The 66081-nt window shown below is 46.2% G+C and overlaps 2 protein-coding genes across 3 annotated transcripts; both read right to left on the bottom strand.

Annotated features, from left to right (window-relative positions):
* Positions 1 to 7735: 7735 nt before the first annotated feature.
* IFT27 (intraflagellar transport 27) lies at positions 7736 to 18331 on the bottom strand. Its single transcript, XM_067559422.1, has 7 exons — positions 17990 to 18331; positions 14038 to 14117; positions 12661 to 12720; positions 11223 to 11282; positions 10463 to 10580; positions 10023 to 10132; positions 7736 to 9837 (listed from the first exon to the last, which is right to left on the bottom strand). Exons 1-7 carry the CDS (start codon positions 18021 to 18023, stop codon positions 9739 to 9741), a joined length of 561 nt encoding a protein of 186 aa, XP_067415523.1. The 5' UTR covers positions 18024 to 18331; the 3' UTR covers positions 7736 to 9738.
* A 16417-nt stretch (positions 18332 to 34748) lies between these two features.
* Positions 34749 to 45770, bottom strand: PVALB (parvalbumin). 2 transcript variants are annotated; one of them, XM_067559424.1, is made up of 5 exons: positions 45755 to 45770; positions 42948 to 43019; positions 41086 to 41218; positions 40563 to 40672; positions 34749 to 34972 (listed from the first exon to the last, which is right to left on the bottom strand). In XM_067559424.1, the coding sequence occupies exons 2-5, from the start codon at positions 43006 to 43008 to the stop codon at positions 34944 to 34946; spliced, it is 333 nt and encodes a 110-aa protein (XP_067415525.1). In that variant the 5' UTR covers positions 43009 to 43019; positions 45755 to 45770; the 3' UTR covers positions 34749 to 34943. The 2 variants fall into 2 exon arrangements, with proteins under 2 accessions (XP_067415525.1, XP_067415524.1); XM_067559423.1 differs by lacking the exon at positions 45755 to 45770 and adding an exon at positions 43962 to 44035.
* Between the last annotated feature and the right edge of the window lie 20311 nt (positions 45771 to 66081).

Raw genomic sequence — 66081 nt, forward strand, 5'->3', positions numbered from 1 at the left:
TTCAGAGCACAGGACAGAGAGCTGAACAGAAGAAGCAGGATTAGAACCATCTGCCTGGAACCTCAGGAGATTCCCATAAACTCTCTGAGCTGGGAAGATGCCTGGGAGAGGAGCAGCCAATTGTGAACACTCAGAGTCTCATCTCACTCACTTCTAGTTGCGTTCTTGGATGATATGGCACTTTCCTGCTTGTGTGCACCTGTGTGTCTGATCCATCTGTCATTTGGGTAAAACTCTTCAGCTGCCATCTTTCCAGCATCTAGCCCAAAGCAACAAGCCACTCCTCTTTTACACAGACCATTGGGACTTCTGTCTGCAACTGACCTATATTAGTCTTAAGCTCCATTTGCTCTGGCCTGCACTCCCCTCTCTTCCCCTACCCAGCACACATGCTGCCCCTCCCCCTCAAACACCTTTATACATCCAAGGACATTGCTAAAATGAAAATGATCACAACCTGGCCCTCCGGGAACTTCAGTTTTACAGTTTCTCCTGCTCTGATGCTGATAGAATTCACAAACCAGTTCAAGAGAGACAGCCAAAGAGTGAGATAAAGGAGGCAGACAGCCAGAGACAGAAAGGGACAGAAGGGTTAAGGAGAGACAGTGAGGATTGAAACAGGTAACCAGAAGAAGGAAGCTGAAACAAAAAGAAAGATGTATAATCTGGGAGAGAAAGAGTCTGGAACAAAGAGGAGAGAAAGGCCCAGGGAAGATGAGAGACTGAGAGAAATCTAAAATGTAAGAAAGAAAGAAAGAAAGAGGAAATGTAGCCAAAAGAACAAAGGGACAGTTAGAGTTGAATGGAAAAAGAGAGGAAAGACAGTGGCTAAAAGATCAGTTAAAAAAAGGAAGGAGCAGTAAGATGGGCTCAGCTGTGCTTGAGAGAAGAGAGGGTGTATGTCTCGCCTGAGAATCCACACTGGAGGAACAGGGTGAGAAAAAAATTCAACAAAAACAAACCTGTTCTGTCATTTTAAACTCATCCAAAGAACCCATTCGAAATACCAGAAACAACTAGTCAACAGGTTGCAGTGTAATGCTCTAGTGCAGCCTGAGCCCCCATAAAGGGACAGTGTTCTGTGCTAGTGCCCAGGGGACGTTCACTTTCTCCGCATCCTCAGGCCTGGGAACACCTTTCTCTACGTTGTCAGTTCACCTTAACCTCGTGTGAGTGCTGCTTGCTAGTACCAGGGAGACATTGCCAGTCGCCAATCTCTGCCCTGCAGTCTCCACTCCCAGTGTGCGGAAAGGGAACCTCAAACTCCCACACAGGGAAGGGTTAACACACAATTCATCTCTCTTGCTCTTATACACACTCAGGGCCAGCAATCCCTCCCCACACCCCGCGCGCACACACTTCCTTCCACACAGCCTGTTGAAGATACCATCTCCCTCACTTTCAGGCCTTCTCCCACATGTTTGTCTCCTTCTCTTTCCACCTCTCTCTCGCTCATTCACACAGCTACCTCGCTCGCCTGCTGTCACAGAGTCTCTCGCCATCTCTCCTTTATCGTTGCTCTCCCTCACCTTTATTCACACAGCCCATGGCCCTTCTATCCACACAATTTCTCTGTCACACTGTGTATCTATCTCCAGCCACATCTATGGCATTGCTAATGCACCCACTACTGTAGTCTCTCTCCCCACATTGTCTCTTTCACGCAGTCCATCTCTCTCTCTGCTCACAACTGCCAAATTTGCCTCTCTCTTCTTCCTCTACAAAGTCCATCTGTCTGTCCCTCTTTCACACAGTTCATCTCTCTCTCTCTCTGTCTCTCTCTCTCACACACACACACACACACACACGCACACACTCCATCTTGCTCTCTCCCACCTCCACACAGTCCATCTCACTGTGTCTCCTACACACCCAGGCCCACGCTCTCTCTCTCCCATACTGAGAGGAGGCAGCAGCAAAGAATTTGCTGCTGACCGCTGCATTGCTAGGAGGCAAACACATGGCTGGCCTTGTGCAGGCCAGTTTCCGCCTGAGTGCCCCAAGTCACATATCCCCAGCATCATCTCAGGCACTGAGAAAACAGATGGTATAATAAATGAGTGCAGTCTGATGGGGGGCAAATGGGTGCCTGCCTGGACCCTGCCACCCAGACAGATACACACACCCAGCTCAGGCACTATCTCGGTGCCCCGATACCAGCCCAGTTGCCAACCAATGTTTGAGCTGTGCACTGGGCACCAGGTGGAGTGGACAGCAGCAGGTGTGCATGCCAAGGGACAGGATGTCAAGTGCCTCTTCCAGACTATGGCTTTAGACTCCAGAAAGATGGGTGTTAGGTAGGACACAGGCAGCTCCAAGGAGATCGGTAGGTGAGTGGCACAGGAGGTGCAATTGGGGGAGGGGTGCAGGGCACAGGCAGCACACAAAGATATGTAGGGACCAGCATGAAGGTGGGTGGGAGGCATGGGTAATGCTACAGAAGCTGTTGGGAGACAGCTAGATATCGTAGGTTGGGGAATATAACTGCCTGATGTTCCACAGATTCCTCTTCAGCCATGTGCTCTGCCCTGTCTCCTGCAAGCTCTTGTCACTTCTGCTTAGCAGCCTCTGCTATCTCAGTGAATAGTGAAAGCCACACCACTAGGCAGACTCAGGTGACAGGGTCGTCAGCAGTAGCAGTGACTCAATCCTTGCCCAAGAGAAACATCCCGAGGCTTTCAGTGGGTGGGTAGACCACAGTGGATGGAAAGAGCTTGTTTATTCCTCTGAGTTTAGGGGCTCTGGTGTGAGTCACAACACCACCCTTTCATCCCCAGCTGTTCACCCCACTCAACTCCATGCTCATTTCCAGGCACAGCACTCTCTCCATCTCAAGTACCTCCACACAGATCTGAGTCCAACCCACCAGGTTGGCCACAGTCCTCTGAATTCCACATGTACTTGGCCCTCCCTGTTTCAGCCCACACGTCTCCTGTCCCAACCACCCATACATTTTTCCCCAACACCAGCATATTCCCACTGACCCCAGCCTGAGAATCCTCATGTTCTGACATCCCCATCAGCTAGGATTGGGCCTGACACCCTCCGAATGGCCCCTGATCCCCGCTACTCCCAGCTACAAAATGCTGGGTTGAAACCACCTGACCCTCACAAAAACAAGTCCTAGCAGCAGTGCACCATGTCCACACAAAACTGACGACATGCAAAAAGAGCAGTCAATGATGCTTCACTTAGACTTAAAAGACAAAACAAGTGAAGCACACACAATAAAATACATCTTTCACATGCAGAATGGAGTGAATTATTTATGGCAAGTAATTTGTTCATTTAAGTTAGCCATTTTTTCCTGTTTGCAGAATGTCCACATGGAGACTGTGATTTTCTTGAATTTGTCAGTATTTTTTACTGAATCCTTTTGCTGTATGAATTGATCGTGAACAACCTTTGCTGTGAGTATGCAACACTCAAAATTCAAGACGTATGGGGTTAGTTGTGATTGGTGATGAGTCATGTGGTTTTGTTTCTGCTCTCTGAATGGGTTTGTGTAACTCTGACATTCAGGTTGCTGGGGCAAATAATTCACACATGAATTTACAATTTGTTTTCTGCAAGTGCTTGCACGACTGGATCATGAAATCTTTGGGGAAAGCAAAGTACAGAAAGGCTATAGACATGGCCAACGATAACTTAGGTTTTAAATCACACAAATACATGTGGAAAATATTTTTAGATAAATGCCCAGCTCTATTCAGGGGCCTTGTATATTGTGACAATGATTTCAAGCCACCACTCCAACACAACTGCATTGACTCTCACCAGTGTCCTCAGCCTATACCGCTGTACACTTTCCAGCTCCAGGTCCCCAGCATCCTATACTGATCCTGTCCTCTACACTTTGCTCCCTGATTCTGGTACCACTGCCTGCAGCACCAAATTCCCCATGTTGACCCTAGTCTTGTCATCTCTGACCCACATTATTGTCCCACATATGACTCAGACACACACCCTTGACATTACATTCCTCACCTCAGCCCCACATCACCACCACAGTTCAAACACCGCTATGCTGACCCTGCATGGCCACCCTTCTGATCCACCTTGAGCCCAAACCCCTCACTACCCCAATTCTTTGCAGCTATGAGATCCCCACAGATCCTGTTCCAGACATCCCAATCTTGAACATACCCTTTTTGAGCCTAACTCCAACATCAAAAAACCCCAAGCAGGAGCGCTGGTCCCCTCTGCCCTGCTTCCTGAAGCTCTCTCTCAACAGGACTGAGGTTGGTCTTTCCTTCTTCCATTCTGTTCTCCACAGTAAACTCCATGAACTGGGACAAATATTCGTCTTTCCCCATGTATCCCCTTCCACCCAATTCCCCCTGGTGCCCTCAGTGAGGTGGGGCAGAGATTCACTCCCTCCTGCATATTCTCCTTCCCCTTTGCTCTTGCAATTCCCCTGGCTGTCTGAGACACAGAAGTTGATCTCTCCTCTGCATATTTTTCTCTGCCCACTAACCCTTGCTTCTTCGGTTCCCCATGCTGACTGGGACAGGCATCGTGTATTTTTCCAGTACTTATGCAGAGAGATTACAGGCTCCACATTTCTCCAGTCGATGCATGTCTGGCTGGAGGGAACCTCATCAAATTGACCCCATCTCCAACCCCAGCCTGACATGCAAGGTCTGTCACATTTCCCCTATAAACATTGCCAGATTTGGATTTGATCTCAGAGACCTGGGAAAAGAGCAAATCCAGCCTTCACTGACAAACAGCTCCAGGGGAGGAGATATGTGAGGCTGTGACAGAAGAATGAGAGAAACCCCCCAAGGAAAAAAAATAACTCCAAGTCAGAATGAGAACAGCCAATGTCTGTGAACGTTACATTGCAGCAACCTCAGCAGAGCCAGGACTAGGCTGCCAGCGCTTAGCCAGGGGCCATCCTGCCGCGAAATACACCTTGGACAGAGCGACAGACTTAGGCACCCAGGCCAGTCTGGCTGGGAGTGAGGGCTCGATGACCCCTTCAAGAGCATTTCTTGAAAGGGACTGGGAAACCTTAACTGCAACTGAGCAGCTACCCACCCCCTCAGTCCCGGTGTTGTTCTGGGTCAACAGAGCCACGGGCGAGTGGCAAAGAGGACAGGACTCTCAAGGCAAGATGACAACAGTAGGAGAAACTGGCCTTCTGATTGTGGAGGGAAGATGTGCCTTCAGGGTAAAGGGGAGGATGGGTTGTGAACAACCTTCTCAGCCCTTTACTTCAGTTTTGAAAGTTCTGGCACTTCCTTAGCACAAAATAGCACAGCCCTAAGAGCCTGTGCCTGGCGAGCCTGGAGCGCAGTCCACCAGATGGAAAAACTACTTGATACGAACAGCATAGTTGGCAGCTCTCCATTCAGAGAGAAGGGCAAGGAATCATCTCCGCTCAGGTTGGGGGAGAGAGGACTGAGTGCAGAGGGAAAAGAGCCCCTAGAACTGACCGGGGAACAGGGGGGTGGGGAGAACAGAAACGTCTCTCTGCTACCAGCAGGGGACACATCACAATGGATGCCCAAACACAGAGGGACATTAAGGCAGGATGGCAACTGGAAGCAGTTTCCACTTGAATGTTTTAGGTGTGGTGCCAAAAGCAAAGCCCCTCCGCCTTGAGCAAAGGACAGACCCTCGTGGATATGTGCAAGCACCAGTATAAAGTAGAAGCTGCATATAGACTAGAAATGTTGTGTTTTTCCCTGTTGTCAGCACCTGCATTAGGCTCTGGGTTTCTCTGGAGAGGCAGTTCCTAATTGGGATGGATTATACATTTTTTGCTGTAGCCTGCCCAGTTTAATTGCTATTTTACAGTTTAACCCTTTTTGTTCTTCCCGAATACACTACCCTCTCTTTTGCCCTATTCCTCTCAACCTAAACAACACTGTGTCTTCTGCAATTCTTGTCTACAGGGTTGATCCTGTCCAAGGTATGAATTGTATAACCCAAGGGAGTCAATGGACATAAAAGACCAAATCCACCCCTTGAAGTCAGTGAAGTTATACTCGGATGAATTTTGGGCCAAGCAGTATAATTAATCTGATATTATTTACCTGCAAGATGTCCTTTCTGGATATTTGAGACCCTCAAATTAATGAACGCCTTGAAGAATCTGCTTTCATCTCCCCATTTCAGGGTGTTCAACTGTGTATTATGGAGCAGCAATGGCTCCATTGTTGAGCTCAAAGGCTTTTTAAACTGGCATTAGCTTCCGCAAGAGAATCTGATCTTCCTGAAATTTTACATGCTACATCTCATCCCAGGGTAGGATTTTTCTGGGACATTTGGTGAAAGTCAGAAGAGAGGTTTTAACATAAAAGACTTTTAAAATTTTACTGGAAGTTCATTTCTGAAAATTTGTGAAGCAATTTTTGGCTCATCGCTCCAAAATGGTTTGGCCTAAAAACTCCAAATTTGTTTTTCTTTTGTAAACCTTGCTGAGACGAAATGCCATTTGGTATTTTGGGACAGCTAGGAGGGAAATTACAAAGACGGATAACAAAAACAACTTGTGATACTTCATACTAAAGTGAGCAGCAAAAGAGCTAATGAGGAGCTCAGTGAAGCAAGGTTCTGAAAATGAGCCACTGGAAAGCTGAGATGGGAGCTCGGAGAAGAAAAAGAAGCGCTTGCTCAGTCATGCAAGCAAGTAGGAAAAAGGAGACTGAAGGATTATGTACTGTTAAAAGGAAGTGGGTAAGTTCAGGACTATTTGATTTTTACCCTGAAAATTTTCCAGCTGTCCTGGTTTGGCTGGGACTGTCAGGGTTTTTAAAAATCCATCCTGGGAATTTATAGTTCTGCAGTTGGAGGAAGCGGTCAGAGTTGCAGGGGAACAGCAAGGTTTCTTGCTCAGCAGGCAGCCTCTCTGCCACCCCGCTCACCGGTCTGCCCCTGGATGCAAGCCAAGGAGGTGCAACAGGAGCAGAGAATAAAACCCACGGGGAAGAGGCGATGGCAGGTCATTTCTCCAAAGGAAGGGAGGAATGTAGGTTTGACCATGCTCACACAAGGCATGGGGAACGTAATACTGGCCCCAGACTCTCCCCTCACACATCCCATGCATCCAGTCTTCTCCCCTCACCCACCTAGCTACCCCAAGCTCCCTCATACACAGACATACTGAGCTTTCAGTCTCCCTGCCACAACAAACCCTCAACCCACCTAGCTCTCAGGCACCTTTTCTCCACCCCGTTACCAACCTCCCCAACTGGGCCAGGTCTAAACTAGGAAAATAGGTCATATTTGAAAACATGTCAGCTGACATGTCTTAAAATACTAGAGCAGACATGGTATGCCTTTGAAATGCATTAGCAGGTCATGGTCAAACCAAAGTTCCTCCCTTTGGAGGACCATGATCAGCAAACATTTTAAAAGACATTAAATCATGGCTACATTAGCACTCAAAACGTGTTAAAACCGGCTAGTTAACAGGTTTTAAACACCGCCTGTTTTCTCACTCTTGAAATGACCTACGGGAAGAGAAGGGGCTACACAGTTTCACTCTCAGGCAATACATCTTTCCCTGAATGGGAGGCATTTTTCTTCACTAACCCATCGGCAGCAGCTACCTAATAAATCACCAATCAGCACTGTAAGCATTCTTCTAATTAGATTCTACAGCTTTTGCTTTCATTCAGTGAAAAACATTCACCCATCTCCATCTTACAGACTGCTTATTAAGAGTTATTTGCAGCAGTGTTGTAGCCGTGGTGGTCCCAGGATATTAGCAAGACAAGGCGGGTGAGGCAATATCTTTTATTGGACCAACTTCTGTTGGTGAGAGACCAGCTTTCAAGCTTACACAGAGCTCTTTGTCAGTCATTAAGAGCTATGGCAGGTTTTTCTGGGGCATACAGAAAAATGTTCTCAGATAAAAATGGCATGGGTTTCCCCTTATCTCCCATCCCCAAGGTATTAATCCTCCATAGTTCATGTCACAGCTGGCAAAGACACAGTTGGAAAGATATTTCAAATATGAAAAGATCCATCATGTAACATAAGCACATTGCTAGTAAAACTGTAGGAGGAGCCATCAAATCAAAGTGAGCCTTTAGTTTTAAAGTTCTTTAACTAATGCAATACAGTATTAAAAATAATGATATCTTATTCATAGCAGCTGAAGGTGGCTGGCTCCTGCCTCCACATCTCCTACTTAGATGCATTACATCCAACCCACTTAGAGCAGAGATTCCTGGAAAGCTTATCTCAGAGAAATGACTCAGTGCACAGCCCCAGAAAAATCAGCCCCCTTAGCCAAGGGAAGTTATTGTGACCTTGGGAGCAGAGGAGAGTTTCTGCAACTGACTCTTGTGGAATCAACGAGATACATCCTACCTTGAATTGCACAGATATTTTGCCTAACTGCAGTGCAGCTCCTTGCACTGGAGATTTTAAAGGGTTCTCACACATTCTACATCAGTATTATATCAGAGACAAGAATTCTACCTAGAGATGTTGCCCCTCCGCACTCCAAACCTGAACCTGGACAAGTCCCTCTGCCGGCTCACAACAGCTTCGAGCCAGGTGACCTCTTTCTCCTCCTGTGTCCTGTCTGTACTCATGATACCTGAACCAAGTGATCACCTAGGAAATGTGAGAGCCGATGGTGAAAACTGAACAAAATGGGGTTCTCATTTGACCAAGAGACTGGAAAACTGGATTTAGGGAGGAAGTGACACTGCTGACTTTAGTTAGCAATGCCCTATCCCAAACACACACACACACACACACACACACACACACAAAACAAAGGCAAGGTGGGAAGTGGTGGGGAGAGGGAGTGCAGGAAAAATTATCTATTTGAAAACCTGGGGACCCCTCCTCAGGCTAAAGGGGAGGTATCTGGGAGGTGGGGAAGGAAGATAGGAGCACAATTCTTGCTCATTACAACACAGTGGCACCTTCTTGGGCAAGTTTGTGACCTAGGACCAGCAGAGGGCACTGCATTACCAAGTTATAATAGGGACAGAAGAAAACCTCCTGGCAGCAAGACAGCTCCTAACAGGCAGAGAAAATAAGCCAAGTCAGAGTAAGAACTAGAGTCTGAGAAGTGCGAAACACAGATTAGGGTCACAAACCATATCAGCAATGCGGTGGGCTTCAAGCTGATGAACCTTGGAATATCACGTAAACCAGGCCCCAATCTCTAGGCACATCTCAGAACCATACCTGAGTCAAGAAAAGTCCCTACAGATGTCACATTTCATGCCACAATTGCTGGGCACATCTCAACAGGCTCTGAGCCTAAAGTCTATTCCAGCCCTGCTAGTGAATGTGCTTTCCTGGTGCAAGGCCTCCTTTAGATATATGTCAGTACTGGACTGTCCAATGTGAGAAATGCCCCATTAGCCTCCCCACTCCTTCCCCATCTCAAAAACCCCACCAAATCATCTGACCCTTGTTTCTAGCAGCAGGAAAGCCATTCTGACAAAAGACAGGACAATCTCAAAGCAGAAGGTTGGCAATTTCCATTCTGTAGCCCCCACACTGTCCAATAGATTTTCATGGAGAAGAAAACCAAGTCAGGGGACATGAAAGGAACACCAGGTCTCAACCTCAAAAAGGCTGCCTTTCCACATATTTATTTCTGGTTTAATTTGAATTATCAGGAAATGGTCACAAAGAAAAAAAATCCCATCTCTCACTTTCTCCCCATCTTTCAGTCTGTGGGATTCTAGGCAACAGGGTGTTTCCGGGCTCAAGAAAACCCCACGGGGGCTAAGCAAGCTGCTATACCCAAGGCTCTCACACAAGTGAGTGAAAGGTTTCCACCTTCTCTCTGTACAGTCGGTGGAATGAGTTTGCCAGGATGTGGAAAGGGGCTTCAATGTTCTCCATCTCCTTCTGTAAAGAGAGAAGAGAGGTTGTGAAAGACGGATGGAGGAAGCATTCACCTATTCCTACTCTAACTGCTCAATAAAAACCCCCACATTTATACTGGGAGTGGATTAAATGATAAAGGATTGTAACAGAGCTCCCAAAAGAGAAGACACCCACTTCCACAGATGGAGAAAGGAGAAGACACTCACCACTGATGTCTCACAGTATTGCAGGCCATGGATCTCAGCCCACTCCTGTGCCTGTTTCAACTCCACAACTCGTCGACCAATCAGGTCTGTTTTATTCCCCACTAAGACACCTACAAAAAATGTGAAACAAAAGAAAGGAAAAAAGAAATGCTGAATTGTTAGCAGTAAAGACTGTAAAACCTGCTGGGTGAGTTAGAAAATGGGAGAAAACAAAATTGGATCGCTAGGCTATTGCTGCTTAGAGAAGGTGCTAGAGAGAAGGACAGCAAGGGAATCACTAAGAATATGCACTTCCCTGGTCTGCCTTAAGCATAGACCAGGTGACTTGAAGGAAGATATGCTTGACTTGGATTTAAGATAATGCTTTATGCCACATCTCAGTGGGAAGAGATGCTACCACAAAACATGAGAAGGGTGCAAAGCATCTCACCATCTCCTACCTGGAAGGTGCATTCCAAGTGTCCGTGCCCTCAGCTTCTCCAGCCACTTGGCACAGTTGTTGAAAGACTGTTCATTGGTGACATCGTACACAATACACAGGGCATTGGGCTGCTCCCACTGTACATCAAGAGAGAGATATTGTCAGCTCTAGCAAAACTGATGTGGTCAATGGCCAATACATCCCCAGAGAGGAAGTGTCAGTGTGGGAAATACATTCCAGGACAGGAATAAAAGGAATCTAATATAACGGGACCCCAATTAACTGACCCCATCTGTCAAAATCTGATAATACAATGGAAAGGTCCCTGATGTAGGAGGGGCAGGGACACATGTATTAAAGTGGGAGAAGTCAAGGGCAGTGCTATGTCCCATCAGAAGGGAGAGTCTCCGTGGAACAGAAAGATCAGGCTGAAGGCAAAAATCTGATATACTAGAAGGGGCAAAATGGAGGTACCTCTAAAAACACAGATAAAAAACCAAAAACATCCATACAGCTATCTCAGGTTAGTATTCCTATTTCTTTTTAAGAGCCAAAGGAGCTTCCTCTGGGATCCCACCTCCCTTCCCTTGGAAAAGATTCCCTACTGCACTGTTTCAAGTTTCAGAAAGTAAAGGAATAGGGGTCATAGGCAACTGAGAGGCGTTTCTCCCCTCCCACTCATGCCAAAGCTTGCTGCATCTGCCAGACTAGGTAGCTCAGATCCTCTTCACAGCAAAAGCACCTCGTTAGGAACAAGAAGACTATTACATGATACTTGCCAGTTTCTCTGTCATCTCAGAAAACAGTTCTTTGCCCGCTGAGTCAAAAAGGAAGAGTTCCTGAAAGCAGAAAGAAGGTTTTTGTGTGGAAGACCATGAAAGGGATCTGGGGGTTATAGTGAATCATAAACTGAATGTGAGTTGACAATATGATGCAGTTGCAAAAAAAGCTAATATCACTCTGGGGCATATTAACGGGAGTGTTGTATGTAAAACTCAGGAAATAGTTGTCCTGCTCCACGCTGCATCGGTGAGACCTCAGCTGGAGTACTGTGTCCAATTCCGGGTGCTACACTTTAGGGAAGACATGGACTGCAGAGAGTCCAGAGGAGAGCAACAAAAACGATAACAGGTTTAGAAAACCTGGCCTATGAAGAAAGGTTAAAGAAACTGGGCATGTTTAGTCTTGAGAAAAGAAGGCCGAAGGGGGACCTGATAACAGTCTTCAAATATCTTAAGAGCTGTTATAAAGAGGACAGTAATCAATTGTTCTCTCTGTCCACTGAAGGTAGGACATGTAATGAGTTTAATCTGCAGCAAGGGAGATTTAGGTTAGATATTGGGAAAAGCTTTCTAACAACAAGGGTAGTTAAGCACTGGAACAGGCTTCCAAGGGAGGCTGTGAAATCCTCATCACTGGAGGTTTTTAAGAACAGTTTGGACAACACCTATCAGGGATGGTCTAGGTTAACGTGGTCCTGCTACAGACAGGATTTGATGACCTCTTGAGGTCCCTTCCAGCCCTACATCTCTATGACTCTATGTGGGGAAGGGTTTGGGAGGTGTACACTAGAACTTTTCACTCTTGCTTCTTGTTCAACTACAGCAAAGTAGCCTCATGTCTCAGTACCTAAGCTCACAGCCTCCACAATGCACCTAGACCAGAGGGCAAGTGCAAAGCAGCAGCTGGATTTCTTGCATAGACAGTGAAAAGGTCTACCCTGCAGTGCACCAGGCCTGGTCTCCGCTCCTAGCACCAACTAGATCTGTGGAATGAGAGAGTGGCATGCTAATCTGAGTATACATATATCTTAAATGGTAGTGCAGGGCACTAATGCATAGAGGTCTGGATAGCGCCAGTCTCCACAGCTCTAGGGAATGGGAATTATACCTGGATATCCTACATGGCAGTGCAGAACCCTAACTAAACTGGTAAGAGCTTCAGTTTAAGAAGACATGTTGCAGTTTAGTATGTAAACATATGTTTTAAAAATAAGTTATCTCTGGAAATCAGCTATTGTGCATGATTATTTTTATTCATTATTTGTATTATCTTAGCACATGATCAGCATCAGGTTTCTTAATGCAACTCAATATGCATGTAAACCTTTGGTGAGTCCATCCAAGGAAATGAGACATATCAAATATTCACATAATAGATGGACTTTGAGCTCTTAAGATCTCCTTCTGTCCCTATTTGTGACACAGCAGGACTCACCACGCTATCACTCGTCTCTGGAACAGATACAGTCTTCACCAACAGTTCCACACCTGTCGTCTGTCAAGCAGAACCAGGAAAACATTGATCAGCAAGGCTTGTAGAGGTCTGTCCATTCATACACTTGCTCTAGGGTGCAGCAATCCTCTTAGATCACCAGAATCCCATCAAACTGATACTGTGGAGAACCATCTTCACAATAAAACTTCCTGAAGTCCTAATGACAAACTTTCTTACATGTTGTATACAGCGTTGCTGTAGCTGTGTCGGTTCCAGGATGTTAGACGGACTAGGTGGATGAGGTAATATCTTTTATTGGACCAACTTCTGTTGGTGAGAGAAACAAGCTTTCAAGCTTACACAGAGCTCTAGCTCAAGACCTTGTCTCTCTAAACTTGAAGATACTCTCATGCCTTAGAGACTTCTCACATGGGGAAAGATGTGGAAAAGAACCAGCCTCTGGAGATCTGCTCACATGCCAGGATATTGGTTGACAACTTTGGATCTAGAGTTGGGTCAAGACTCACTGGTACCTCTCTGATTGGTTGCTCCAAAACACGCCCCTGAATCCCTTGCACTGACCAAGTGATCCTTCACAGGTGTTATGCTGCAGTTGGCATACAGGATTCTGGGGTTCCCCTTTTATTTTATGCCTCTTCCACTTTCTATCTCACTTTCTCTCCCTCTCCCTCCCAGCCTCTTTTCTTTTTTGTCTCTTCTATTTCTGTTCTCCAGTTCTCCTTTTGGTCTTTATTTCAACATATAACACATATGACAGGACTTATTTTTCATCCTGCTTCTGTATACTCATCACCATTAATGTTTTTATATGGAAGGGCTGCATAACTGCATCCTCTTCCTGTTGGAATGGTTTCTTTTAATTTTAATAGCTTGGGGCCATGAAGTATATCTTCATATTTGTATAGTGAAGAGCATACAATCCACACTCAGATATTCTACTTGGAGTAAGCAGTTTCCTCCTGCAACAAACCATTTTCACTTGGCACTCCCTGAAAATGGGAAACTGTTTAAGACCACACAAGCTTGTGAAGATTCTGACACAGAAGGAAACTAACAAAATTAGCTAGTTTACTCTGTATTAAGCTTTGAAGTCAACTTCCTAGGTATACGAAAACCTTCTAGGGTGTTAGTCAGCTTCTCTTTACAGCCTGGTGTACATAAGTATTTTGAGAGAAAACCCTTTAATGAATCAATTTAAGTGCCTGTCTATAGCTGAAACCAGCCCTCAGTAATTCATCCTACCCTGGAATTTCCTGTTCCTCACTCATGGATTTTTAGAGAAGTCACCCAATGACATTTTGAGCCTGGTGTCCTCCCTCAGTCCCTGGCCTGGGTGTATCATCCCACAAAGTTTACCAGTGTGTAGTTTTTCTGGAAATGAGCTCCATCACTGCAGAACATCTGGGCCACGGCACTCTTCCCCACTGCTGAGTCACCTGCATGACCAAAGGACTTTGTTTAGTTTTGGCTGGATGATCTCATTTACCCTGCCCTCAATATACCCTGCTCCCACCATATCTTAAAAAGAGGTTTTTGTTACTTGGTTCTGCAATTTTACTCATACCAGTCACTACAGGCAAGAAAGCCAGAAAAATCAATAGAACAATTATCTACGTGATGAAATGAGTGTTGCTATTGCATGTGCAGGGCTGGCTTTAGGTGTCTGCAATATTGATGGCTGAGAGGCACCCTAAACATCACCAGAATTGCCATTTGTTCTGAAATTCACAGATCATATCCTTTCTAGCATGGACAAACAAAGATTCCCAAACTTACCCTAGTCCTCAGGCATATCTCAGTGTGAAGAGCTACTCTGGTGTTCCCATGTGGTTTACACATACTTTCCAGCTCTTTTGTCCTGGCCTGCCCAGTGCAAAGGGTCTACAGGTCAGGGATTAATTCCTCACAAACTGTCTAGGCTGAACAGTTCATAAGGAGGGATTGTAGGAAACAACCAAGCCTGAAATTAATACTTTGTGTTGAGTTACTTTGTTAATAAAGCTGAACCAGGAAAGAGGTAAGTTTTTACCCTACCATAATGTGTGTACACTGTGTTTTGAGAAAGAGTAGGAAAGCTACACATATATCTGGAGCAGGAAGATTGTTCTGGGTGGTGACACTTGCTCACAGAATCATAGGCCAAATTTAGCCCTGGAGTAAATGTATTTAATACTAGTAGCTGAAAGCCTGTGATATTCCATGGTTATAATTCATAAAGTTGTGTGTGTAAAAAAGCTGAAAATGGGGGCTCTTGTTTCCATGAGCTGTGTTGCAGTCAGCAATGTTGCTGTTTGTACATGTTTCCCAAAGTTTGTGCACAAAACTGCTCCCTGGCTGTTCCACCTCCCTGTTACCCCAAGTAACTGTTACTCCCACCTTCTCTGATCAGCTGCCACATTTAGACTGCCGCAGAACCTTTCGACTCCAACATTCTACCTGGTTCTCACGGGGACCAGTGCTGATTAAACCTGATGATATTCTAAACAACAAGAGCTCTCAACCACGCTTGTAATGGTTTCCTTTGCTTCACACTGACTCAGCAGACATTCTAGGTTTCCGAGTGACAATCCTGAAATTCTACACAAATAGCTGCTTACACTGGGGTTGAACTGGGCCCACAACATTAAAATGGAAATGCCCTGTTAGATTATCTAGTTCAGTGTTTCTCAATGACCGGTCCATGGACTGGCACCGGTCCCTGGGATCTCCCTGACACAGTATAGGAAGCCTGAGATCTCCCTGGTATCAAAAAGGTTGAGAAACACTGATCTAGTTCACTTCACAACATGAAGGCAGAACATGAACCAATAATGTTTGGGAACCACTGATTCTAGTTCCGCCTTGATCAATTCAGGATTGTTCCCTACAGCATGTTCTCTAGTGTTTTGACCAGTTTATTGTTTCCCTGCATAGTTTAACAGACCATTACCTCCATGTTTCATGACATGATGCTTCTTCACATACTGCCCCAAACTGCAGAAACTTCTTTTGTTTCCACCTCTCAGTTCAAATTCTTATCTAACTTGCTGTCTTCTTTCAGACTGATTGCCCTATTAGGGAGACAAGCTGGGTGAGGTACTATCTTTTATTGGACCAGCTTCTGTTCATGAGACAGACAAATTTTGGAGCTTACACAAAACTCTGTGTATGCCTGAAAACTTGTTTCTCTCATCATGGGCTCAGCTAACACAGTTCTTAGGAAAAAGTAAGCCTGAACTTACTGCAGCTGAAAAAGTAAGCTATGTATATTGACTTGTTGCTCTGCCCTTTGAATACCAATTCTATTTCATATATTAAAACAGAATTATTGGATCGTTTAGTAGCAGTGTTGGGAAAATCAATTGTTTTGGGAGGATATGAAAGGAACAGAAGTTGGTCCAATATAAGATATTACCTCACCCATCTTGTGTCGCTAACCAACTTGTCTCTTGTCTGGGACCAACATGGTTACAACAACACTGCATGCTCCCATGGTGATATTCTTCTCTTCCCTTACTCCCTTCTTCCCTGCATTCCAATCCAACATTATACTTTTTTATTATAGTAATTTAACATTGTCTGCCCCTTTCCTTTAGTTTGGTCCTATATTTCCACCATTGTGCTCTATACTATTCCTCATGTTAGTAATTCCTTTGCCCTCCAGTATCTTCCCCATTTCTCTAAAAAATCACTACCCTCTTTAAATGCACTCCTTTCACCCTACCTATCCTTAACCTTCCCTTTTTCTTAGCAATTATCTCATAAAGCAATATTCTTAAATGTAAATCTTCCTTAGAAATAATAAAGGAATCACTGTCCACTGTATAGTTAACAATCTCCTTCTTTTTCCCTTTTCATTCTCCTTGACATCAGTGTAGCTCTCAACAATGTGAACCACTCTCTCCTCGAGAATCATCTCCTTAGATACACATAGGTGTAAAAACATCAGAGGCGGTAACAAGAAACCCATCTACTTGCATTCTCTCTTCCCCTTTAATTTGTCGTGGCTCCTCTTCTGTGTTAAGACCCTTCCCCTTTGGCCATTCCTGCAGCCAGCAGGGAAGTGAAAATCTTTCATTTTACCTAGCCCCTTTCAGTCATCTGATCTCTACATCTAGTGTCTTGCTACTACTATGCTTGATACCATTTAACTGTACACACTTCTCAACATCTCCACACTCTTGTCTTGGCCAACCAAACTTGCAGCTTCGCTCAGCTTCTTTCAGGTTAACTCATGCTTCTCTTGGGCAAGAAGAGCCTCCTCAGACACATCTGCCTTTCTCTTATTTTCACACTTGACTAACAGCATACTTTTTTTTTTCTTGTTTATAATCTTGGAATCACCCTTATTCCTAACGTTTTTTCCATCAGGCACAAATGGGAATGCTCCAGCCTATTTCATGAAACGGGTCTTCTTCGTTCCCCACCAGCTTCCTGTCATACCATCTTTGTGAAGAGAGCTTTCTCTTTGATCCTGCCTCTTTCTTTTCCATTAATTCTCCATCATATTTCATATCTCATCTGTACCTTAGTTGGTTACCCTCTGCTTTTTATATATACAATTGTATTTAACTACAGTCTAAAGAACTGAGATACAATTGGGATGATGGTTGCTGTACAAAAGGAAGCAGTATTGTTGAGGCACTCTGATCTAGTGGACAGGATACTGGAGTAGGAGTCAGGAAACCTGGACTCTATTCACTGCTCTACTAGTGACCAATCATGTGACCTTGAGCAAGTCACTTCCCCTCTCTTTGCTCCAGCGTGCCTTTTGCCTTGTTTATTTAGACAGCAAGGGTTTTAAGGAAGGGATTGTCTCTTTCTACGCGCATGTACAGCACCTACTGCAATAGAGCCCTGATCTCTCTTATTGGTGGTTGGGCTGGTGTCATAAGTACAGATAACAGCGAATACTGACAACATGGCAAGAGATTGATGTAGGCTGGGCAAGCAGGTCAACTGACCCGTCAAACAACAGCAATTCACTGGGCAGCTGATTGCCTAGTATTTGGCCACAGTCAATTATTCCAGCAAGAATGCCCGGCTGCCGGTGGTGGTCTATCTTTTTGATGGCCTCCTGGGGCCATTCTTTGCTTGCCTTGCTCCAAGTTAAAAATAACTCAGGAGAACAACTTGGTTTTTGGTGAGCAGCTGAGAGTGGCCAGGGCCAGGGCGAGGCCTCCGGAGATGGCAGAGGCTTGTTCCTGTAAATGCGTGCTGTCAAACTCTGGGCCCTTTGGGAGACGATTGGACCCCGCGGCTGCCCCATTGTTTTGGGCCGGGTGGAAGGACCAGTCCCCTCCCCACGGACTACCGATGACAAGCTCACCTGCCAGGATGCACTTGGCGACGAGTTTCACCATGCTCCGTGCTGCCGCCAGGGGGGTCGCGGCGATGCCGGCTGGAGCCCTGGCCTGGTGGGGGGAGGGAGCGACCGCGGGGTGCTGGAGTCTGGGGGGGGGAAGGGGGGAGAAGAGCCTGATACGTCCCCGAAGGGCTGAGGAGGGACGTGACCGGCGGAGCCTGTTCCCCCCACCGGGGCGCGGGGGCGGAGGAGCGAGCCGGCCCCCCCCCGTTATTCGAACTCGGCCCGCGTGTCAGGCTCGGTTCGCAGCCCGGAGACACCCAACCCCACCGCCGCCGCTTCCCTAGCAACACCCCAGCCCCGTCCAGTCCCCCGCCCTCCTTGGGGGCGGTCCCTTTCTGTGAAACGCGATTGGCCAGAGGGGCTGTCCATCCACCGGCCGTTCGGGCTGCTAATACTGATTCCTCTCCGTCCCCCCCCCCCGCCCTCCTTGGGGGCGGTCCCTTTCTGTGAAACGCGATTGGCCAGAGGGGCTGTCCATCCACCGGCCGTTCGGGCTGCTAATACTGATTCCTCTCCGTTCCCCCACGCCCTTCGGGACGCGTCGCCCTCGAGACTCTTGGCCCATGGGTTCCGGGACATACTTGTTACGGGTAGGCGCGTCTGTCAATCAAAGGAAATGCCCCGCCCAGTGCGAGGGAAAAGTGGCCTGAGGCAGGCCAGGCGATGATGACGTCATTAACTCTACAATGCCTTCTATGCGCGCGCAGCCTGTTTCCACCCAGCAACTAATGACACTCACTGGACCCTGGTTTTGATTGGGCAGGCTCCGGGGGCCCGTACTATCTAGGCGGAATTATTCCCTAGCGAGAGTTAGAGACAAACGAGACCACCTGAAAGATACGGACTGGCTGGCAGCATCTACCAATATATATGGCGCCACTTCTTGGAAGAGAGAGCAGTGAGCGGGAAGGGCAAACTACTATGACCACCTACTACTGGCACTTCGCTACGTGATGGGCTCTTCCACTCGCAGCTCGTTCACGAAACGTCGGGTGGGTTAACTGAGTTTTCCGCGCCTGCGCAGGAGGATCCTTTAACTTGTCCCTCGGCTGCCCCCGCCCCGTCCTTCGCGCCTGAGGCTACGCGTGCGCGCATGCTGCTTTCTGCGGGTTCGACTGGGCCGTGGTCTGCGTGTGTGAGATTGCAGCCCCATAGGCATGCGTGTGTGAGCCGTGACAGCTAGCCTCACGTCCGTGCTGGGGGGTGGGGACGTGTCTCTACGTTTATGTAACCCCCCCAGTGAGGAAGAGGAGAAGGCTGTGATTGCGTTGATAACCTTGGCTGGTTTCCTGCCCATCCCTGCATCCTCCAGCGTGCAGAGCACCTTGCCATCCCTGCCTCCAGTTCATGCCATCCCATCGCCTTCACTGCCTTCCTAGCTAATCTGCCTCTGCCCTTTGTCAGTTTCCTTGGCTTACACTCTGTCTCCCACCTCTATCCATCGCCTCCCCCCTTTGCATCGCCCTGCTCTGGCTTTGTGATGGTAAAAATTCACAAGCCAGGTGAGCTAGCCCTACTATAACGCTCCATTCCACTGGTGTCTCGCCAGGCTATTAAACAGCAACTATGAAAGTTAAATATTTTAAAATCAGCAGGTCTGGATAACTTGCATCAGCATTTTAAAAGCTAGCTGAAGAGCTCACTTGATAATACTGATTTCAATAAATCTGGAAACATTGGCAAAGTTATAGAAGACTGGAAGAAAACTAATGTACCACTATTTAAAAAAGGTAAATGACTTGTCCCTGGTTACTGAGAACTCTTTAAATGAAGCCAGGGAGGCTGTCAGTAATAATGTCCATGAGATTTATTAGTCATGTCTGTAGTATTCACCCAGCATTCACTGAAGACCCAAAGATCTACTGCACTGTACATTGGGATCAGGCAAGCTACTTGGGATGGATTGTGTGGGGGCAAGTGTTTTGATTGTTCCAAAAGTACTACTCCAGTATCTGGAAGGGACATTCCCAGAATATTCCACTATCCCTCCTTTGTCACCTTTGCAAGTTTTCTATCCACTATATGATCCTCTCTCCCATTCATTAGCTATTTGTGTCTGAATGTTAGAACTCTTCATGGACTTGCTGCCTGTCTCTCTCTGTCCTCCTGTTGCCCACTCTGTTCCTTCAATTTTACCTCTTTTCATCCCTTTGACTTTTCACAGGTGGAAATTGTTCTTTCACTTGTATTGTCAGTGATAGTTTAAAGATGGGGTTGCCTACGTGGGCCCTATGATCCACGTAGGGTCTCATGCCTGTGTCTTCTGCTGGTGGTCCATAGTCTTTTCATGAGTACAGCAGAGTACTGATAACTGCTCCCTGCTCTGCAGTCTTCTCTCTCCCTAAATATGTGGAGGAGAGAAAAAGGAGCTCTAGGAAAAAAAACAGGTGGAGAAAGGGGATTCCCTCATCCTTCCATCAGCCAACAAGGAGGCTGGTTGGATTAAGTCCCCCTTCAGCAGCTGGGGAGAAGTAGAGCATTCCTTTGCCCTCATTTCCTCTCTCTTTTCATCTTTTCCCTCACCTATTCAGCACTATTGGGGTGTGGCAGGTCCCCTCTTGCAAAATGAAAGAGGGAAAAAACACCCCATTCAGCAGCTATAAGAGGCCCTGTTATTTGCAGTTGTATAACACTTCAGCTCCTGTTTTGACATCACGTAGGAAGACACTGGGAATTGTGAGTAACTAAGGGAATTGGGATAGGCAGAGAGATAGCCTATGCTCTGCCCATGGAGCAGGAGGTGGGACACACTTCATCAGACAGGAGAAAGCATGGATGATGGGACTGCAGGTGAGGAGGAGCAGTGATGGCAATTCTGAAGACAGTCAAGAATAGTGGTGGCCTAATCTCAGAGATAACTGAAGTCTGTCTTGTGGACAGAGAGGAAGCTGGTATCATCCTAGGTAATCTTGTGAAGAAGATTGGAGAGTGGTTGCAAGGAGTCTAAGGGGGAGAAAAGACTTAATTAGGGTGCTGGGCACATAACTGAGTAGGAGGTGGAAGACTTAAGCAATCTGATTCTGGAGTGGATGGGGAAGTCAGAAGAGTCCAGTGTTCCTATGCAAAGGGGAAGGGATAGCTGCCTTTAAAAGGGGAAGTGGGAGACACTTGATTTAAAACAAATGTTTTATTTATATTACAGCAGAACCCAATTACCAGAGTGTGCTGGGTACTGTATAAACATAAGAAGTGATCCTTGCCACAAAGAGTAAGTTAAGTGTGCACATCAATCGGGACATCTAGTTACCCTAGGTGGGTGGGATCCACAAAGGGAGTTAGATGTTGCAACACTGAGTGTCATGGCACTTAACTTTGAGGTGCTTAGAAAATCCCAGGAACAAAACTGCAATCCACAAAGCCTGAGTTAGGGACTTTAAAATGGAATTTAGGCACCTACGTTCTGGTTTTAGGCACCTAAGTATCTTTATGGATCACACACACAGAGTCTTGTCAGATGCCCAGCTGCTTCTAGTTACCCAAAAAGCAGCTTTTATTAAATGTGCATTACTGTCACCTCCAAGCATTCAAAAATCATAAATCACCCCTCCCCCCAATCATGAGTGACTCAAAATACAGGAGATTTAAAATAAATTTTGAGTTTTTGTTTGCCTTCTTGTTTTTGAGCCTTTAGGCTCATTTTTAGGCTTTTCTCTGCAGTCATGATCACTAGACTTTTAACTTCTTTTAAATGAAAATGAAGATGCTCATATAATCACATGGCTCCAGGAGCTGGAGTTTTAAGAACATCAAGTACTTGAGACTCATGATAAAATTATGAGACTTGACAGCAATGTGTGCATTTCCTATAATCTGCACTTAGCAAGAAAGTTGTCTTTCAGATGTGAACCTTGCCCCTTTTGCCATGCCCCTTTTATTTCAAGGTCAGATTACTACAATGTGTTCTGTATGTAACTAGTGAAGAATGAAGTGGGCTGCTTATTAAGTAGTGTTTCTCACTGATCGCACCATTAGACTGTGGCTCCATGTTCTGCATTGGCTAGCAGTTGAGCTCTGGATGAAATTTCAAGGTTTTTTTTTTTTTTTTTTTTAAACTATCAAACCTTAAATGATTTGAGTTCCAGCTACGTGAAAAACCTCTTTGTAAAGATGAACTTGCATCAGCTGTGATAATCTGAGGCACTGAAGCTGATGGCACATTTGAACAGCAGGGGGTCTCAGCAAGCAAAAAAAAGGTGTGGACACCATTTGATTTATGGTCACATTTTTGCTAACACTGCTCTGCTTTGCTAAGAAGACTATTACACATGAACAAGACACCAAGGATATAGAAGGCAGAAGAGGAACACTGTGTGACGTTCCCCCCCCTGCAACCTGGACTGGTGTGTAGCTGTGTCACCTCAATTCTTCACTCCTGGGCCCTGATTTACCCTGCTTTGCTGTGTGAACCACCCACTTCAGGGTCAGCCCACGCCCAGCCTCCTGTGTGTAATCCATCCCTCACCTAGTGAAGGAGTGCTTTAGCCACCCACTCATGGGATAGACCCCCAGCAAACACCCCCAGTCCCAGATGCAACCCTGGGAGCTGCAGTCTTGCAGGATTCAGTGCTGCACATTGCACCCTGCAAGCTTATTTACACTTGTCCATCAATTTATCAAAGAAATTGATATGCACCAGGTCTGTCACTCTAAGTGAGGTCTCTGCACACACTCAATCCACATGCATTGTTTTAGATCAAACAAACAAATTTATTGACTATAGCAAGTTTAAGTGAATCTAAGTCAGATTATTAATAAATCAAGGAGTTAATCATAATTAACTAAAAGATAACTCATATCTTAACCTAAGATTAAGATGTCAGTCTGTATTCAGCTTACCACACAGGCTGGTTGTGATGCCTCTCGCAACCAGGCCCCCCCTGTGGGTAGATTCAGTCTTTGGTGTTGTTTAAAAGATGGATTCCAAGGGACAAAGATGCCTCAGCTTTTAACAAATTTCCCCAACACCTCCTGGCATCAGGTGATCGACCCAGGCTGGCAATGGGCATGATTTCTTCCACTTGAGCCAAGGTGCTCACAGGTGCTTAGGCTGGTCCACTGTTCCTGTATGCATGCCTCTGCGGGGCTTGGAAACACAACTTTGTGTTCATCTGCATCTATTCAAACCATGTGAGACACACATTTGGGGATATGACAAAGCAGAGTTTCATATCTGTACATATGTATGACATTGCAGGAAACATGCTACCATACCAATAATGTTCAGTATGCTATGAGCATTCCAAACACCCCTTACATGGCATACTTTGCATCAGACAATACACAGTTACACTGTAAGGATGAACATGAATGATATAGAAATCACACCATGAGGGTGTTCATGGGGTAAGCGTGTCACAAATTGGCTGTAGGAATATATTACAGAACAAAACTGAGCACTGAAGGCAGCAAAGCAGAAAGAAGTCTTGCATTACAATGACATAAAATTCTTATTTTCCCTTTGAGCTCTCTGACCAAGAGCAGGTGCAAGGAAATAGCTCTAATCAAACAATCCTTTGCAGCTGAGGGAATGGATGCAGTACCCAGCAACATGGAGGGTTGCTTTAAAGTGGAACACATGTTTTAGGATACAAGATCTAAAACTCACTTGCAGCAGAAAGAACAAGCTGAGCAGAAACTAATGCTCACATCTACAAAAGGTCTTAGACTTTGTGAAGCTCAGCATTGCAACACCTAACTTTTAGATGCCTAGAAAATTGCTGGACTCCCTATGCTATTAATGGGGGAAAATGGATGCCTCAAGAGTGCCTAATAACAGGATCCACTTAAGCTAGCCAGTGGAAGATGCTGAAGAGAGGAGTGTGTCCTGAACTCTGCTTCTCTGATGGGGTTAGGCACCTAAAACCAGACTGCATGGAGGTGCCTATGACCCGTCTGTGCCTAGGTAGCCACCTGAAAATGCCATGGTCAGGGCAGGCTATAAAAGGAGAGCAGATTCTCCCAGCACTGGTGAGTGACACTGAAGTCAGACTTGCCAACCAGCCACAAACAGTGCTTCTGATTCCCCACACTGGTTATCAAGAAGTCAAAATAAAAAAATATATACACAGCCCCCTTCACTACATTTCAGTCTCTGGCTCCAAATCAGCCCCTAGGTCCAGTAAAGAGACCAGTTATTTAAAACTCTATGCTCTTTACCAAAAAGGTTTCTCTTGACCCCAAAGGGTCAGCCACATTACCAGAGCAATATAAGTTTGGATCTTACCCAAAATACCATGCTGCCAGCCAATCTTTCAGTAACTAAAACTAAAGGTTTTTTATAAAAAGAAAGAAACAAACTATAAGAGAAGTGTTAAAGGATGAAAACAATCAGACACATACAATTAATTTGAAAGTCCATATATATCAGGTTCTAGAAGAATTGTGGAGTTTGCAGGCTTGTATAGTCCCTCTGGTGTACAGCCAGTACCTGGATGGGTCTTAGTCCTTTGTTTCACAGGTTAAGTTCAGTGTAGATGAGTTGATCCAGAGGTAGGCTGAAGACTGACTGAAGACAAAATGGGTGTGGTGCAGCTGCCTTTTATGTTCTTTGGCCTTTGCCATGCTGCTTGTGAAATTTTACAGGAATAAGACGGAGTCCAGAGTCACATGAGTAAGTCCTGGTGACTCATCAGGTATATCCCTGGCTTCTCCCCCTGGGCCCATTGTACCTGTGAATTTCCTTAATGGGCCAATAAGCAGGCTAGTGCTGCAGCCATCCTGTCTGGGGTGTCGACCAGACACAGCACAATTTGAAATACAGATATATCAACCATATCCATAACTTCCATTACACATATAATACACAAACAATCATCATCTTACTTAGCACATTATAGCCTTTCTAACAGTACCTGACACAGCATAACTCATATGAATTATGATTCTGATGTATTGATGTTAAATATAATAAATGCCCCCCTGCCAATCTAGCCAGTGTGACAGTGCCTATCTCTGCTTGTCATTCACAGCCATGAAACCCTCTCCTGGAGGCTGGCAGCTTAGGCACTTAAGTTGTTTCTTTCAAAAAAGAGTGGAGGAATTCTTGGTGCCTTAACAGGTTGTAGAGCACTCACTCAGGAAGTGGGAAACCTGGGTTCAAGTTGCTCCTCTTAGTGCAGAGAAAACATTTCAATAAGGGCCTCCCACCTCTCAGGAGACAGGGCTATGGGGTATTCTGAGGTGGGGCTCCCTCAGTCTCTCCTGTTGACGCTGTTCCACTTTGGATAAATACTTAAATAGTCATTGGGCCAGAGAGAGCAACTTTGACTTTTAAAACACTTTTAATAAAATCAGTACAGAAACATAGCAAAAATAAGAAAATAAATTAAAAATTCAAAAACAGTTGCCCATCTCAAACAGTACAAAATGCATTTCCAATAGCCTACCGCTGAATAAATTGGCTTATAGCAGTATAATATCTAAACCACAAATGAAGGCATAAAACCACTAACAATCTAAAACAAAAACAAAGAACATCGACAACCCCTGTACCAAATAATTTACATTATCTACTCTTGAAAATGGCCATCTCTGCTTGACCCAAAATAAAGGTTGCAAGGCATACCACAGATCTATTAGTGAACCCATACTTAACAGTAAAAATAAATACAATAGGAGAAAAATCAAGGGACAGTAACTGAAAAGTATCCTGAAGAAAAACAAATAATGGCTATAACTTGGAATAAATAAGAAACATGAAAAAAAGTTTCCTCCATGTCACAAAAAGGACATGACATGGACACCGCTGTAGTTAAACAGTGCCCAAACACATTTATGGCAATAGCACTATGGAGAATTCTCCACACATCAGCCAGGTCAGAAGCCTGTAAAAGAGTTGCAAGTTGCTGAGCAGACAGTGGATGTGGTTCCAAATGATTGCTATCCAACCTTTCATTAAGAGTACAATTAACATTGCCCCAGAAAATTAAAAGATCACTTGTCAAACAATTTGTCAAAAGAGCACCCAAGATCTGAAAAAAACACGTGTTGTCTTTCCCTATCGTAGGACCATAAATATTAATAAAAAAAGAGATTGCTCAGAAGAGCTTGAACCGTCAATAAATGTACTGGAACAACTTCTTGCACAGCCACTGAATCAGGTTTCACCCTGTCTGCAAAGAGAATGGCAACCTCTGCACCTGCAGTGGAATCATGACTCAGAAAACCTCCCCTCTCCAGTCAGCAAGCCGGTCACGGTTGCCTGCATCTGTGTGGGTCTCTTGCAAAAATGAAAGCCACCTTTTTCTGGGACAGGTAAAAGTATTATAATGACCCTGCGCTCACTGACATTCAGAAAGCCATGTACAAAATTATTCACCAGAGCAGTACCCATCAGAAAAAATGAGACAGAAAAAACTCTCAAAACCTCACACAGAAACACCGAATTTTCCTATATCTGTTATTCCCCAGCATTTCCATTGGTCAAAGGGACCTGCACTTTGGTCATCGGATTTTTCCATCTATACCATTTCTGTTTGTCCAACTCACACACAGAGATATGTCTCATAGTAAGCTGAACAGACAATGAAGACTGGTTGTCCATCTGCCACTTCCACTCCACATTGCCCCTTCGTGTCATCCAGAAATCTACCAATATTAGGTTGTATTCCCCCTGACGGAGCTCGGCACCCAAAGAATCTGTGAGTTCATCATCCCTCACACTCTCAGACTAAGTATCTACCGACTTTGACAGGGGAACCTCAGAGAGACCAGAGGGAGGGGACTGCTGGGACCAAGGGGGCAAAACTAATAGCTGAGAAGTCTCTATGCCCCCAGCCAAAGAACTGCCAACACCCTCAACAGCATGCTGCCTGATTGTGCAGACTAAGTAGCCCACTTTACAGCACCCTCACAAACTGGAGCCCCCTCCACCTTCAACAGCTGTTTATTTTGGGGCTTTGTCAGCAAATCAGAATCCGCAGCCAAGCCTGTGGATTCCACAGCAACAGGCTCAGCCTCTATTTTGCACTCATGCTCAGTCAGGTGCCACAGAACCAGTAATGCCATCTTCCCCAGGGACAAAGGAGGCACTAACCCTTCTCCCCCCCCCCCTTCTGTGAGCCAATAGCCTAAGAGACAATTGGAGCTTTTTGGGACCCAGTCTCTGCCACAGCCACCTCACCGTGTGCTTTACTCTCAGAAACCCCGTCCCCCACATTCCCAGGCACAGGGTTACCATTCTCATGGGGCAGCCTGCCTCGGGTTTACAGCCCAAAGGAATTCTGCTAATGAGACTACTGATCTTACCATAACTTACCAGGTCTCTGGGTAGCTGCTCATTTCCTAAAAAAGGAGCATTAGAGACAGTGACTTTAACAGCAGGTGTTGAGAGGGGCACAACAGGGACAAAAACACCCTGCACAACAATCCTCTCCAAAACCACCTGCTCAGCAAGGCTAAACATGGCAACAAACATGGCCTTGCTTATGTGGGAGCCATACCTCACATTTTTAAACCCAATCACCTTTCCTACAGCTAGAACATACCTCTCCACAGAGACGGAGTCTGGAGGCAAAATCTGCAACCTATGGCCACAGATTAAACCCTCAAAATCCACAACAAACAGAGGTCTCTGTCCCCCTGGGCTGGCCATGCCACCCCAAAGGGCAGACAAAAGCCAGCTAACAAAAGAAACTCTGCAATTTAACACACAATGACCACAAATCTAAACAAACACAAAAAAGCCCAAAGCCCAACGTCCCCAACAGAAAGAAACAGAACAGCAAAGCACACCCACTCTCAACCTCTCTCCCAAACACTCCCACAATCCTCCGGGATAGAGAGGAAGAGTATGGCTCTATAGACTGGCAGTTAGGGCACTCACCTGGGAGATGGGAGACCTTGTGCCCCTGCTCTAGTGACTCTCCACCACCTCTTCCCATGACTGGATTCTGAATGGGACTCAATCTGGGAGGTGTGCTCAGAGCATGCCTACTGGATCAGGACCTTCAGGTAAGATAGCCAGAGGAGTGACTATCATGCTGGGGTTCAGCTGTCTAGATGCCCAGTGAGAGGCAGTAGTGTGCATGCCCAGAGGTAGAAAGTTAAGCACTGTAAGCCGGTGGCACTGTCTGGCTGGGGCGTCGCAACCCTTCCTCGGGCCCAGGCTCCAAGGAAGGCCACAGTGCCTTCCTATAGGGGAATAAACAGTGTCCGTTTACAAGTCTTTAGCCTCAGTCCTCAGCAGAGTGGGCTTCCTTCCCAGTCTGTAGCCCTCCAGCCCTCTCATAGGAGAGGGCTGATATGAGGTCTGTAGCCCCGGCCTTCCAACAGGTGGGCTAGCAAGCGATCTGGTGCCCCTCGTCCTCAGGCAGAGCAGGGCAGGCAAGCAGTCTATAGTCCCTGTCCCGCAAGTCGGGCAGGGCTGATCAGGGGCTATTGACTGCCCAGCCTTCCTACAGGTGGGGCTAGTAAAATAGTCTGGAGCCCCCGGCCTTGCAGGCAGGCGAGGCAGGTAGAACTTGGTATCCTCTGCTAGCCACACCCAGAGGGTAGCACTCACTGCCAGGATGGTTAGGGAATGGGGGAGGGGGACGCAGGCCCACCTGACTCCACTGCATTCCAGCACAGGGCCCTATCAGTGGCAAAGCCGTTTTCCACTGAGTCAGCGGGGCTCCAGCTGCAACATGCTGATGGCGTTTAGTCCCTGCCTCAGCCACTTGCTAGTCGGCTGTCCCTGGACCACTTCCTCACACCCTGTCCCCGGGACCTGCAGGCATTAGTCTCCCTCTGGGTCGCTGGGATACACTGCGAGCAGTAGACCCACAAGTTCCTCCCTGTGAACCAGCAGCAGGTCCAGGAACTCCTCTGTGTCATCAGCAGAGGGCAGCTCCTCCAGGTCCCAGGGGTTCTTCCGGGCCATAGGTTCAATCAGCTCCTGGGGGGCCCCGGCATCAGGCAGCTCCTCCAGGTCAGGGCCAGCCTCGGGGTATTTCGCACCCAGGAGTCTCAGGTGGCTCGTTCCAGTTACTAGGGCTTGGTGGCCCCACCCAATCACTAGGGCTTGGCGGCCCTGTCCAATCACTTGGGCCCGGCAATCTGGGCAGGTTTTGGATGCTCCACTCAGTGGGGCAGTTGCTCCAAACAGCTGCTGGGTTGGGGTGGGGTCAGGTCTAGGTCTAGGTTTAGGTCACAGCCTCTGGGAAGACACATCTGCCTCCAGTGGCAGTTTCCTCTCTCCTGAGCTGCTAGGCCGGCCTTTTATAGTTCCCTTTCCTGCCTTGGCTCCGCCCCTCTGTTGCTGGGCAGTTTGGCCTGTAGGGCCCTGTTCTCCTCAGCAGGGGCGTCGCAACCTTTCCTTGGGCCCAGGTTCCGAGGAAGGCCACAGCGCCTTGCTACAGGCACCCCACAAAATTGTGGGACCTCCTCATCTCCCTGGCCAAAATGGCCATCTACAAGACCAGGGAGAGGAGGTTGGCAGGAAGGGCACTCTGCGGCTGTGGGGCCTACTTCCGTTCCCTTGTGCACTCACGCATCCAGGCAGAGTTCCTCTGGGCAGTGTCCACTGGCTCCCTTGACACCTTCTGGGGGCAGTGGGCACTGTCCGGGGTTCTCTGCTCGGTGTCCCTTTCTGGTTCCCTTCGTTTAAACCTGTGACCCCCAAGCCCCTTCCTGGTTTTTTTCATTAGTTGTCCCCTGTAATCAGTTGTATCTCGGGCTCAGTGACTCCTCCCCATAGGCTGGGGGAGGGGCCTTTAGCAGTGCATGCCCAGAGGTAGCACTTCCCAGGTTACAAATAGTACAGGCACTTAGGGAACTTTGACAGTGTAGGCACCGAGTGAGTTTAGGTACCTACAGGGTTAGGTGACAGCTGAGTGGGGGTTTTGTGGATCACAGTGGCTCTTAAATCTGGGATTTAAGCACAGAAATCTGGGTTTGGGTACCTAAGTACCTTTGTAGTCTGGACTGAAGTGACTCTGATTAACTTGTTTACATTAGAACAGTAACTTAATGACACTACGTGGTAATTCAAAACTGTTTATATGTTTCACCATCATTTCAGTGGTGCACATCCTGAACTTTAGGTGCATTACAACTACTGAAAATAAAACCAGTTAACAATGAAACAATCAGAACTTCAAAAATCCCGCCCAGACAGTATACTCAAACTCTGATAAAGCCTCTGTTTCATTCATTCCCACCAAACACTCAGTCCATTTTTAGGCATCTGACCTTTGATCCTCCCCTGGACAGTTTCTTTTCCTTTGGGGGTTCCTACAATGAGAGCTCTTCAGTTAGAGGTGATCCAGATTAGCATATTTCTAACACCCAGGGAATTGATTCTCCATGCCGTAACACCAGTTTTATACCACGGTGACTCTTCTGAAATCAGCTGAATTCCAGCAGTGTAAAATTGATAACAGTGGAGAATCAGGCCTAGGATCTTCTACATTCCTTTGTTGCAAGGGTTTAGAGCATTTTGATTGTGGTGCTGTCAAGGTCCCTTTTCTCTTAACTTGCATCTGTTTGACTTTTAGTGAACTCCTTGGTCTTCCATCTCCCATTTTAGCAGGCCAGTTTCACCTACTTCTTGAGGCATCTCCATCTTTTCATTTCTAGGTTTCCTGATCCTATTGTTGCAGCAGCTTACCTGCATTTCCATTTTAGCTGCCTGGACAATGGCAAATTGGCCTTCTAGTACTTGGCTTTATATCGCTTCTACCTTTATGAAATAGGCCCAGATTAGGAGATCTTTTTGATTGGGACATAGATGCAAGGGAACTCTTTTCTCTCTCTCTGTCCCCTTCTTTGGAGAAAAGTTGTCTTAAACCATTGGGGTTCAAGAGAGTTTAGAGCCTGTTAGAGGGCATTCTTAAAGTGCAGTTCTACTTTGAAAAGGTAATCTGTAAAAATCAGTATTGTCTCAAAATGATTTCCTTATCAGTTGTGAGTGGTTTACAAATAAAACAATGCATTCTCTAATTGCTGGCCTTATAAACTCCACTGGGATTTGGGAGTTTAACTGGGTTCTTTTCTTTTTGCACTTTATCACCAGGTTCTGCAGGTTTGCTTGTGTCCTTCGTGACCCTTGTGCAAGCTCACTGCCTTCAATGCTCAGTGAGTTTCCCATGCCATCGTCCTCAGGGAGCAGAACCAGTAGCAAGTTGCACCAAGGATGACACCACACAGACTGCTGCTGTTCTTGATTCCAATATCAGTTGCAATCCCGGCCTAGGTGAAATCCTGTCAGTGCTTAGACACCGTAGTACAAAGGCCTTTATGAATACCTAAAATAGATATAATCTACATATGGGGCAGGGAGAGGAGAGTATAACCTCCATTCCCAACCTTTTAAGGTATCTAGTAGCTTGGGAGAAATAGGGAGAAGTACCATCTACCCCCTGCCCCCCGGCAAGATCCTTCCTGGCAGCACATGAAAACAGCACAAAGAGGTGGAGTCTTCCATAGCATGGCTGAACATAATTTACATATCCTTAAGTCTAAGGACCAAAACCTATTCCAATTCCTCTGATAGTGTCAATTCCATGTCCTGTTGCAAACATGCCAAGCCTCTGTCAAGGGGTATAATGGCTGTAGTGCTTATTTATGGTTTATCCTCCAACATCATGTTTGATGATAACTTCTGGGGGAGAAGGTTATAGAATACTTAACATTCAAGACAAAGAGGGGGATTTTATCTACAAATCAGGAAGCTAAGAGACAGTTTAACTCTGCCGCCTTGCATAGGCACATGACAGTTGGTAGTGGCTTTCAATATATGATCTTACACCACAGGGCTATGTAGATATTTTATGTATGTAATAGGCTCTATTGCCAGGCTGACCTAAATTCTGCCTGCGTTCTCCAATCTACACAGTAAATTCTATGTCAACAATAGATACATTAAACATTTGAGTGTTTTATTGAATTATATATGATAATGATTAATTCAGTCAGTACTGTATCCCCTGTAATTTCAGTTTATTTTATGGTGCTCAAAATATTTATTTACAGTATGCTGCAGACTTTTGTGTCAGAACTATGTAACTGAATAATAGAAGTCGTCAAGAGAGTGCTGGGAGTTTTGTCAATTGAATAGCGAACAAATGGAGTTTTGGCCTTTGCAAAAATGTGGGCTGTAGTGAGGGGGTGTGGCCTTCCTCACAAACGGACAGGGACAAACACACCCCTACCCCCTGGTGGGCAAAGCCAGGGCATCTGCACCTGCCCTACTGGAAGCGGGGGGGGGGGTGGGGGGGCGGGACAAGAAAGGGAAGTATAAAAGGCAGGCCCTCTCTAGCTCAATTGGGCTGGAGCTGTCGGAGGGGAAGAATGTCTCCCCCCCCCCCTCGCTGGAGGTTGAACCCTAGCTGCCTGGGATGCTGAGGAGCTGCCAGAGCTGCCTGCCATCTGGGACACTGAGGAACTGGTGGGGCTGTCACTAGCTGTTTACCCTGGGGAGACTGATGACCCCGAACCTCAGGTACTGCATGGGGTTGGGGGGAAGGTAGGAAGTAGGGACACCAGACTCTAGTCTGGTTGTATTGTGGCCTGATACTAAGGCACTGTGCTTTGGCTGGGACCCTGCTGAACCAGTGGTGGAATCCTCCACCACAGTTAAAGCCCTGGGCCAGGACACGGTGGAGTAGGGTGGGCCCACATCCCTCATCCCTCTATCCCCTGCTACTCCTGGGATGGCAGCTTTCCCCACTGGAGACCTGAGCCCCTAGACTGCTGAGGTGATCAAACCCATACCTGAGCCCTAGGCTGCTACTTGCTCTGTCCTGCTTGAAGGCCAGAGCCCCAAAAGCAGCTACTTCCCGATTTTTGAGCCTACCTTCTTAGGTAAGACAACAAGGAGGCGTAGCCTCCCTCCCAGATGGACAAGGAGGGGCGGCCCCGACCTCCTAAAGGATGCAGTTTGGGTTTATGGAACAAGGATATTAGGTAAATGTTAAAAGATCAGCAGTGAAATAGTTAACAATAGTTTGATAGTGAAATCTGAAGGCAATAACACTCTATTGTTTCAGGCTCTCCAGACTGAAGTGGATATCGATTTATGCTTGATTCGCATTTGGAACATTTTCATCACAATCAGACAGGCTAAAAACTGTTTTAAATACAACTTTGGATTTAAGAGCCATAGTGAGCAACCAAAGGTTGATTCTGTAAAACAGTTTTTTAAAAGTGAGTTTCTAACCCTCATGGTTACAGAGGAAAAGCTTGAAAATATGAATCATATTAAAGGCTAAAGAAGTTGAACCAGAAGGCAAATATAAAGGATCCCAAATTCATTTTTGCTTTTACAAATCTCATGGTCTTTAACCAATGTCATCATGGGGGGGCATGACGTGTGATTTTTGAACACCTCTTGGGGGTGAAAATATTGCAGCTTTCCTGCTCTCTCTATTTTTCTCTCACACCATGATTACTCTGTGTAATTACATCTTATTGCCGCTTGAGGTCAGCAGCTGCTGAGAAAAACGGATCAAGTTAACAAACACCATCTTGCTTTATTACTCCATTTTCATTTACTTCACTTAGAATACATAGAGATGAATGTGTTCTTCCCCATCCATCCATTAACTTTTCTTTCTGCAAAAGCAGAGGACTCTTTTATAGGAACACAAACTTCACTATTGTTCCTTCTGAGTCATCCCAGAGCAATGTCCTGGAATGGTGCTGTGGAGTGCTGACTGGCTTCATAGAGTGGTGTAGGCGACTATGGACTACTAGAGAGTGGTGTTCTGTATGGTGTGATGGTGGTGACTCAGGCTACATCTTCACGGCGGCAAATTCACTGCCGTCAGATCGATTTCTCTGTATCCACTGAGCGGTCAGTGAAGACCTGCTCAGTTGATCCAGAAATCGACGTATTAAGACCACCTTCTCAAGTGGTGTAGCGCTGCATCAACAGGAATACGGTTCCCGTTGGCGCAGTGCAGTGAAGACGGTGTGCAGAACAGAAGCAGAGAAGTCGACGGGCGTCACACAAGTTTTTTGCGTAGCTTGCGTAACTCCGGTCAACTGCCGCCGAATCTCGGAGGTAAGTGTAGACAAGCCCTTAGTATATAGCAGTATTAACATTTCCATTACACTTTTCACAACAAGTAGGTGCTTTAACACTGGTGGCCAAATCTTAGCTCATGTATTCACTTTCTCCTTTTTAAAAAATTCCTCCTGTGGTTTGATTTGGTGTATTGTTCTTCATTTCCTATCCTAAGTAGTTGTGTAGGGTTGCTAATAAATAGACACTGTACTCCGTCCCCAAAATGACTGCATTTCAGTAGTGTGAAATTATCCCCCTGCACCTGATATTTCTGAAGAACCTTTCCTCCAAAGATCTCCAAGCACTGGACACATTTAGCAAACAATATATTAGAGGAGCAGGGTCCTGATCATTTAAATGAATCAGGGAAAATACAGGTTAAATATTAGGAAATGCTTTAAAGCTATAATAACAGTTAAGTCAGAGGAACAAACTGCCAAATGAGGTGGTATAATTGCTATTGCTAGATATTTTTCAAGGCTTTGCATATGCATCCTTCTATCAGAGATGGTTTAAGGATGGTGAAATTAGTCTTACCCCAGGGACATTGACTGAATGAGTGACTCTAGGTATATTTCACTCCAAATAATTATTTTAAATGCTTCCCACTTTACTCTAACCAGAAATACAACAGCAGGGATGGTTTCAGCAAAAAAGCATAAGAAAATATCCCCTTCTTCTCAAACATACCCCAAACCTAAATGAAAGAAGGAACATCTGATACTCAGAAAGTAGAACCCAAATCGATGTGACCTTTATTATTTTCACAGCATCTTTCAGCACTATTACAGAGTTACAGGGCTGCAGAGAACAGAGTGGGAGTATAAAATAACATAAATAAATAGAACAGGAGCCAAGGAGGTCAGCAGGAGGTGGTTGGAATCAGGCGGTGAAGGGCAGATAGAGGGTTCAGATTGGTCAAAAGCTTTAAGATTCAGCCACCAAAGTTATGAATTCTGGAGAAGAGAAAATTTGTTTAAAAATAGCAAGAAAAAAGTAAATAAAGAGGAAGTATGTTACAGAGGTTCATAGAGTAACTGAGACAGCAGGATCAACTTCATTAACAACCTTTTACAATAACTGAATGGCTCATAAACCTAAATTCGTCAGAGGGTCAGACTGTGGGTCAGAAAACCTCACTGTGAAGTGAAAATATTTTTGGGAAGCCAAGGAGGGGATTCAGAATATGTCTGTCCATCCAGACTGCCCGTTGCTGCTGGGTTAGTCAGACTCTTTAGCTGTGCAGTCCTCCTTAGTCACAAACACAGTTTCCTTTGTGAACCCAGCAGACAGCAGGTCACAGGAAGAAGGTAAGCAGTGGATATAAGGTTTGTAGTGAGATGGATTCCACTATGTTGGTGACTGGTAGCACATCTGAAAGACTTTTCATAGCACTTGTGCCCCAGTATTGTAAATATGTTAAATATAATTCATAATAATAATTGGCAGACTGTAAGAAGCCAGTGCATTTTAAAAGTCTAAGGCCGAGATTCCATCTGCTTTAAAATCTCTAGGTGAAATCTTGGTCCCATTGAAGTCAATGGCAAAACTCCCATAAACTTGACTTCAGAGGGCCAGGATTTCACCCCATGGCTTTTATTACTGTGTATTTACAACTGTAATGTTTTAAGAAATTGATGAATTTGCATTTAGTTCCCTTGTGTTTTGGTTAAACAATCACTCTTTCAGCAAAGATTATAAAGCCCAGGAAAGGTATGTTTGCATCTCAGTAACTCCCCACCACATTGAACTTTGAATACTGTGTTACCCAAGGATGTCTATACAGGCTTAGAGCGGTGACATTTGAGAATATCTTGTAAAGTTTTGAGTATCTCAATGCCTTAAAAAAGATACTGATAAACTGAAGGGAATCTAAAGAAGGGCAACAGAGCTAGTAAAAGATTTAGAGGGCATATCCTATAAAGGAGAGGTTTAGGGGATTTTAACATGTTTAACCTAGAGAAAATATGACAAATGGGGGCTGTAACCGATTGTAAATACTTGAGAAGAATTTATTGAAGGGTGAAATAATGAGGAACAATGCCTTGAAATGTGAAAGTATGAAAAATGGATCTTAGACATTAGGAAGCAAGTACTAACAAGGAGGTCAGTAGTGTAATCACAGTGACACAGTGGAGGCCCATGGTAGAGATGTTCAAGAATGGTTTTGATAAACCCTAACAGGTCATACTGAGAAGCAGAGATGCCAAAAGAGGTTAAAGAAAATCCACACATCAATTAGTCATTCTGTAGGGTGTAAATCCAAACTAGGATTGGTGCAGAATATGCAACATAAAAGAGGGGTAAGGCCAAGGCAGTGGGTATGTGAACTGGAACAGTTTGACAGATGAGTTAAATGTTGCACAACCCAGCATAAGAAGAAGCAAAAAAAAAAGCACTTTGGCAGGAATTCAGAATATTCAGGGCAGAAAGAGGAAAAACCTGTGACTGCTGAAAGCCCCAAGGGAGGGAAACGCAGCCTTCACACGGCCAAAACCTTTCATGCCTCCATAAGGGAAAACAATCTGTGTTTAACGTATATCAGATAACAATATATTGGCAACAGTAGAAGTTAATCCTTTTTTTCTAACAGGTAGTATATATGGAATAAAATGTAAATAAATTAATCATGGTTATAGTGAGGTATTTTCTAGAGTATATCATTTTATCGATGCCATTACTGTATATTGTCAACACAGTTCACATTTATTTATTTAATAAAACATATTATGTATATAAATGACCTCTCTATATTTTACAAAAATGTTTATGAATGATTCCTGTATTTTCAATATATCAGATTTAAGTATTATAAACAAATTCCAGAGTTATAATTATTTAAAACTTATTTTCACTTTAACTGAAATGCTCTTTGGCCCATCAGCAGACTTTCCTTCACCACTGCAGAGGGCTCTTGTTGGGCTTTGACACCCTGTTTAGAGTTGGTATACGCTAAAATTCTGGTAGAGCTACTTTATCATACTGCCCTTCTGTTCGTCACTTTTGTGACAGGTTGCACTGCCATTGAATTGCCTCTTAGTGAGACTATCCCTTCGATATCCTCCTGTAGTGTCCTTGTTTTGATTGACCTCATCCCTTTTTTCAGTTATCCCTTTTTTTAGTTATATTCCCCTTCGAAACTCTGGGGGACCCAGGTGAGTTAAATCTTGCACAAAGAACAATTTCCAAATTATGGCCATTTAGACTACTTTGGTATTTACACTCATTTTCTAGATAATTTATATCTTATATTTAACTTGAAAAAAATGAATTTGACCTAATGTCCCAGCCCAGCACAAACCCTGTGATATTTTATTGAACTACCAAAGGTAATGTCTGTGAACTTTTTATAGACTAATCATTTCTCTCTCCAAACTTCCACCTTTTACATAATCTGTAGAGTATGTAGCATACCGATGGAGCTGTGTAAATTGTAACTCGTAATAAATTATTTTGGGACACACGAGTGCAAAAGGGAGGAAAAACTCATCAGAGCATTTTACGCCCAGTCCTGATTTTTTTTCCTAATTTTTTTAATTTGGGGTAACACCAACATATTGTGGATTTGAATGCTGAACATCTTTCATGACAGAGTTCTGAGAAAATGACTTGTGGAATTAGAAGTATTCCCAGAACCTCAGCTGGAGTGGAGCCTGAATGAATGTACTAGATAAAAGTTGTGATCTATTTTAATAAAAATTTGGATCGTTGTTCAGATCTTTTCCCTGTAGCACATGGCTTCTGACATCACAGGCCTACCAGCATCAGGCAGGTGGAGGAACTGAAAGATATGATTTATATGTCCAATAGCTAATACACATAAGAGGTAAAAAATTATCTCAAGTACAAACCTTCCTTTCTTTTGTTTTCTTTTGCACCCTTGGAGTCTGGGTATGTGATGATGATTTCTTCCATCTGAGGGATTATGGAAGGCTAAACTCCCCAGCCCTGAAGCTGAACGGACTCGGTACCTCTCAAGAGACAGTCAGCACCTTGCAGGAGCAGGCCCCGTATTTTCAACACTTCTAGATTGCCAGGTCAGCCCCAAAACACAAATCTTGATCCATTTAGCCAAAAGTATAGATAGATTATTGGAATAATCCCTGAATTGTGTGTGGAGGCGGAGATGGGCTCTAACAGCAGATCTGAGAGAGAATTACTAATCTGAAATATGTTTCTGAAGGAGATTCCATAGGACAGCTGAGATGGAAGTCTACAATGAAAGAACTGAGGAACAGGTGGACTTGGCATCCTCAAATCAATCTTCAGAAGGCACTGAATGCCAATCTTTCATCTCTCAACGCTATTATGGGCTGCTGGTAACTAGACTGAGAGGACTCAGGGGATATCCAATTCATTATCAACATCTGCAAAAGGCTGGATCTCCATAGTCAGCCAGTGATTGATGAGACTGGTGTTTGAAAACTTGATCCGAGGGATGGACCAAGGGTGAAGGAGGACAATTCATTTATTAGAAAAAAATTCACTGTTTCTCTAGCAGAAAATATCACAGCAAAATTGAAAAATACCAAATACAAGCTAAGAAAGAGCTGTGGGAGTTCCAACTTGCTAAGGCTTTGAAGTTGAAATCAGGCATATTGTGAGACAGAGCAAACTGACTCCAACACGTCGTTTATCACCATTTCTCCTTGCCCTTTTCCCCACAACAAGTAACTTGCCACGCTCTCCAAGCCTCGCTGGTGCAGGAGTTTGCTGGTAGAGTGAGGCTTGGGAGGGAGGAGATTCCTGGAATATTGCTCGGTGGGGATGTGGCCAGAAGTGTGTGGAGAAAAAAGAGTAAGGACCTTGATTCTTTTCTCACTTACACTAGTGTAAATCCACAGCATTCATAGACTTACACAGGTGTAAAACTGATGGGAGAGGAGTCTCAGGCTAAGGAGGTACTCCAATTTGCGCTCACACACGAGGTCTGCTGACAGGCATTGTTTCACCTTTTTTTTTTTTTTTTCAATGTTGGGCACATCATTAATTTAAGAGATGTCAAGATCATTCTCTTTTGTATAAGCCAATATGAGTCTGAAATATTTCATAAATAGAGTTGTCTTTTAACTCAACTGAGATTGTTCCTATTTCACAACCCGTAGAGGAATTAAGTTGGCCAGCCAACTCTGAGCATCCTTACAGGGATCTTCAGGTGACTTGTTTACTGCAAATTGTGCTCCTGGGAATTGTGCCACTGATCTGATCTGAGTGGGACTAGACAGGGTCTGTAAGTAATAAAGCATGTGAAAGTATCTGAAATTATGACATAGAACTCTGAGTTCAAGACTGCTGCTAAGTAGTCAGCCACAGCTCACTTTGCTCATGTGCCACTGTGACATAATCAGTGTCTGAGAACTTAAGAGGCTTTAGCCTAGAAATAGGCCCATTGACACTGTTCTACTGGTGTGCCATGGTCAGACAGCAAAGCTTATTTGTCACCTCTCTCATTGGGTAATTTTGTATGCCATCCCTTCCATTTCTACCCTATAAACTGTGAGATCATGTTCGGTAACCTCACTTTCCCTTGTATTTTGCACACCATTTGAAATCACCTTTATAAATCCCAGAGAATGGATAATACTAAGAGACATGACTAGCTGAAGGGAAAATTGAGGTATTGCCAGATTTCACTGTCAGAGGGGCTATCAGGATGATGGGAGGTTACAGAGTGGTTTTCTACTGTTGAGCTGACATAATGCTCCAGCTAGAATCCTCCCCTTCCACCTCCTCTCTTATAATGGGGGGAAAGGTTTCATTTGGACCTGCACATCTTCATATCTGTTCCAACAGACCTCAGTAATGTGGAGGAGAGAAAAGAAGAGGAAAAGGGCAAAATGTAGTCTGTGGACTAGTTTGACAAGTTGCCAAGAAAAGCGAAATATCAGTTTCCAAATTTCTGGCAATGCTGTGGACAAAAATGTGCCCCTTTTTTGTAAGCCTGATTATATCATCCTGATGATTAATGAAGTTGAATGACAGATTTCCCCAGATTTCCTGTGTAGATTATCAGTGCCATACACATTGTGGGAACTTGGATACACAGTGATGGCATGAAGACTACACAATGGACTTAGTTGACCCTGAATGTTAAGAATTTGCTTTGCTAAGCCATCAGAAGGCTGGCATCATGTTCTCATTTAAGTGAAACAGCATTTTTTAACTAAGGAGAAATGCTGCTCCTCAGCTCCTGGTCTCTCTCTCTCTCTCAGCCCTATTCCAAATTCAGCTCCTGTAAACTCTGGGGGCCTGATCCCATCGCAACCAATAGATAGACTACCCCTGATTTCAGTGCAAGTTGGATGGGGCCCTATAGATCTCTACTGTGTGAGTCTGCTTTGCACTCTTCCATCCTCTGCTAAATCTGGTTTTCTATTAACTCTGCCTCCCTTAGTGCTGGGACTCAGTTTCTGCATCAAGGAAGATACTACAAATTTAGCAAGCCCTGAAATGTATCTGACCTCCACAAGGTCACAACTGGCAATGAAGTCTATTGTATGGTTGGTATACTAACGGCAGAATTTGACCCTTCCAGAAGCCACATACCATCAATGCCGATTTTGCCATCGCCATCCTTATCTCCAGCAGCCAGGAGTGTCTTGGTTTCTTTATCAGATAGGTCTCTGCCATCAGGGGTAAAGCCCTTCAGTACAAATCTAAAGAAAAGGCATGGAACAAAAAAGGAGGCTGGTTCAGCAGGATTTTCTACCAGGGGTGTTGAGACATGCAATTGAATCCAAAGACATGGCCTTGTTGGTGACCTTTACCACACAGAAAGAAAGAGGGCTCTCAGCTGAAACTGTATTAGATGGAAGAGTTGTTGTTAGACTATAGATCATTCACATGCCTCAGAAGTATTGCAATAATGGTTAGCTATCTTTCTCTCCACACACCTCTAATCATACTTTGAAGTTTTTACTCCCCCTGTTGAACCATGCAAACAGCTGGATATTGCTCAAGACAGGGCAGTCAGGAGTCTGAATGGGACCCTATACTAGGATGTGTTTTACTCAAAAGCAGATATCAACACATCTCTTAATTTAGGACATGCCACTTTCCTCTTGCTTACTTCAACTCCTCCTCCTCAATGAAGCCACTTCGATCTTTATCAAGAATGTGGAAAACCTTCTTTACGTCTTCCGGGCTCTTCTTTTTCAATCCCACCATTTCAAAGAACTTCTTGTGGCTGAAGGATTCAGCAGCTAGGGGAGAGGAAGAGCAAGGCAGGATTAGTATAGGCTGGTGACTGAGGTACATCGGTATAGATGCTCCTGATTTTCTTCCTCACTGCCACAAAGAACCCACCTGCTTAGTCCTACCTCTAGAGGCCACAGGATGGGGGGCCCGTTGTGCTAAAACCTGTACATACACAACATAATAGGCAGTAATTGCCCCAGAAAGTTTAAAATCTGAAGACAGAGTGAGAGAGAGGCAATGCCCCCTTTGTATAGAAGAAGGAAATGACTTACCCAAGGTCACCCAGAGAGTCAGTGACAGAGCAGGGAATTAAACCTAGGTCATCTCCGTTCCTGTCCACCTACACTGTCAGATCGCTAAAGAGGAGTAAGAGCGTTCATCTGAAACCTGGCCTGGAGTTGGGCTATCCCTAACATATTTTTTAAACTTCCACTTTGGGAAAACCCAGTTCTGTGCAGCTCAGCTGCAGAGGCTGCATTGATAAGACTTGCCTCCAGCTCATGGTTACCTCTCCCATTTCCCTCTTTCCCCGTAAGGCGCATCAAGAACTTCAGGTGTTGCATTTTTACTAGTCAAAGGTGCATGCAAAAGTAGTTTGTATTCCGGACCGGTCCGAGAGACTGCTGTGCGCCATGGGCCCTGCACCAGCACCGCTGACATTAAAAGGGGGAAAGATGAGGTTTTATGTGGTCCTCGTCTCCCTCCCCTTCTCCCGCGCCCCAGGAAACATGGGTCCCTATCACAGTATGTTAGGGAAATCGAAGTGCAGTGGGCAAAGCGTCCGTATTCCAGCTGCAGCCTCTCTGAGCTTACATTAGCATCAGGGGATTCGGCCTTTTGGCTCCCTTAGCCGCAGCTCGTTTCACATTGAGGGAGGGACCAGAGCTCGGTCCGGTCGGGGTCCCGTCAGCTCCGGGCTGGTGCTCCGCTCGCCCTGCGTGTGGGAGAAGGTCACCTCCCGGGGAAGAAGAAAGAGGCTTTCCCCTTGGTAGGCTGGAAAGGTAGTTTGAGTGGGGGGGCTGGGGGCGTGGATCGCGTTCACATGAGAACACAGATCCTGACGCTGGCTTGACAGAAGCTTGGGTAAAGGGCATGCGGTTTGCTTGGGGGTCACCTGCCGAGCGCTGGCTAAGGGAAATGGGGCTACTTTGAAACGGGGGGAGGGAGGGGGCATCTGTGCCTCAAGTACGGACCACTGCAGCCGCCTGCCCTGCGGCAAGCTCCTGCAGCCCAGCCGGCTGAATCCGTTTTCTCGCTCGACTCGTGGACTCATCTTCAGCCTGAAAGGCAAAATCCATTGGGGGGGGAGGTTTACAAGGAAAGACCGCAGCAGTTGCGTCCGCCACGGAGCCAAGACCCCAGAGCTCTGCGGCGCTTGGGACAGGATTTGCGGGGCTGGGTGGCTGAGGGGTGTCCCGCAGGCTCAGTTCCCCACCCCCCAGGCGTATGCCCTTCCCTAGCGCGGCTGCAGTTTTGTTCCGTTTGTAAATGCCTCCTTCCTAGGGACCCGGACTGTCTGCCTTAGAGCCACTTTTCCTTGGAAGTAACGGAGCATTTCACGCCTGTAATGTCCAGGGGAAGTTTGCAGAGGACACCTATAATAAGCCCGCCACGCTCTCGCTGCACTTCAATCTCACATCTCCTTCTGATATTTTCTCCAGCTGGTTCCTTTCGCTTCCCTGAGCAGGACAAATGCACCAAAGCCCCAAAGCGAAGCGAGGAAAAGCCACTCACCCGAAAAGGCTCCCACCGCCTTCTTGATGTCCTCAGCACCGAGCAGGTCCGTCATAGCCATCCTGCCACTGTCTGGACAGAGAAGCAAGTGCGAAAAGATTAAAAAGTGCCTTTCTCATCATTCCTGCTCATATGACCAAAGCTGCAGTGCTGTGTGGGGATGGCACACCGGGAGGGCTGGAGCGGTGCCAGCTATTGCTCTCTGGGGGTCCGTGCCGCGGGCTGTCGCCAGCCAATTTGCACGGCGCGAAGTGGGCCGCAGACACGAGCCTTCTGCTCTAGATGGGGTGCGGGGTGGGAGTGTGTGTGTGGGGGGGTGCGTGTGATTCTCTGGAAAGCTGGAGCCCCGCTGGAGCAGTGCCAGGGGCTGAGATGATCGAGCCTGGCGAAGGCGTTTCTGTCCAGGGCAGGCTCCCGGGTGCAGTGGCAGGGCTAGTGGTGCAGCGCGGACCGCTCTCTGCGTTGCTAACTCGGAGGTGAGCTGTCCCGCGTTCACACGCTGCTATGAGCAGGGCACTGCAGCATAGGCCACGCTCCAGGCTGGGATTCAAACGTAACGTGGCTTTCCAGAGCCCGCTTTAGCGTGAAACGCTCCGGCCGCCCCCTCGACTCCTTCTCGATCCCCTTTCTTCGGGAGCCCGCCCTGTTAAACCCCATCCTGGCCGAAGGCTGCAACACCGCCCTGTGCATGGCGCAGCGCCCGCTTCGGCTGCAGGGCAGGCTGCGGACTATTCTGGGCGCCCGACAGGGAGACGCGGGGGCCCCGTGCCGATGTGCGGTCCCAGCCTCGCAGCCCTTCTCACGCCCGAGTCTGCACTGTCCGCCGGCGGCAGGCAGACAGCGCGGCCCCCGGGGGTTTGATCGCAGCAGCGACTCAGGGGTTTCCCCCTCGCAGGGACCGGCCGGGTAAGGTTAGGGGGCCCGCCGGGGCAGAGAGGTCTGCAGGAGTGCCGGCCCGTTGGCTGGGCATCGGAGTAACTCAGCTAAGGGGCAGGGGGTGGAGGGGGCGCCTACTTCGGGCGGCAGAATCCCAGCGTCCGCACAGCTGCTAGCCCGGCCTGCGCCTTCTCCCTGCGGAGGGCGATGGGGTTGCTGCCCCGAAGCAAGAGTTTGAAGGATTGGGCCCAGAAACCAAAGAGGCTTTGGGGGGGGGCGGGGCTTTGTTCATCCTCTCTCGGTGATTCCCCTCAGCTGCTTCTGAAGGGAGCGAGCCCCTCCCCGCCCCAAGTCTGGCAGCCGGTCTCATCCGGCAGAGCGGAGCGCAGGGAGGCGAGGGGATGATGCTGAGCCCCGGGGCCTTTCGTTTAATAGCAGCGTCACCTCCCTGCGGGAAGGGCCGCGCTTCTTGAAGCGGGGGGAGCTTTCTCTTCCCTGATCGGTGTGTTCCTCGTGGCCGCTCTTTTCTTCACAGCAGCCCCGGACACAGAGGGCGCCGCGGGGTCTGGGTCGAGCCTGAGAGCTTCCCTGAGCAGCAGCTAAAGTGGAGCCCGTGTCAAAGCAGGGCTTGTGCCCAGCCCGAATCGCAGCGGCGCCAATCAGGCTAGCTTCAGTTGCCTGTGCCTGGGGCCGAGCTGTCCCCTCTCCCCTCACTCCTTTGTGGGTCTGGGAGGAGCCCGGCCGTGACAAGGCACTCGGTGCCAGCCTGATCGCAGCCGAAGTCGGCCCCGAGGAAAAGATCAAGAGGGGGGAAAAGCCTTCTCCAAAGCTGGCCCGCGGACTCAGCGCCCGGCCCGCCCGCCTCAGCATCGCCAAGCCGCAGCCCGTCTCCAGGCCGCCCATCATGTCACACTTCGCTCAAATTCCAGCCCAGCAGCGCCCAGCCAAGCAGGCAGGCGGAGCAGCTGCTCACAGCACAGCCTCAGCACTTGCAGAACAAAGAGAAGCCCCTGTTGGTGTCCCGTGGGAGAGGGTCCCCAGGTAACCGCCCTGCAGGCCTTCTCTTTGCAGAAAGAACCGGGGGGGTGGAGGCGGCCCTACAAAGGAGCCAGATACTGAACGGCTGGTTTTTTCCCCTTCGGTGCAACTCAAGTGCTCTCTCATCCCCCTCGCTCAGGGTCAGACTGGTCCCTTGAGTCATAGAACCTGCTCTGGGGCCTACACCGAACCTTCCCTGACGGTCAGCCAGAGAAAGATGCTCTGGTTGCAGGTGACTTGGGTTTCGGTCTCAGCCCCCTTTTAGTGACAGTGCAAGACTTACGGCACATCTTTGGAAGGTAACTCAAGCAACTAGTCGAGGGGATACCCACAAGGGAAGCATGCTGGGCTGGGCTGGGCTGGGAGACTGGAGTCAACCTACACAGATCCACCCCAAACAAGCCAGCCAGCTTAATTAAGAAGTCTAACAGAGAGAGTGCACTTGGGCATTTATGCCCCCTGTCTCTGTGATCTGTGCTCTAGCAGCATCATCCCTTTACACCTTAACTGTGCCTCTCCGCCTGCCTAAAATAAGAGAGAAAGAGAGAGGAAAAATAGCTGCATAGGAGGCCTGAAAGTAGCTGGATTCATTTCTATGGCACAAACAGCATTTTCCCGAACCTCCCTTTCCTGATTCCAAGTTTCAGAGGGCAGGTAGTTGATAGTCGAAAGTGAAAGGTTGGACACGAGTTAATGTTGGTGAGACAGGAGCCAATGTGGATCATCTGCCCGGGTAGGGACAGCTGAAAGTGAAGGCCCAGTACTAATGACAGCGCTGAACAAACGGCGAGGGAACTTGAGCAAACGTTTAGACAGTTTTTAATAGGAGGCCTTGGTCAAAAGTGGGGCCAGAGTCTGATATAAGATGGTTTCCCAAGATGACCTTTTCCTACCTGGCCCTTCAGCTTCCTCTCATTGTCCAGCCATGGTTTCCTTTGTTGCTGAGAGCGTGTCAGTTTTATTGCCTGCACCCTCCGCAAATATCCATGCTGCCAGTTTCAAAATGGACTGCCCTGTCTGCCCGTGAGCTTTGGCTCCCACTTCGGCTAGCGTTAGGCAGACAACACAATCGGGAGGTAAATATAAAGTAACACTGAAACCGCCCCCACACCCCAAGCACTGCAGACAGCACCCTGGAAGCAGCAACCAGCCTGCACCCCCATGGTCCCAGGTAGAGCAGCTGACGGGCAAAAACCTGGGAAGTCTCTTGCCAGAAAGGATGGACCACTCTCCATAACATTCAAACGGCTGCCCGGGCAGGGGGAGTGGGAGCTGGGGTTTAAAAAGCCAATTTCATTTCTGCAACACGGTGGCTTTGTTTGTAAGATTTGCTAGCGAGTCTTTTGGGAGATTCTGTTGTTTGTACCACCCTTCCCTTTCCCCTGATTTTTCCCATTCCTTTTTTCCCCACTTTCTCTTGTTTTCCTCAACTGTGTGTAGTTATTTCCCCCCTTCATACGGTCCTGTCTCTCTCCTCCTCTGGATTCTCCCACCTGCAGGCAGTTTACACTGAAGCAGGGCTCCCTGTTTCTTCTTTCCTCTCTGTCTCCTTTTGCTGTTATTTGTGGTGGTGTGAGAAGTGGGGTGGGGGAAGGGGGGCAGATTTCCCCTCTGTTTTCCTTCAAGCTAAAGTCCTGGTCTCCTCCTCTGCCAGGGCGAATCCATCTTTGCTGGGGAACTATGCAAGTTTTTTTGCGACTTACCTTGTGAATAGTTCTAAGCACGCTGCAAAGGGCTGTTAGATGTGGAGGTGAAACCTGGGGTGGGAACCCCACTTATATAGGCTCCCTGCCTTTTCTATTTGTGGTGGGCAATCCCCCCTCCTCACTGGTGTCAGATACCCAGGGATATACTCAGTATCACATTCACCTTCCCCTTAGCTAATCAAGGGGGCTATTAATAATCCTTGGCACCCATCTTCCCCTAGCTCCCAAAACCTGTTCCCTTGCTTGGCAAACTGGCAAGTGATGCTTTTATTGCGGAATTTATATCGTTAACCCCGGAGGGGTTGAGTTTGACGTCTGGGGCAAATGGATGCCTCAGTGATCACCCAGACAGGGAGTTCCAGATGCCAGGGGTCCTGCACTAGCAGGGAAGGAAGGGGTGGGAAGAGACACCCTACTTTAGGGGGCATCAGCGAATAAGCGGGAGCAGATTTAGGGATCGGGGATCCTGTCACTTCCTTGTCTTCTGCCTTGGCAAATGCCCTCTCCTTACAAGATGGAATAGCTTCTTCCCCTCCCCAATGCCAGCCTGCACTAAAAGTTTTACCGCTTGACCCTGATTTCCTTGGGAAGGGAAATGCTGCTCTCTGACAAGACTGAGCCACAGTGAATAATCTTCTTTCAAGAGACAAGGTAGGCGAGGTAATAGCTTTTATTGGACCAAGTTGGTGAAGGAGACAAGCTCTTCTTCAGGCCTCCTTTAACACAGTGGCCAGGAAATGGAGCCGTCTCATCTCTCCACAGCTGCCGATCCACTGCTGTCTTCTGGCAGATACTCATTACCATCTATTTATTGATTGCTTTATATAATAAAATAAGAATAATAATTAAATGCCACTAAGCCCCATTCACCCTTCAGTATTTTGGGGAGGGGACCTTTGCTATTTTTATTTTCCCCAGCATTTTTGTAGAGGCTCGCTAATCTCACTGGTCTGCTGGATGTTTGTTGGCGAAAAAAAACCCCAAAACCCGCGCCTCTTTTTGTTTGTTTCAGGGCTTGTTAACGAACTGCTGTCAAGTGCAGAATCTACACAGATTGCTGTGAAATGGTCAGACACCTCTGTAATACATCTGGAACCCTCCTCTGGGCTGTGATTTTCCTGATGTGATTGCTGGATTCCAGAGAGGAGGAAACATAATAGAGGTATAGGCAAGATAACTGGACCTCTAACTACTGCAGCAAAGCGCTCTATTTTCTGCATCATTCTGGTGCTGGATTTTGTGGCAATCTAGAAATTTTCCAGCAGCTTGAGGCAATTTCAAAAGTAGAAGTTATATGGAATTAACTATGACAATACATAATTCAATCAGTATAATATTTTTTGTCTTATTTATTTTGTATTCAGTTTCTTGTACATGCCCTTGAATTTTCAGTACGCCTCAGAATTTAGTTCAGAAAATGGTAGAACAGAGATGATGTTACATTTTGTGGGTGATCCTGAAATCCTTGTCCTCACTCCAGCACCCAGCTAGCCCACCGCCCTGGCTCTGAGTGGATGAAACCGTGTATCTAGTCATGTTATGAGCTAGCTGATGTTTGTGTGCTTGAATGTTTCACTCAGGCAGCATGATCACTAAAGCAGCATGGACCCACAATGTGCCCTTTGCTGAAACCTACAATGTGGAGTTCGCTGCACACTTCACAAATTCCTACCTGACTGATGTGGTAACAACAGTAAATGCTGGTTTGGGGATGGCAGCATCCTCTGGATTGTTTGTAGGGGGCTCTATTGCTCCTCCTCTTGGCAGCTAGTAGGGCAGCCTCTCCATCTTATTTTCTTCTTCTCATAGAATAGAATAGTTAAGTCCATTCATCCAAACTTCTTTAACTTGCTGGCAAGAATACTGTGGGAGACCGTATCAAAAGCTTTGCTAAAGTTAAGATATATCACGTCCACCGCTTTCCCCACATCTACAGAGCCAGTCATCTCATCATAGAAGGCAATCAGGTTGGTCAGGCATGACTTACCCTTGGTGAATCCATGCTGACTGTTCCTGATCACCTTCCTCTCTTCCAAGTGCCTCAAAATGGATTCCTTGAGGACCTGCTCTATGATATTTCTGGGGACTGAGGTGAGGCTGACTGGTCTGTAGTTCTCCAGATCCTCCTTCTTCTCTTTTCTTTTAACTGTTTTGAGAGGGAGGGAAATGTATGACTATCCTCCTGGCTGCTGGCCTGTGGCTCACCTGCCTTTCTCTTGCTTTCCATCTGGTCTGATGCATGGGAATGTGTGTCCACCAGTGGGGATCAAGAACTCAGCAGCTAATGCAGAGCCAGTGGAATGCTAATCACTGTGATTGCCTTGTGTAGTCCAGCAGTGAGAAACCACACAGATTAGAAGTAGAGACTGAAATCCTTTCTTATCCATTGAGGTGGTTCATACTGAAGCCTGTTCACAAAAGGGAAAGACAATCCATACCCCTTAACAGACAAGTAGCGAGGGCTCTGTCAGATGCTAATTTACCTGACAATATTTCATTAGCTAATATTTTTTCAACTTGGTGAGACTGAGACACAGACCCAGACTCTTCTGGGTGTCTGCTATGAATCCAGCCCAGGTCCAGAGTCACTGAATGTTGTTAGAACACAACATCTGATCAGTGAAAGTTTGCCTATATGAAATTAGTTGGGAAGGGAGGGTGTCTCATCACACTAATCAATAGACATGCAGCCACTGCCTCAGTTGATTGTTTCAGGAGAGGTCAAGAACTGAGTAGGCCTTAGAAACTGAATTCACTTTTCTCCGTTAGGATATGACTTCCCTGTAGAGTTAACTTGGGCTCTTACTTGGGTGTTTCCCCTAGGTTTGGGGGCGCTTTATACCGGAGCCAACAGACCCAGCTGGGATAAACCCTCCAGGTCAGGATTGTTGCACATTGGTAGCTGACTAGAAAGGGCACTTGCACTGCTCCAGGTCAGAGGTTGGTGTGTGTGAAGGACAGAGAGCCCCGGGGAAATACCCAAGTATGAGCCCAAGTTAATTCTTCAGGGAAGACATACCCTAAAGGAGAAAAGTGAATTCAGTTTCCAAGGCCTACTCAGTTCTTGACCTCTCCTATCTGTTACGTGGATAAAAAGGGACTTCAGTCTCTAGAGCTGCCAATCTGACACCTTTCAGTAACACCAGATACCCTTTCTTATTTTTTGTTAAATGACTCATGTGATCGCTTTATTTGGGAGAAAACTAGTTTTATAGCTCTCACTGGTAGGAAATGTTTCCTGATATTCAGCTTAAATGTTCTTTTCTCATTTTTAATCCCTTTATTCCAACTTCTGTCTCCTTGGGCTACCCTGAACAATTCCTCTCTCTCCTGGGCCTGTATACCCTTCAGATATTTTTACAGACAGTTATATTATATCCCAGTCATCAGTTAGCCAAGTTATACATAATTAGTTCTTTTTAATAGTTCCTCATAAATCAGTCCCTCTAGCCCTTTAATCATTTTTGTTGCTCATCTCTGAATTCCCTCCAGTTTTGTTGGCATCTTTCCAGTACTGAGGTGGTCAGGATAGTGTAGGATTGGTTTACTCTCTGAGCTCATGGACTATCCTAACCTATCTGTGGCAGTTTCCAACCTGCTCCCAGGAAATGATCCAAGAATAATAAATCAGGTTGAAGCTGCAAGGGGTAGGGGCGCACACAGGATCTAGTGACTGAGCACAGGGCAATTAGATTTCAAAACAATCCCCACGGGGATTGTAATATTTAAAATTGCACCTTGTATAGCTGGAGCACATTTCAATTAAATGGGTCTCAAAGCACTTTATAGGGCACATGCTGTCTATAGGGATCATTTCACTCGTTACTGAAATCAGCTCAGTGCTGATCTGACCTATTGTTAGAGGAAGGGCAAGAATCTCCTAAGGGGCACCATTTTCTTGTGTCCTCATTATGAGTCTTGCGCTGCACCCGTCCGCTTTCGCCTGCTCCTCAAGAGGCTGCAGTCAAACTCACCCCCGCTTCTCTCGAGGCTCCATCTGCACCCTCTTCCATCTTCTTCCTATGTAAAAAAGTGAAACATGATATTGCCACCTTCCCCAGCCCCAGTGAGCTCTCTGCCAAAAGGGAGCCACATGCAGCTTGAACATCCCTGTCACCAGCTCTGAGGCACCCACATCTGGGGTGCAGTGCAGCATCTCTTCTGTGCCAGAAGCACTGTTCCAAGACACTTTTGGGGGAGGAGAAACGAAGAATAATTTCAACTAAAGCAACTGTGGTGGGAATTAGTAAGTAGGTGGAAAGGAATTGCCCGAATTGGAATTTGGCCATTGCATTAGGGCAAACACCCTTGCTCTTACAAAAAGTACCGGGGACTCTTTAATGACAACAAAAGGGGTTTTGTATCTCATTGGAAATATACATTGGAGGGAGTATAAAAGGAGGCAATACCTAATAGATCTTAAACGTTAGCATAGAAAAGAGTAAGCAAAATGCCCCAAGGATATTGGATACATTTTCTGTAGTAGCTGGGGAAAATCCACTCTGGTACATGTGGATGAAATAGGGAAGGATTTGTTTGACAGAGTGTGCATGAAATGTATCCCAATTAAAAGAAACCACCATTTTTCAGAGCCTGCTGTTTGAAAGTACTTACAGTGTCAAGTTCTTTTCTCACCAGCAATAAAGGATAAACCTGTTGTTTCTGTGTACCAATGTTCTTTGCTGGTGTGTATATCTGCTCCTATGTGTGTGTGAGAGAGGCATATTTTTGCACCTCTGCTTTCCGATCGAAATATGCCGGTCTCCTAGTGTATATCAATTATCATTATGGTTTGTTTGTATGCCTTGTTTCCCTCTGCTGGATGGAATATGTCAGACCCGGTGTAGTGTTTATTAGTTTTTGTTACTACTTCTTGTCAATCAGCGGAGAGGCTCCTTTAGTGTGTCTGCTAGAACCCTATATTCCTCGAATCAAAGTTTGTGAGTTCTATTCTCTGAGCCTGCTTCTGTGGCAATTGACTCAAAATCTAGAAGTAGGAAGTGGCTGTAAACACATACTTCTAATGCTGGAAGTAGGTCACCAACGGGCCACTCCAGCGATGGGATTTTGGGCCTCTGCTGCTCTTAACATCTCGTAAATGATGTGGAAAAGAAAGTGAAAGGTCTTGAGAGGTATCAGCAGAAAGCAAGAATATAAATCAAAACCAGTGATAGCAGTTTCTGTATGAGCCCCTGGTGAGAACCTGGCTCAGCTCCCTAAACAAGCAAAAAAAATGAAGCCAAAGAAACAGATCTGTGTGTCATAAAACCTCCCAGCAACTCTCAAATGGATATCTACAAAAGGAAAAATAGCTGTTAGGCCCCGTGGGAAACCCTGACCCCCAGGTTAGGGGAATGGAAAGAATCAGTTTTCTCTACAATATCAGGCATTTGTCGTAATTGCCCTTGGGGTGTTATTCACACTGGGGTGGCTAAACCTATAAAATTATTTCCACAGAGGTTTATATACTGGTATAAACTAGCTCAGCAGAAAGGTGGCTACATTACTTATCCACACTTATACTAGGCTGGGGAGATGGGAGAACTGAAAGGATTTAGATCAGGGTAAATGGCCTTCAATGAGGCTTGCCTTCAGTTTTAGCAGTCAGGGGTCTTGCGGTAATCTGGAGCCCCAAACTATGTCCCCCCAATTTGGACTGTGAGCATGCTTCCAAGTGGAAGGAATCTGTTTTTTTTAAAGATTTGTTAGACATTCAGATCGTTTATGTCTGCTAACACATAAGATTAACAAAGATTTGTAAGGGGAAATTGTGATATACTGGGTGACCAGGAGAGTATATGCTGAGGCAGCTAGGGAGTTTCTCTTGAACAAATAATCTCTTCAGAAGTTTGTACAAGATTCACTGGGCTCCAGCTGTCCTGGGGTAGGGGGCAGGCTACAGGATACAAGGGGAGGCAACATGGCAATGATCCCAGAACTTCATTCTGGTGTTTTGCCTGCCGATGAACCAGGTGAAAAGTGCTGGCTCAGAAAGTCTATAACTAGCATCAGAAAGAGAGTGAGGATTCTGTCAGCTGCTATTTTACATGGCAATATATCATTAGCTAAGAGTTTCCCCCCCCAGAGGGGTTGAGAATGGGATGCAGACCCTGCCATCTTTAGGTCACTGGTTTGAGTCCAGACCAAGACAGTAGCAGTAACTAAAAATCATTGCTCTGTGCCCTTTGTTCAATGGCCAATATGCAATGAGTTGGCGGGCCTCAGCCCAGTTACTTATGGACAGATCACAAAAACTGCCACCTGATTTGACACTAATTGGGAATCTCAGTGGAGAGTTCAAGGACTAAACAGGCCGTGTACCTTAAACTCCCCTTTCACTTCTAGCTTTTGTCTCTCCAGGTCAGATGGCAGAGGGCAATGAGTGAGCAAGCTTGTGCTGCTGTTGCCCATTCTAGATACTCTGTAATGTCGGAGGACCTCAGTCTCCAAGGCTACCTGTCCAGCACCATTCTTCCCTTCTTCGTTTGGGAGTCCTTTAGGTGAATCTCATGCTGTAAATTGAAATCTTCAGCATCATCCCTTTGATGCCCTTTCTTCTGAAGAGATGATTTGTTCAAAGAGAGACTCCCTAGCTGCCTCAGTATATACACTTTTGGTCATCCAGTATTTCACAATTTCCCCTTACAACTCTTTGTTAAGCAACCCTCCTGGTAATCCTCTCCCTACCCCACTCACATCTTGACTGTGGGAAAATCAGTTCTTCCCAGGCACAAGAGTCTGAAACTTAGTTGCTACATTTTTACCCCCAAGTTTCACAATATTATTTTCAAAACATGACTCTGCTTTACTAGCTGAAGATGTCTCACAGAGCTTTACACAGCCTTTCCTGGAGCCCGCACCTTTAAATTGCCCCTCCCTGTACACCCACATTTGCTTTTGCCCAGTGGTGTCATCTCATTTTTTAAAGGGAGTTCAGTGTAGAGTATCTCCCAACAGAAGTCCACCACTTGTCACTCCCACCAGAGACATCCCCCCTTTAGGTCTCCTGTCAGAACCACTGTTTGTGAATCTCCTGAGTCTAGCTAAGGTACTTGTATGGCCGCCTCTTTTCTAGGGTGTCAGTACTTTACAATCTTTAATATGTTTATCTTTTCAACACTACTACAGAAAAAGACTGTGACTCATGCAAAGTCACGCAGGAAGCCTTTAGCAGAGCAAGGAATTGACCTGGGGCTCCTGAGTTCCAGGCATCCTACCCATTGGATCATTCTTCATCTGGCTTCTGGTGATCTGATCCATGGCTGTGACAATGTACAAAACACAGAAAGATAGCACCGCTTATGGTTTGCCCACACTACTTTCACTCTGGGTGGAATGGAGGACCTCTTCTTACTGGTTAACCATTTCAGTACTGCCTAACTTACCTGTACATCACATGTGAAATGGCTGCCTTCTTTCTGTTGAGGTGGCCTTTCTCGGATGGGGTGGGATTTGATTCTCTCTAATTAGTAATATTATTCATAAACACGTATATCATGGCTGTACCCAAAAGGCACAGTCAGGATGGGAGGATGTCTTCTTTCTTCTGGAAAGAAGAGAGTTTGCTTCCGCCTTGTGAGGGACAGGGCGGAGGGTTCTCTTTCAGGTTACATGCTTTTAATGCCGCATGCACACACACATACACATATCCCGGGGAGATAGCTCATTGCCTACCTGCATTCTATACTCTGTGGGCATCCTTTCTTACTCTCATGGGTACAATCAGATGACTTGCTAGCTGTTCGTCCTATTTCTTGAGTGACAGATGTCCCCGAGGGGGATACTTGACCCGATCGCATGCTTTGGCTAAACCCCTGCTGTTGCTTTTCCTGCTCAGCCTGCAGTGAACTGACATCTGTTTCTTTGAGCTGTTGTATCTGGGTCTGTTCACCTGCTTGTTTCTATGCTCTGTTCTGTCCCAGGTCCCTTCCTAATTCTGGGTCTGGTGGCTGTGGGGGTATGGGATGGCAGAATTTCAAATTCCTTCCCTTTTCCTTTCTTAGGAAAAAATTAATACCATGCTGGTAAAAAAGACCGATTGCCTCAGAGAGAGACATCTTCCATTATCTGCAGAGTAAGGACTGTGTGGGCCCTGGAAGCACAAGCTTCCCCGTACTACTCCACCAATGTACCTCACCCTTGTCTTCCAGGAACCACTTCTAGGTTGTAGGATGGGAGTTCAGTCTCCATTGCCCAGCAAGAGGCTAATCCATCTCCCACTAAAGTCAGTGGGGGTCTATCCATCGTCTTTAATAGGAGTTGGATCAGGCCCTCAGTTATTGGTCTTTCTGTTGAGACTACCAACAGGGGAACCAATTAGCACCAATGGGTGTTTATTGTGTGATGAGAAGATTTGTCTGCTAGGCTGAGACTATCATTTTACATGGTCACTGAACAACTGTTAGCTGGCAATGACTTTTGAAAACTATTTACCTGGCTTGAATTTGAGTGGGTGACCTAGAGGTGAAAGGTCTATATCCTATTCCACTTCCTCTTAAACATCCATATTTTTTCTATATATTGTTTAATACATTTAATGACATCTCCTATTGTGCCTTGCCTGTTTTTGTGGCATATGGGGGTCGGTGTCTGTCCCTCTTTGGACACTGACACAGAACTGCACAGTTCTGAAAGGAGGGGGAACATGACAGGGTGTCACAAAAACCAACCAATTCTTCATGTGGATTGTGTATGTAAAGTTTGTGTGAGACTCTTTATGTCTCACTGCCTGGGCTGAGAGCAGAGGTGGGGTTACAAAGGCGGCAACTGTGAAGAGAAAGAGAATATCTCAAGGTAAGTAATGGGAGAAGGCAGACACACACACATATGTATACCACATGTGCACATATTGACATAGACATCTCAAACGTGCACTCAGCCATAGCACGCATTCCCTCCATACATGCACACAACTGCAGAGGCATGTATAAATGTGCACACACGCCTGCACACATACACCCCTTGCTGTATAGTATGGGTTCAAGTGGCAGGTTGCTTCCTTGGATCAGTTTTCAGTGGTGAATGCTGTGTCAGTCTGGAATAGGTGAAAGCGCCCTGAGAAACCTCTCATTAGAAGGACGGGTCTCCTGGCATTTGATAACTGGGACATTCAGTGGCTCGCAGTGCCACCGAGCTTAAGTGCATCTGATACACTGTACATTGGATTCCAAAGTTTAATTTAGCTTAACTCTTGGCTGCAATCAACAGCTGATAAATTTAGTTGGGGGAGTAAGGAACCGTTAAGACTAATAGCTCCTTAAAAGGAGCCTGAAGATGGGAGAGCAAAACACTGACTTCTTCTCAAAACCTACCTTGAAAGGTGATTCACAATGCAGTATTTTCTTTGAGAAGTAAAGGGATTGTTTTGGGGAGACTTTGCAGGAGGCCAGCATGCTAACAGATAGGGGGAGAAAGGGATGTTTAGTAGTATGGACCTTTAAGCTAATTGTTTCCATTGCAAATACAAACCAAGGGCAATAGTTTCCTTTGCAAATCCAAGCCAAGGACATTCTGAGTGGAATGGGCTGGATATAATTAACATCCTCCTCCCAAAGTTGCTCCAGACAGTAGTTTGCTAGTCAGCTCTTTCCTTCAGCGTCAGACTAACCAGGATCGTGTTACATCAGGGTTGATCTTACCCTTTTTGCCCATTGTAACATCTAAGCACTCTGTCACCTCTGGGGAAAGTCTTTCTCCCCACTCCTTCTGTGGCAGCATTCAGACAGATGTACGTGTGTGAGTTCTCAGCAGAGCTGCTGCATCTTCTGAACGCTGCTGGCGTATTGCAGTGCAGAGAGGGTGGGGGCGAGGCGGAAACTAGCAGTGTGTGTGTTCAATCAAACATAGACACTCACTACATCAGTGCTAGGGAGATTCAGCCAGACATTGCATTTAACTGATCAGAAGGTCGTCTCTTGGAGGCCTCTGTGTTGCTGTTGTTGTTTATTATTATTATTATTTTACAGTAGTGACTGGAGGTCGCAAGCAAGAATGGGGCCTGTTATGCTAATCATTGTACAAACACATCATGAGAGACAGTCTTCGCCCTGAAGAGGCCCAGTTCTGCACAGGCTTACACCCATGCTTAACTTTATGCACTATGAAGAGTCTCATTGAAGTAGGATCCAATGCCTAAATTAATGATTATTCCCTGGTTTGATTTTGTTTGTTTGTTTGCTTGTGTTGACTTTCAGTTAAACTTTATCTTTCTATATCACCCAAAAGAGCTAGGAAAGGAGCTGGGTGAGAGGAGAGATTCTAGAAATTCATAAAATACTTAATGGGAGAGAGAAGACCAAACTCTTCCTATTTATCCTTAGCCAAAATAAAGGACAGGTACTTGATAAAATGTAAATGTGCATAAAATGAAATGCCTTTTCACACAGTGCTTAGTTAGCTTGTGGAACTCACTGCTGCATGATACTATTGCGGCATATAACATACTGAGATTTGTAAAAGGACTATACATTTATATGTGTAAGAATAGTATCTACCATGACACTAGCTAGAGATATCAGGCCTCTAGGGCATAAGCTGATCACCAGCAAGGGTAAGAAATTTACCCCCATGTATAAATTTACCCCTACTATACTGCAGACATGTGCAGATGCATTTTGTTATTAATCTTGCTCTGAAACATCTGGCATAAAGCACTGTTGGAAATGGGGTACCAGAGCAGGACAATAGGTCTGCTTCGATGTATCAAGATGATGGATAGTGGACCTCTTGCACCAAAAGCATGTTCTGAAGTAAGAATTTCTATGTAATTAAACTAGTTGTCTGATTACATGGATAACAAAGCTGCACTGGTCAGCCCTAGCTGTGCTTGTCAACTGTGTGCAACACTGCTTTTCCATAAGTGACAACAAAATCTCAAGAAAACCTCAGACAGTGTCTCTGCAGTAGAAGTCTTACTCCACTGGACAGCTGGCTGTACATGTATTGATGTCCTTATGCTTCTTGTTGTCTGATCAAAGTATATTTGTGACCCTCTGATGCTCTCCTGTGCCCTCATTAATCACTGGGCATGAGAGTTCAAAATCTCAAATCACATGGAATTTTCTCCACCTTTTTTTTTGCTTTACGGTCAGAGCAGGCATGGAATTTGACACAACCTGTCTCCATATGAACAACTGGGGAGCAGTGTCTTCAAATGTGCCAATTTCTTTCAGCAAGACCCTGTGAGGTCTGGGTGCAATGGGGATTGTAAGAATAGTGGTATGGTGGGTCTGTGAGTGGCTTGGTAGTAGTCAAGCTCCTGAGACAAAAGAGACCCCAAAGAGAACCACATTCACAGCTGATAAAAATGCAGCAGCACTTTTATTGACTTCTCTGCTTGCACTCGCAGTAAGTTTGGTCCAAGTCTTCATGCTGGTGGTGTCTATTTCCACTACTCTCTTCCCCATTTACAAGCACTGAACATATGCAATGTTGTAGACAGTATTTCAGGGGTGTGTATGTCAGAAGCTTCAGATGCTAAACTCTGCTACTTATGTTACAAGAATCTCTAATGCAGACCCGGCTTTTCCTAGGATTAGCAGGTCAGCCTATGGATTTTCTGGCCCGCATTCCAACAGCTTACTCCCATGCTTGGCATGCCAGTTGACAAGAGAGAGCCATCAGGGCAGGACCCAGCCAGAAGCCAAGTCATTAGTTGCTATAAGGGAAGGTGCATTCTTTCTTTTAGGGTCAGAGATTTGGGACTGGGCGGAGAGCCAGATGGGACGGGGAGCAGAGGAGAGGATAGAAAGGAAGAAGGAGTGTGGGACGGAAAGTAGGTTGGGAAGAGGTTGAGGTGGGAGGGGAGTAGGAGGAGGGGAAAGGGGAGATGGTGAAGAGGGAGAAGATTAGGCTGGAGGAAAGAGGAGAAAATTTCCAGAGTAAGAGAGAGGAGTGAGAGAAGGAGGATGGAGAGACAGTTAATTCTTTCTGCCTGGCATCCTACTCCTAGAATCCTCATCATTATTTTCTGCTGTGAGGTTAATAAAAATAACTTTTTTGTAAGTTTTATTTTTTTTTAGGAGAATTTCCCCTATTTCTCTTCCCCTTCATTCTGAATGAATATGAGCAGGACAAAATTACATTTGTGAAGACCAGGGAGAAGGATGTTGCAGTAATCCTGGAGGAGAGTTTTAGCTGTGTGGATGGAAAAGCCATATATTAGAGAGTTAGGGAGAAAGACTGGACAAGATTTAGCCTTAGGCTAGATTTGAGAATCTAGAGAACCAAGTTAAAGATGATGCCCGGGTTACAGGCCTGAGTGATAGGCAGGATGGAGGAGCTGTCCACAGTGATGGAGAAAGGAGGTTGGAGGAGGGCTTGTGGGGAGGAATTGTCACCATGAAGACAACACCTTATTATTGCAAAGGATTCACTGGGTTGAAAAAGGCAGGAACAGGTTGGTGTTTTGCCTGAAATATACATTAATTTGAATTGATTTTTCTCCTGTGAAGGAGGGGAAGGTGTTATCCAAATAACAAATATCACAGGATCTTTTTGGGGGGATAAGGCAACAAGCCAGGTTTATTGTGAATACAAAAAAATTGGTAAATAGTATCAATAATGCAAATACCAAGAAAACAGTATCAACACTGTAACAATATCAATATTGTGCTTTACAAAGTGATTACAAATACAGAGACTCTTGTTAATAAAGTATATTTCATTGACACATTTCAATTGGTACTTTCATTCGCACTCATACACACAGACAGGGAGACAGACAGGGAGACAGACAAACATGCATAGGGGTCTCACAGATATTATAGTTACCAGTCTCTTGGTGCTCGTGATAGTCACTGGCCAGGTGATGGTAGCACAAGGGTGAGGAGCAAGGTTCTGCCGATGCGCATCGGTACTTCTGGCTGGTTGGTGATGTAGACCCGAACCTCCAGCCTTCATCTTTCTGTCCCATTTATAGGGAAAAGATCTCATGTAAGTCTATGGGTTTTTGCTCTATTATGCTGCATCTGCATTTGGTGTGATTCTTAATCACCCACATTGTTGCAAGCCTGATCAGATTTTGTCCTTTGAAGTGGGCTGACTCCAAAGTTATCAGGGTGGACTACAGTTGAGTGGTAAAAGTTATTATCTTCGCTCCTTTCTTCCTCCCTCAAACATTTGAGGTGAGGCTGGTGTTTTCTTCATCTTGTTTGACCATTGTTCAATCACTCTCCCTGTCTACACCCACCTTAATTGCTCAGCCATTCACCCTTCAATCGCTTAGTGCCAACACCTAGTTGAAGAATTCACATGTCTTTTAAAGCAAACATTATTTCATTTTTGACTTAAGCACATATAAAATAGGATTTTTACAAATTTTCTGAAAGTGGGTAAAATCAACAGATAAAATTATCAGTGGAGTGGTTTTACAAATAATCTTAAAATAGATAGAATTATTCAAAGTAAAGACAGACTTGAATTATTACTAAATAATATGATTTGGAACCATGTCAAACTGTAATGTAGGATTTACAGAGAATAACTTAGACAAAAATCTGGGATCTCTTGTTCCAATGATATGCAGTAAATGAATATTTTAAAAAGACTGAAGTGAACATTTCAAAGGGTAGAACAATAAGAGTCAGTTGAGGTTTTAGCTTTTGATTAAAGTTACAATGTATCAGGCTGAAGTACCTCTTGGTAGAAGGGAGGGGGGTGTTTGTGGCTCTGTTCTTTCATGTATTTAATGAAAACAGGATTGGGCCAACAAAGGGAGAGACAGAGTGTGTGTGCCTGGGTATTGCAGCATGCAGAAGGAGCTGGTTTAGAAAGAATAAGAGAAGGAGAGATGATCTCTTTCCACCACTGTTGGTGGCTTAGCTGCAGCGCTGTTGTGCCTGTGCTGCACAGATTAGTTTTTGGACTGGTAGGGCCTAAAATAGCCGCTGGCTGACCTGGAGGTAGCAGGTCAGAGCCCTTGCAAAGTCTTGTAATCCATCTAATATTTGGTTGACCAGCCACTGAAAAGTTGTTAACCCAAATGGTAACACTTTCAATTCATACAGTCCCATAACAGTAATAAAAGCAGATTTTTTTCTATGCATCACCATTTAAAGGAATTGGCCAGTAATCGTTAACTAACTCAAAAGAGCTGAGATATTTAGCTTCGCTTAAGATATCCAGCATATCATCAGTTCTAGGCATAGGATCAGCATCTGGCACTGTGACAGCATTGGGTTTCCTATAATCAACACAGAACCTTATAGTGCTGTCTTTCTAGGACCAAGACTGCAGGTGATGCCCACGAGCTGTCAGACTTTAATTACTCCCAGGTCCAGCATGCTTTGTATTTCTGTGCAAATTTTATCTCGTACCTTGCCAGTGGCACGGTGAGCTCTGCTGGGAGATGGCTGTGGTCCTCTGCTAATGATTTTAGGAGTCAGCAAATGAGTCTTCCCTGGCTTGCTAGAAAACACTGCTCTGTGTTCTTGCAACACAGATAGCACCTCTGCCTTTTCAACTGGTGCTAACTCTCTGCAGATATTGATGCTTTCCAGAGACGAGGCACTTTGGCATTCAGCCATCAAATCAATGAGGTGGAGTGCCTCAGTTTCCCCTTCTACACAACAGATCATATTTACCATGGCTTCCTTGCTGTGAAAAGGTTTCAGTCGGTTTACATGTACCAGCTGTGGGACAGCATTACTGTGAGGCCTTTTAACATGATATGTATCTTCATTCACCTCCTCTATCACCTGAAAAGGTCCTTCACAATAATTTTGCATTTTGTATTTTCTTCACAGGGCTTAATACTAACACCAAGTTCCCTGTTTCAAAAGAGTACTTAAAAGTAAGTCGGGCATACCACTCCTTTTGTTTGGACTGACCGTCCTTGTGGTAAGTCTCAACAATACCCATCATGTCTTTTAATTCTTTTATGAACCTTTGTACATATTCAGCTGCTGGTTCTCCCTTTGCCTCAGTGTCCCATTCCCAGGAGTCTCTGATGAGATATAGGGGTCCCTTCACTTTCCTTCCATATACGAGATCAAATGGGGAGAACTTGGTTGATTCTTGGGGCACCTCCTATAAGAGAATAGCAAATAGGGTAGCAGTTCATCCCAGTCTTGAACTCTCTTATTTGCATACATTCCCAGCATAGATTTTAGACTTCCACTGGACCCCTCCACTAGTTCATTTGTCTCTGGGTTATGTGAGGCAGCTTTTAGCTGTTTCACCCCACGCAACTTCCATAACTCACTGTACAGCTGAGACATGAAATTTGACCCACGGTCAGATAAAATCTCTTTAGGGAAACCCACTGTGCTAAAAATAGTGAAAAGGGCTTTTGCCACAGAATCAGCCTCTATGTTTATTTCTTTGTATGCATGGCACAACTTGTCCCAGCTGGGGGTTTCTTGGGTAGGACTGATCATTGCTTGTGGACTGTCCACCTTTAGTTCCCACATCTTGATTTCACATTGACATTTCTTTCTGTCCCTTCCAGTTTCTTCTCATTCTCTTCTCATTCATGTTAGATTCAAAGGATTTCCACCATCAGTTTCTCTTGCTAGAGCTGCATACATTCTGGGCTCACTTGTAAGCTGGAGGATCTATTTCTTCCTGATGCTATAGACTCTGGGACCTCAGATGAGTCCTGTGCCCTCCCTTGGCTTTGTCATAATCAATGAGGAGGTTTCTTAACTCCTCTGACTTTTTTCTAGCATGGAATATGTAGTGATATGAACACAATTCTTCCAACTGTTTTTCGGTGCATTTCTTTGCTCATCTTGCCCCTGCTTCTGTTCCCGATCTCTCACCTGAAATAAGCAAAGAGAAAACAACAAACTGTAACCTTTCTTTGTCTGTTCTCAGCCACCACACTTGAGACTCGCTTAAACTGTTACACCAGTGCTTAAAGTGTAAATCTCAGTTAAAATAGCACACTGTGTATAAATCCTGTTTAGACAACACCATTATCACATTCCGGGGTGCAATCCAGCCCAGTGAGGGCTTATCACCACCTGCCCTACAACCTGTAGTGCCTCACAATGCTTGATTGCTATAGCTCCCACCTGGGCTCCTCACAAACAGCCAACCAGCATGCAGGTCACACTCTGAGTATCTGTGGCTAGCTACAGCCTGCCAGCAACACTGACCCCAGCAGCTTTAGCTTTTATCTGCAGGATGACCCCAGCACACTCCCAACCCTGAATTTTCCCCCAAAACATGTGTTCTGCACTGTCCAGTCTTCTCCAGCCTGGAAAGTTCAGATATCATAAATCCATTGCCTAGGTAAGGGGTCAATATACAGCAGTTTGCTACTTTAATTTGAATTACCCAACATTTCAGTTTAAACACAGCACTGGATTGGTTTGATTAAGATTAAAACAAGTGCATTTATTTACAAAGAGATAGCTTTTAAGCAGTACAAATTCAAGCATTAAAGTCAAATGGTTACAAGAGAAATAAAGATAAAATGCTTTCTAGTGCTGAAACTAAAAATAACACCGAACAAGGCGTACCTTGTACAGAATATATCATAATTACATGACATTGGTGAATATGGAGTTTCTGGAGTGTTGTTCTCAGATACAGAGTGTCACATCCTCCTTTTGCACTGAAGGCCACTACAGTATTTCTTTAGGACATGATTCTGCCACCCTTACTCATGTTGACTTGCATGTTACTCTGGAAATAGCACCTTTGAACTCAGTGTGAGGAATGGTGGCAGAACCAGGCCCATAGACTTTTTTTTTGTTCAAGGTAGTGTTTTGGGTTGTGATTAGCTCAGCCAGAAACACAGGCAAAACTGCAGCCTTTCTCTACAAATTCTCACTAGCTGCATTGCACCCGATGAGGCAATCTTGAAAATTGTGCCCACTGTTAACCCAAAGCAAAAATCCATATTTAGCATTAATCAATATTCCCTCGCCTTTTCTCCTCTCCCAGCATGAAATGTGTCAGGGAAAGGCCCATGCACTCACTGCCTGATGTGAATTGAGCCATTTAATATTTCTTGAAGAGGACAAAAACATTCAGCTCGCTTGACCAAGTCTTTGTCTCTTTTGGGGCAGCATAAAAAGACAAAGCAGCTTCAGAAGCATGGAATCACTGGAAATCTTTAAATCAAGATCGGATGTTTTTTCTCAAGATATACTGTAGTTCAAATGAGAATTAATTCAGGGAAGGTGTTATACAGAAGGTCAGTCTAGATGATCACAATGGTCCCTTCTGGCTTTATGACATATGAATCTATGATTTCTTGATGGACTTCTTCAGCTAACCTCGAAGCATATCTCCAAGAAGGATAGCTTGATTTTGTACCAGTGTAAGTCCATCAGACCCATAGTCAAGTAGAATGGTGCAGCTTCAACTGAAGTAACTTGCAAATCAGCCACCTGGTAATAAAGCAACTCCTGTGCTAAGTATTGTAAGGTAGATGTACCACCTGGGTTGATGCAACTTTTGTCCAACACATGCACAGAGGTATAATTCAGTTAACAAAAAAACCAATAATTATAAAACTCTTTTAAATCTAGCTGGATGTGAAAGATCTTTACAATACATAGCACAGTGGACTTGGGAGCTGGGGATATCAGTAGATAGACAGTACAAGGTTGGTCTCCTTCTCCTTCCTCTGCTGCCGCCGTTCCAACTCGGTATTGAGTCATTGGGCCTTGAAGTGGCACGTGCCTTGATGGACCAGGTGGTGCCACGCTGAGCGGTCAACAGCTTGCTCCTCCCAGTCATTGGTGTCGATGCCTCCATGATTGAGGGCGACCTTAAGTGTGTCTTTGTACCATTTCCTTTTGCCGCCCTTTGAGCATTGGCTAACAGAGATCTGGAGATTTGCTTTGTTTGGTTGGGGCGTCACTGTGTACACAGACCATTCGCCTCTGACCTGGCTGCACCAGATGAAAGGGGCTAACACCAGCTCATGAGGTGGAGTCTGATCCTCCAGGATTACAATATGGAGGTGGGCCATGTTAAGGGGAGTGCCAATGTTATAGCTGATACTTTGTCACGGAGAGGGGAGCCTGAACTTCCCCCAGGTCACTGGCTAAGGTGACCCTGCTTAGTTCAGTCTCGAAGGGGGGAGAGATGTGATGAAGTGGAGATATTCTTGGGGTTTTCTCTGAGTGCTGTGTGTGTGTCTCAGTTTCCCCCTGTGTGTTACTCATGTATTTCGGTGTGTAGGAAGGCGCAGTGGCCTTCCTCTGAGCATGGGCCCGCGGAAGGGCCGCAAGCACCCAATCAGGTCCTAGACAGGCCGGCAGCCCAGTCTGCCCGGCAACCGGACAGCTGGGCTCCGATAGGCCTGGCTGGTTGGCCAACCCGGCAGAAGGGGGGCGGGGCCTCAGGGAGGACGGCAGCCATAAAAAGCAGGCCCCATAGCTCAGAAGAAGAAAGGCAGCCGACGGAGGCAGACGCGCTGTCTCGCCGGCTGCAGCGAAGGGCCGAACCACGCCAGGCCTCCGCCTCAGATAAGCCTCTCCCGGCCTTGAGGCCCCAGGAGCGACGCCGGCAGCCCACCTCAAAGGCCTGGGTCGGGCCCCCAGGCTCCCTGGACTGGCCGAGGCCTGCAGGCCTGAAGTGCTGGGCCCAGCCTCGGGGCCGCAGCAGCTGGGACGAGCCCCCTGAACCGGAGAGCTGGGAGTTCCGCCCTGAAGCCGGTTCGGACTTGGAGGAGCTGCCGGACGCCCAACCATTGGAGGCGGGATCGGACCTGGAGGAGTTGCCGGAGGCTGAAGCCTACCCCCAGCCCTGCGATCTGGAGGAGCTGCCCCTCGCCGAGGAGCTTCCCAATCTACCCCCCGTGGATGCAGAAGGACTGACTGGCCTACCCCGTGTGGTGTACCCCGACGACCCGGAGGAACCGACGGACACAGGTACCGGGGAACCCGGGGAGGAAGGAGCCCAGGGACAGCCAGAGGTGTGGCTGTACTAGGGGTAACGCCCAGTCAGCGTGTTGCGGCAGGAGCCCCGCCGACTGAGTGGCAACACCGTGCCACTGCTAGGGCCCTGGGCTGGGACGCAGTGGAGTTGGGTGGGCCTGCCCCTCCTCCTCTCCCCCTGATCCGTGCCAACCCCCAAAGGGGGAATAGCCTCTACCGCCCGCTGGACTCGAGCTCCCTGCTCCTTGCTCGCCCGCCCTGCCTGGGGGCCGGGGCGAAAGACTCCTTGCTCGCCCGCCCTGCCTGGGGGCCGGGGCGAAAGACTCCTTGCTCGCCCGCCCTGCCTGAGGGCCGGGGCGAAAGACTCCTTGCTCGCCCGCCCTGCCTGAGGGCCGGGGCGAAAGACTCCTTGCTCGCCCCCGCCCTGCCTGAGGGCCTGAGGGCGGGAAAGACTCCTTGCTCGCCCGCCCTGCCTGAGGGCCGGGACGAAAGACTCCTTGCTCGCCCACCCTGCCTGAGGGCCAGGGCGAAAGACTGTAAAACTAACATTCCCCTGTTGTGAAGGAAGGCGCAGTGGCCTTCCTCTGAGCCTGGGCCTGCGGAAGGGCAGCCAGGTCTGGACCGGGCAGGAGCCCGTCCTACACGGTGATGGAACCTAGATGCGTAATCATTGCA

Source organism: Emydura macquarii, unplaced genomic scaffold (assembly GCF_026122565.2).
Source record: "Emydura macquarii macquarii isolate MOO-44397 ecotype Brisbane River unplaced genomic scaffold, CSIRO-AGI_Emac_v2 contig_2205, whole genome shotgun sequence".
Taxonomy (NCBI): Eukaryota; Metazoa; Chordata; order Testudines; family Chelidae; genus Emydura; species Emydura macquarii.

Excerpts from the sequence above, each read along its gene's own strand:
- IFT27 (XM_067559422.1), bottom strand. The coding sequence starts at position 18,023 with ATGGTGAAACTCGTCGCCAAGTGCATCCTGGCAG. Across the intron at positions 14,118-17,989 it reads CGCCAAGTGCATCCTGGCAG|GTGACTCAGCAGTGGGGAAG; the intron begins GTGAGCTTGTCA and ends TTGGTCATGCAG. Across the intron at positions 9,838-10,022 it reads AATACTGTGAGACATCAGTG|AAGGAGATGGAGAACATTGA; the intron begins GTGAGTGTCTTC and ends CTCTCTTTACAG.
- PVALB (XM_067559424.1), bottom strand. The coding sequence starts at position 43,008 with ATGGCTATGACGGACCTGCTCGGTGCTGAGGACATCAAGAAGGCGGTG. Across the intron at positions 41,219-42,947 it reads GGCGGTGGGAGCCTTTTCGG|CTGCTGAATCCTTCAGCCAC; the intron begins GTGAGTGGCTTT and ends CCTCTCCCCTAG. Across the intron at positions 40,673-41,085 it reads ATTGAGGAGGAGGAGTTGAA|ATTTGTACTGAAGGGCTTTA; the intron begins GTAAGCAAGAGG and ends CCTTTTCTTTAG.